Source organism: Melozone crissalis, unplaced genomic scaffold (genome assembly GCF_028551555.1).
Source record: "Melozone crissalis strain CALT ecotype California unplaced genomic scaffold, PUWL_Pcris_2 ptg000042l_1, whole genome shotgun sequence".
In the NCBI taxonomy this organism is placed as follows: Eukaryota; Metazoa; Chordata; class Aves; order Passeriformes; family Passerellidae; genus Melozone; species Melozone crissalis.
In genome coordinates, this window is record NW_026535820.1 from 9229758 (window position 1) to 9290705 (window position 60948).

The window sequence follows — 60948 nt, forward strand, 5'->3', positions numbered from 1 at the left end:
CAAGGATCCTGCTCTGTTGAATCGGCAGCATTCCTAAACATGTCTGGGGCACAGTGAATGAAGTAAAGTGAACATGATTTAACACATTGCAGTGGGTCTAGTAAATTCAGACTTTATTCTGAAACATGTAAAAGATGGTATTTTTTCCTTCTTGGACAACTCTATTTCAGAATCATGTTGAATTATTTTTTTAACAAAGCTAAAAACCTGGGGTTTTAACAAGTTTTAATTAGTGACCACTGCAGCTACAAATGTGTCCTGGTTTTGGCTGGGATAGAGTTCCTTTTCTTCCTAGTAGCTGGTACAGTTTTTTGTTTTGGGTTTAGTATGCAAATGATGTTGACAACACACTGATTGCTTAGTTGTTGCTAAGCAGGCCTTACCCCAAGTCAAGGACTTTCCAGTTTCCCAGTGATCAGGTGCACAGGAAGCCAGGAGCAGGCTGGCCAGGTCAGGACAGCTGCCTGAACTGGCCAAAGGAATGTTCCATATCAGAGTGTCATGCTCAGTGTATAAACTGGGGGGAATTGGCTGGAGGGGGCCAGTCCCAGCTTAGGGGTGGGCTGGGCATTGGTCAGCAGCTGGTGAGCAGCGGTAGTGAGCATCACTTGTCTGTCTTGGGTTTTATTCCTCTTTCTCTTCTTGTTAATTCCCTTTTAATGGATGTTATTGTTATTATCATTATTTACTTTATTTAAATTATTCAACTGTTCTTATCTCAACAGGTTTTAACTTCTTCTGATTCTCCTCTGCATCCCACCTGTAGGCTGGGGAGTGGATTCAACAGCAGCTTTAGTTGGCATTTGGGGTTAAAACATGGCACAGTGTAACCTTAGATACCAGCAAATCTAAGATAGAATAAAGTCTCTGTGTTGTAAATCAGCTATTTAATTCATTACTAGTCATAGAGGTATTGAAAAATCCTTGTTTGATTTGGTACAAAGTGTGGCTGATGACTGAAAAGCTAGAAATTGAAAATCCAGGAAAAAAAAAGAAAGTCAAGAAGCATGTTGGTACTTTTTCTAGAAGGAAAAAAAGACTGAAAAACATGCAGGAGAGATAAAAGTTTAAGCCAGACTAATTAAGATAGTGTGATGCTTTTGATTCACTTTCTTATTACTAAAATATAAGTTTAATTTTTTCCCCATTTTTTAGCTTCCTTTCAGCTAATAGCATTACCTTTGCAAAATTACTTGAATCATGATTTATTATTGTTTAATTTTGAAGATTACTGTATTTTACATGCTCCTGAAGAGCTCTTAAATTATTTTCTTGTGTCATGCAATGAGCATTTAAAATTGCAACCAAGAAAATGTGTATCTCTGATTACCACTAGTTTTAATGGAATAGTAAAGTGCTTTAATTTATCATCTTTCAGTCCCTTCCAACAGACAATCCTCTATCTCCTGAAATGCCTGTTGGTTTTACAGGAGACTCATAACAAAATATTAATATTAATTATCATGTTGGAGGGTTGTAGGGTAATATCTATCACTGGATTGTTTTTTAGACTGATACAGACAAACATCTATGATGACACAGACACCGCACTGCCATAAGGAAGGGGATGGATCTGATCCCCTCTTGAGGTGACCCGGTCCTTTCCAGTTCAGTGGCTTACTGAACAGATGGTTCAAATGTCTTAGTGCACAGGACCAAGCATGTTACTGAGGCATTAATCTGTTGTACTTTCTACCATAAGAAAAACTGCCTCAGTAAGAAACTTGACTACAGTGTCTGACTCCTTGTGAACATACAGGTGACATTTGTCACATTTCAGGGTGAGTTTTCTGGTTTTATTGAAGAATGAAACACACCCATAATCTGAAATGATGCTACAATATTTTCTCATTTGTCTTTAAATGCATCCCCCTATGAGAACTGTGGTTTCTCTCTGAAACAAAAACAAAAAAAAGCCAAACCCAAACCAAACCCCAAAATCCCCCTAAAAAACCTCCAAAACAAAAAACTTCTGAAGCAGGTCTTAGTGTTTCTTATCTGCTGTGGCTTATTCAAGATTATAATTCAGGTAACCTTTTCTTAATTATGTAGAAGAAAACATTCCTAAAATTTTCATTTTAGGCAGAATATTTGAAGTTACCATTTCATAAATGTCCAAACCAAGTACTTTTCTTATAAATTTCTGAAGCATAAAGCATCCTAAATAGATCCATTCAGCAAAGACCATGCTCCGGTAAGGTTTCATGATCCTCCAGACCTACAGAATGCCACCCTGCTTGGTGTGTACCTCCTGTGTGGGCAAGGTTAAAGGGTGTATAAAGGGAAGCATGTCACCCACACTTGATATTACAGCTCATCTACTTTATTTTCATCAGTGCAAATTCTACCCACTTAGATAATTGCTACATATACACCCACTCAACTGCTTGCAATAGAAAGGATGCTATTATTACAGTATTTAACTGAAGTAATAACTAGAGCAAAGCCATCCAATCTCTTGACAATCCAGACCTAAATTATATTACAATGTTATTTTGAGATTTGATGGTGAATGCTGTTTATAATGCTTAAATTGGTGCTCATCCAGTCAGGAGAAATAGGACCATCAGACTGCTCTGAAGGGAAGATCTGAGTCCAGCCATGGGATAAGTCTTACAACTCTACATAATGGAAAATGTTTAATGAGATAAGACCATAGTCTACTGTATCTATATGTACATGAGTTTAGGAAATAACCATGTATCCAGGTGCCTGCAATAGTTAATAACCATATTATTTGCATATGTGTCTCTCAGTTACAGCAACACAGGGCAAGTACATTGAATACACTTCAGTCCTCCTAAAAGATTTACACTTATGGCCATCACTAGCATTTTGACTGTTCACACCACACTGGTCTTGGTTTATTCTGCTCAAAATGGCACTGATTTATCAGAGAAACTATGTGAGCATGGCTTTGCTGAAGTACTGTGGGTGTTGCAATCCCGGAAACAGTGTGCAACTACTGCAAACATTTCTGAACCTCTGTTTCTATTTGGGATAAATTGTTTCTTCCTCCCTCTTCTCTGGACTTGATGTCAGCAGGTTGTGTGTGAAACAATTGTTATGGTCTAGAGGTAAATTTTAAGTATTTCTATCCTTTGACTCATATGTTGCTCTTGGTTACATTACCAACTGCTTATTTAGCCTTTGAGCCATTGACTTAGAGGCTAAACAGTACATGGAGACACTGGACTGAATGGAGGGAAATCACCAGATAAATTTCTGACCTGAATCTAGGCTGACCTATTCTGAAGCATAAAAAATGTAGTGTGCTTATGTTCATTAGTGTCACCTTTTAAGACCTTAATATCTAAATGGCAGGGGTATTGTAACTAGATGATCTTTAAGGTCCCTTCCAACACAAAATATTTTATGACTTTATGATCTGCAAGACTCTTTCCTCTCTATGCTATATTTTCCCTCAATATATAGTGTTAATCAGACTAAAATAATAATTAAACAGGAAAACTCATCCTATTTTCCCTGCCTCTAGGCACACAAACAACACAAGACACAGTGCAGGCAATGAAATTTCTTGGCAACTGCTGAATTCCAGCAGACTGGAGTGAAAGAGAAGTGCCAGGGAATAGTGAAAGGAAGTTGTGCAAAGGAAGGGTGGGAATTGGGAAACATCAGTGGGGTTTTACAGATACCAGGGTGGGAAAGAAGCTGGGGAACTGCCTTTATTTTGAACAAACTATGTATGTGTAAAAGAGCTGGGAATGACAATGGAATTTCCAGATAATGAGGCTGTGGAATTTCAATAGTTTTAGGTCAATGAAAGGATGCTGGGAAAAGAGCACCTAACAGTAGAAGGGAGCTTTCTTTGGTGACACTGTGACAAACTGGGCAAAGAAACTAGGAACCAAGGTGATGGAGACAAGGCAGGGCTTGTTCAAGTCAGATGGATTAATGTTGAGAATAGAAAGAGAGATGCAGAAGGAGAGAGGATCTCAGCCTAAGAACTGGTGCTGGGAAAGAAATAGGCAGTAAGAATAATGCAGACTGAAATTAGGTAAGAAAGAAAGGGAAGGCAGGAAAATGACATGAAGGTTAATAGAGTGCACATATATTGGAAAAGAATGCAGAGACACTTTCAAAATATTAAGGTATATAGAAAAGAGAGATAAAAATACCTGCCAGAGACTGTTTTCTTATAAATTGGATGAGACCTAAAAATTCCAGATGATTTGTCACATCTCTGCTATCACCAAATGATGTGCTGAAAACCACGGGTGACAAGAAGGCAGGATGCAAACCTGTGGGATAGTGAAGGATACCCTTCTGCAAGCTGCAACCTCCAGCTGCAGTGGTTAGGAGGTCTCCAGCCCTCAGGCTGACACCACTGTCCCTGACAGTAGTTAGACGCTGAATCTAGAACCAGCTGGCCCACACTGACAGCTGTAGATGAGAAGAAGGAATTTGAGGATATGAAAAAGAAATGGGGAGACTTGTGCAGCAAAGTAGCCTTGGCTTTCATGATGTTGCATTTGTAAGAGGGATGGCTTACACAGATACTGAATGAAGGAGCTCTTCCTGGAGCTAGGAGTAAATACTCTGTGTTCTTCCCCAGATTATCATCTTCTGCTTCAAGGTAAATGAACTGAGTTAGTTTTTAGACCACTAAATTTTAATGTCAAGTGACTTTGTGTTTTTCTCCAGGACAGCAGTGATATTTGCAAGCACAGGATAAGGTTGAGCCTTGGCAGAATTTGGTTTAATTCTGCTGATTTTACATCGGAAAAACCAGAACAAGTTTTCGCAGTTAATATCTGAATACTTCTGCCATGAGCAATGTAATTTCTTACACCAACTACAGTCAGGAAATTCAATCTATATAACAGCTTTCCAAGAATGTTATTGGGGGATGTTTCCTTCAGGATCTAAAGGAAAAACTCATTTGCTTCCTCATCAGTGAAACACCTCTCCAAGAAGATAAAAACTAATGACTCTTTGTCTTGGCAGCCAGCTCTAAAACTTTCAAGCCTGCCTGCAAATGATCCCACATCTGTGGTACTATCCTGATTCCCACATTTTACCATCAGTGATTGAAATGTTTAGAATGTCAATGTTAAAAAAAAAAAGCGCAAAGCATTCAAATTCAGTTTATTGATACCTCCAAGACAGTCATCTCTTCCCATCACTCTTCAACATTACTGCTTGAAATAGGATCCAACCCTAAGAACCCACAAAGACCAGCATTGCTCCAGAATGGGGTCAGTAGCAATTGCTAATCCTGTCTGGGTTCTGGCATATATGCTCAAGCAAGTATTAAGAGACAGGAGGCAAGACTGAGGCTAATTTTTAGAACCAAGTAATCAGTTTATTTTAGTAAGAAACTTTATAGCCTCCAAGCACAAGTTGTCATTTTATGTTAAGCATAGAATCATAATAATCTAGGGCAGAAAAGACCTTTATGATCTAGTCCAAGTATTAACCAAAGACTGTCAAGTTCACCACTGAACCATGTCCCTATGGACACTTAAAAAGTCATTTACTTGTTTTGTAAAAAAATACCTCCGGGATTGCTCCAGGGATGGTGACTCCACCACTGCCCTGGGCAGCCTGTTCTGATGTCTGAAAAACCTTTTCAGTGAAGAAATTTTTCCTGATATCCAACGTAAACCTCCCCTTGTGCAACTTTACACCCTCTCATCTTGCTTGTTGCTTGTTGTCCCTTAGAGAAGAGGGATCACAGGAGTCGAGGTGTGGCCTCACCAGTGCTGGGTACAGGGGACAATCCCTGCCCTGCTCCTGCTGGCCACACTATTGCTGGTGCAGGCCAGGATGTCATTGGCCTTCTTGGCCACCTGGGCACACACACTGGCTCATGTTCAGCTGCTGACCAGCACTCCCAGGTCCTTTGCACTGGGCAGATTTCCAGCCACTCTGCCCCCAGCCTGTAGAGCCCCAATGGGGTTGCTGTGACCCAAAGGCAGGACCCAGCACTCGGCTTTGTCAAACCTCATAAAATTGACCTAGGCTCATCCATCCAGCCAGTCCAGATCTCTCTACAGAGCCTTCCAACTATGCAGCAGATCAACACTACTGCCCAGCTTAGCGCTGTCTGTGAACTGACTGAAGGTGCACTCAATCCCCTCATCCAGGTCATCCATGAAGATATTAAAAAGGACAGGCCCCAGTACTGATCCCTAGGGAACACCACTTGTGATCAGCTACCCACAGGATTAATCATTCCATGTTCTACTGGAATCATCCTTGATGAAGGGGAGCCAGCTTCCCAGCACATCTCACCTACAGTGTCATGCAAGCAACACCAGACTGGGACTGCCAAATTCTGTAACCCCTATTATTCTTCAACTTTTATTTTCAACTTTTATTTATTTATTTTCAACTTTTAAATAGCAGTAGAAATGCTATTACTTCTCTTGTAAACAGATTCAGTTTTTCTTGCTGGAAAATTTACTGGAATATAAAATGTGCCCAAGTTATACTGTCATTAACTCTCACTTATTCTGTGCTTTGACTGACCTTTAACTCGGTTAATTTTTTACCTTCTTACTCCCAAAATTATTTAACAGCAAAAGCTATATCCCATTTTAAATTTCATTTTGGTAGGTTAAAAAAGCCACATGCATCTGCCTCATTCTTTGGACCATTTTCTGTCCTTGTTTCAATCTAAATTGACCTGTGGAGGAAATAGAATTATACAAAATATTTCAGAGATTTCAGCCATGTCTTCAATGTTAGCTGTAACACTTCAGTAATCCTACCCGGAACGTTGTAAGATGAGCCCTAAGGTTATATTTACTCTTCCCATAGCTTCATGCCATTGGCAGGACTGCCTGGCAACATTAACAATTAGAAAAGGAAATGAGTTTACCATTTCTCCACAACTTGAGCTCCTATTTTCTTAACACTTTTTGGTCTGGAACACAGTGGGTAGTGCAGAATACAGGAGACTCCTAATTATTCCTAATTTCTCAAATATAAGTGTTCAATATGGTATTCTTGGTCACATGGTATTCTAAACTCCACAAAGCTACTAGAAACTCCTTACTACTGGGCCTGGAATTAAATCTGATAGACACTGTTCTTGCATAGGTTGAGAAAATGAACTGGTTCTGTTCTTACCATGTCTGAACATTGATTTTTCATTCCCCTTTTATTACTTCTCCTCCTTCATCTTTATGATCAATCTGCCAATTCTCCATCTCATTACCTTAATTCAAAATTAGAGCAGAGTACTTTTTCAGCTCTATTAATTTTTTATATTTATCTCACCTTGGTTGCTACTTTTATTTTTAGCTGAAGTTTAACATATGCATCTGATTCACATGGCACAGTTTATTATACCAATCAGTTCCTTTTGCTCCATTTCTTGCAGAATCTTTAAAGTCATGATAATACACATTGTACGCTAGGTATCTGTAGGAATTTTGGAAACTTTCTAAAATTTTTGACCATTATTTCACAAAAACATTCCAGGCTGATTTTGCATCTCTTTATTATATTTTCCCACTCCCTGAGATCCAAATACTTAAATTTTGATTTCATGTAATGACATGGATTCCTCAGAGTAGTTTTATCTATCATTAGAAATCTCCCTTCATATGCAAATCTGCTGATAGAAGCCCATAATAGATTCCTAAAAATACTCTGAAAAAGCCTCATACCACTTTTTCATTGAGATGACTCTCAAGAAAAAAAAAAAAAGACAAGGAAAAGCAAAGATAGCAAAGCAATTATTTCTTTTTCTTCACACAATACTGTTCAGTACTTTTTATTCCAATGTATTTTTCAATATCCATATTATCATGTTGCTGTTTCATTCTAGTTCTGTTCTTCAATAGTAGTTTAGTTCTTGCATTTCCATCCAGACTCTTTGGGTGATAGTACACCATCATGCAAACACAAAGGAAACAAAACACATGCGAACAAAACAAAATAATTTCAGCTACATTTGGCATTGCCCAGTAAGTATTATGTACAACATTTTTTTCTCTCTGCACTGGTCATCTGAATGTGCTTTTGCCTCTCAAGTATACCTTCTATCTGCATTCTTTCAGTCTCTACCAGCAAAACCACTTTTCCAATGCTTTGCTGCTTCATGCTAGGCAAGGAATATCAAGTTTTTTATTCCCTCCCAAGAAAACCTGTTACTGAACAAATCTGTCTTGTGCCATAAAAGCCAGAAGCCAACAAAAAGCTTCAGTGGTGGATGCTTTTTTTACAGGTTTGTGTCCCCTTCCCCTAGCCCACAACTACAGCACTGTAGGTGTGTGGGATCAATGTACTGCAGTCATGCATTTTACTTCATGGGAGCCAATTTCTTGTTCTGCATCAAATCAAATCAATGAAATTCAATCACTTGCCTTAAACAGGTTGGATTAACCATTTCCTGAACTTCAAAACTGATACTACGTGTTGTATCAGTCTAAGACCTCCATGAATAAGGATGAGGGTGAACGACTGTACAACATAAGGGTATTTAGTACATTTCAGTAATAAATTCTGCCTGAATTTAGCCATATTAGCACGTTCTGTGTTCTGCTTTAATTATAGCCCAAGTCTGTGTGGCACCCAAGTCTCTTAACCTTTTTAAAGAGGTTATTTCCTTTGTAAAACCAGTGCATTTTCTCAACGTAGCAGTCAATGTCACTGCCGGAAAGTTTCCTTGATCAACGGGACACGAATTGTCTGGAAGCACGTCCTGGGGAGCCTTGTATCTTCCAAGCAGGGAAGGGCGCAGAGGGCTCTGCGCGTCCCGCCCTCCCCGGCGATGGGAAGCGGCTCCTCCATCCCAGCGCGCCCAGGCGGGGCTCCCGACGCCCGTTCCGGGATTTTTTTTATCGGTGAAGAATTCCACGGAGATACCTGGGCGCGGAGGCTGCACCTGCAGTGTGCGCCAGGCGCAGCTCCGCCTCCCGGTCCCGGCCGCGGGGGCGGCGGCGCGCTTATCCCGGGACGGGGCTGCTCGGCGGCTCGGGACGGCGCCGCCGCCGCGGGCAGGTGAGCGGGGCGGGGGCTCGGCACGGCACGGCACGGCACGGCACGGCACGGCACGGGATGGGACGGCACGGCACGGGATGGGATAGGATGGGATGGGACGGCACGGGATGGGATGGGACGGCACGGGATGGGACGGAGGGCGGCGGAGGGAGGCCCAGCCGCGGTCCAGCACTCCCGGGCTTCAGCAGCGATCTGTTCTTAGGGGCCCTTAGTGCCAGACATTGAGGAAACCCTCGAGTCTTCGCGGTGTTGATGTTTGGAAATGTTCAATGACACTTCCAGGTGAAGAAAAGGGACAAGTGTAGGTGTTAGGCACTTGCGGTATTTTACTGGTGCCTGAGCAGGACAAGTACCAGATCTGAACGCAGATGCTGCTCCTTGTACACCCTCTTCATACACCCGACCATGTGTGCTCACAGGTCGGGAAAGCCAGCCATGTCCCGGGCTGGATCCCAAGCCGTGCACGGCAGGGTGAGGGAGCTGATCCTGCCCCTCTGCTCTGCTCCAGGCGTGAGCCATCACCTGGAGTGCTGATCCAGCTCCGGGGTTCTCAGCCTAGTACAGACATGGGCCTGTTGGAACAGGTACAGGGAAGGATCAGAAAGATGATCAGAGCAGTCTCTTGCGAAGACAGGCTGAGAGAATTGGGATTGTTCATCCTGATGAAGAAAAAGCCTCAGGGAGATCTCATTTCAGCTTTTTAGTGTGTGAAAAGGACCTACAAGAGGGAGGGAAAGGGACTTTTTACACAAGCATGTAACCAGCAGGACAAGAAGGAAATGGCTTTGAACTGAAAGAGGACAGTTTAGATTAAATATCAGTAAGAAATCTACTATAAGAGTGATGAGACACTGGACCAGGTTGCTTAGAGCAGTTGTGGATGCCCCACTGTTGAAGGACAGGTTGGATTGGGCTTTGAGCAACCTGGTCTAGTAGAAGATGTCACTGCCTATGGCGGGGGGGGGTTGGAACCAGATGCCCTTTAAGGTCCCTTCCAACCCAAACCATTCTAAAATTTTATTATTCTTCTAGATCTTACCTGCCACATTTCTGGCAATCAAGCTGAGCAAAGATGGTCAGCCAGGGATAGTGCCTAATACCCACTTGCTCAATCAAACCCAAGTGAGAATTCAGTTATTCATGTTTGCTGAGGCTGTAAATGGGAAACAGTGTTCTGGGTTTAGTATCCTCAGTGTGTGAAAAAGGTAGAATGGCTGCAAAAACCTGGGGGACTGAGCTCTGTAATGGCCAATAGTTTCTGTCTGGACGGGATAGACTGTTCATTTTTGGGATGGATGTGCTGAAGTGGGGGAAGCTCTACCAACACAGGAGGGTGTGGATTTATGGAAATAAATAAAGTGGGTGGTGGCAGGGTGAGACCAGGAAGAGAGTTATTTTCCATGGAACTGCCACAAAACATCCAGGAAATATTAAACTGGGATTTCATTTGCATTGAAAGGCAAGAGGCAGAATTGTAGCTGTTGGATGACTCCCGTTATGAAACAGAACAATTGAGTTTGAGCAAAGAGTAGGAGCCTGCGACAAGTAAGCGTTAAAAAAATTCTCTCTCCAAGAGTCTGCAGTTACCTTACACTTGCTTCTGTGTAAAGCGTCTTCTCATGATGCTCTGCTAAACTTATTGCCAAGAGCAAACTAGCAAGCAGCAGGACCAAGATTATGACTCTTCAGTCATGACTGAAAGCCAGCTACAAGGGTTTAATTTTAATGTAGTAAGTCTCTTGTGACACCTTTGTTCTTCCTGGGATTATAGTGTTGGTAAGATTATCCTTATCAGCAAATGATAAGCAAGACCTTAGGATCTGAACAACTTGTATTACAGGAGACTTTTGTTGAAAGGGGAGCTCCTCTCTAAGTAGGGAGAGAGTAGTTCTGTCTTTCTGTGACATCACCTGTAATTTTACACTGTAGATAGAGTGATTACTCTGGAATTCGATATGCTTTAGAGGTGGAGCCCAAACAAATACCTCACATGTCAACACATATGTTGTTCTCTATAAGAACAATGAAATCACTCAGAACAGTAGCTTCAAGTCCATCACTAGATAAGATAAGAAAGATGTAGACAATTTCAAAAGTGTTTGTTTGGGCTTTTTTGCTAAACAATATGACACTATACCCACTTGTTAACCTTTTAGAGGATATTCAGTATTGAAGTACGTTGGAGCTGCTCCTGGCTCAGGTTTGTTAAAAGCAGAAGAGAAATTTCTCCCTTAGATTTGACATTTGGAGCAAACCAAAGCCATTATAAGTAAATGTGTTTACTTTGTGGTAGCACTCCTGCATTGTCTCCTAGTGCATAATAGAGGAGGTTGTTAGTAACAGGGTTACTTTGCAATAGGCAATATAGTTGTAATAATTTCATATACGGTATTTGGTAGAAAGAATGCTTCAAAATTGTATTTGGGGTTTCAGCAGGGAACTAGAGAGACATAGCTAGTGGAACATGGGAAAACAGAAGTCCTGTCCTGTTGTAGCCCTGTGATATACTGACAGCAGAGGGATGCATTTGCAATGTTGGACTTGCATCATATAGTCCAAATATCAGGGTCCAGGTTTCAGTGATTGGAATTCATTCTTTTCTTTTTAAATATTTGAGGTAGTCTGCAACTGAACTGTGAAAGCAGTAACTGAACTATGGTTGAGTACCCAATTTCCAGAAGAAGCCATGCTGCTTCTAGCTGTTCATCAATCAGTCAATCATTTATTCTTTTTCTATCCTTGGATTCAGCTGGAATGATGTTGAATTAATTTGCATCCCACCCATCCAGCTAATTGGCAGAAGGTCAACTCTGTATCTACACAACTACTTTCAGATTTCTTTGGTCAAACTTGTATTGTTAAATCTGTTTTGTAGGTTTTAAAAAAATATAATTTTGCACATTGGCACATTTTACTGTCTTTCTAAAGCATTTTTCTAGTGGCTATATTGAACTTAAAATCAAAAATTAGTAACATGTTCATTTATATTGTAATCTGGGAGCTAACAAAGTTAAGGGTTGTGGTTTTCCAGCCAGCAAGTAATTTTCTGCTACATAAAAATTGAGTTGGAGGAAGAGGAATCAGTGGAATGTTGCATTGCTAAAACTGATCAATGTAAACATCCTATTAATATTAGAAGAAAATTCTGAAAATGCTGAATAATGTAGAACATAGATTCAGTTCCTATTTGGTAGAGATTCCACTACTGATGGATACTTTATTGTCATGCTAGTTGATGACATCATTCATTGCATATATGTTCAATTTCAAAGAGATTTATTTTTTAATAAAAATGTCAAGTGGCATTGGTAATATACAGGCATAATACCTGTCTACCAACCTAAGTTTGGGCTGTTCCCAAGAGTGATTTTGATTGTGCCAGCATTTTCACTGGAATCTCTAGCAGGGAGCCAGGAGATCCTGAGGGAGATCAGGCTGGGGATAAGAACTGAGAGTGAATCAGTGGTGGAAGGATGACTTTCAAGTAGCAGCTCATGTGTGGCTTAAAGTGACTCTTTAAGAAGCTCCTGTTAAAATTATATAAGCATGAAACCTGTACAAGCTATTAAACCTCTAATTTCTTCAAAGAATGGAAGTAAATTTGTTTACAAGGTCTGTTCCCACCAAATTAGAATGAGTGGCACCAGTTACCAGCTTCTCAGTTATCTTGTCAGAAGTTTATCTGGCTCTTGAGTCTGCAATTAATTACTTATGCTTGGGGGCTTTGGAATCATCTTAAATCTTGTTGATAGATTATACAATCTCTTGTTCATCAGTGATCTGTATATCTAAATTAATCCCTCTATCATATAGAGGTTATTATTGATGTCCTTGATATGGATATGAATATTTTATCTGTGATTTTAAGACACTTTTGCTGCTGGCTGTAGTAGTCTGTGTTCCAGATGTGACCCCCCAATAACAATACAAAATCCACTCACTTCCTTCACCCCATGTTGCAGGCTGAACAAATCATTCCCAGTACTGCTCAGTATTTCTGATTCAGTAACCTGAGGCAAGCCCCCTTAACATGGCCTTCTCCTGGGCTCTGTCAGCACAGAGCTTGGCACACATTGAGGATTTGTAGTCCTTGCTCTTATCAGAGCTTTATAAACAATAACTTGCTATAGAGTTGCACCACACCATCAGTTTTATCCTTCTTAAACAGTCTAAACAGATATTTTAATATCTGAATCATGCAGACTATTCCTTTTTTTCTTTAATGTTATTGATAAAATCTCTTTTCAGTGAAAATATCCATATCTTCCTATATTTTAGTGAGGCACCAGTCATCAGGATATAAACAATTCTATATTAATTCTTGTTACTTTTTGTCATACTGATTTCATTTGGTTTTTTTTACCACATTGAGCATCTTTTAACACAGTGCTTGCTTCCTCTTTCTTAACTTCCAGCTTGTGCTCTACCTATGAAACTGCCTTTATCTCAAACCAAGAGTTTTTGCACTTTTAATCTGATTCTCTCACCTATCTCACTGCAGTGGGGAGGGAGTGAGTGGCTGTGTGGTGCTCAGCTGCCTGCTGGGGTTAAACCAAGTGGTCATTTTTGGTGGCCAATGTGGAGTTCAAAGGGTTTGAGATAAGGACAGATTTCATTGGGGTGTGGGAGACCAAATTTATACCTACTGCAGCCACTCATGCTGCAGGTCTTGCCATGATGCATGTTAGGCTCTAGTGCTTGTCCATGGCTGCTTTCCACTTTTGCTGTTTGCTGTACTCCTGGTCAGCCGTAATTCTGCAGGGAGCTGTGCTTCACTCCAGTCCATCCCTATATTCTACCCAAAGCTTCAAAGAAGGAAAACAGAAGTGTACAGCAGGTTTGCTCATATAAGTACAGCTGTGAAGACGTAAAGTCAGAGAAGTCTGAGCTTGCTGTATTTTCTCATCCTGGCACTGACTTTGGCACTTAGGATTTGTTTCTTGTAGGAACTTGTTCTGGTAGTGGGGCGGAAAAATCCACTCGTTAAACAAGCTGCAACCTGATTGAGGCAAGGAAAATCTGTATTAAGTTATGGATTACTGAGCTGGATTGCAATGTTTAAATCTCTGGCTATTGCTCAAGGCTCTTTAAAGCAGCCAGTGATGCTGGAGTGCTCTCACATTCCAGTGTAACCACTACCTGCTGCCAGGCAGGCAGGGTCAGCTGTAGGAATGGACTAACTAGGGAGTTGCATGTGGAAAACATACCATGGAGCTCGCCTGGCCTTTGCTAGGGCTGGAAGATCTGAAAGAAAAGTGTTGTATGGATAAGGGGTGAGAAGCTGCTTGTCCCAGTGTTCACAGCAGAACCAAGTGTTGTCCCAGACGCTTCCAGGCCTTGTGGAGAAGCCATGACTGCCTTGGTTTTGCTGCTGTCCCTTCAGCTGCTCACTCCCCTGCTAAAAATACTCTTCACTTACTTTCTTTTGAGAGAAATTATCTGATCAGCCATGTTGCAGGGATCCTGAGGCTTTGTTGAACTCCGGTCCTTCTTGTTTCAGCCCCTATTCCATAAATACATGGACAATCTCCTAGCCAACAGCTATCCTAGCATGACAGAGAGACACAAAATGTTTAAACCTGGGTTGTGCCAAAATAAGGATCAGGTGTATTTACAGAAACCTTTTTTTCCAAATTGAGAAACTACAGCTCTTTTTTTGTTTGTTTGTTTTGTTTTTTTTTTTTTTCTTCTCCATGCAGGACATGCTAGGTAGAAAAGAATCCTGTGCTTCAGGACAGTTACCAATGACCAGCCTCAGCTGTCTTTTCTATGCATTGGAAGAATGGACTATTGTGGAGCTCCTGAAGAAATACATTTTTCATCTGATCATTGCCTCACTGACAATTAGTGCAATATTAGTTTTTTTTATAGTTCCTTTAACAATTGTCTTTTTCATTTACCTTACTAATATTTTGCTTTTAATATATCAGAGGAACAATGAGTTAAAAGCAGATCCCTTGAGTGATGTTTGGAATGGTGTAAGAAAAACTATAGCAGGCTTTTGGGATATATATGCAAGAATATGGCATGGTAAGTACAACAGGACTTGTTTGAAGTATTGAATTACAATAAGTGGTAAATACACAGAAGTTTTAATTTTTTTCTTCCATATGGATGCAAATAAGTTACATTTATTATACTTTGTATGGCTTCTTTGAACAGCCTGCAGTATAAAACTTTCTCCACGTGCTCCTAGGATACTGCTTGCTCCAATTCTATCCAAATGGCTCATGGCAAGAGATGTAGCAGGGATGGAAATGAAGGCAGACAAGGTGGAACAGAGCTCTTAGTTGGCAAAAGCTGTGTCTTTCCCAAGCCTTTGTATACATTACCCTTTTAGTCTGGCTCCACCTGAAACCTAAACCAAATGTTGGAAGAGTCATGATAAGGATTCATAGAAGTTCATGTCTGTGAGGAAATTCCCTCCCACTGTGAAGTGAATATATTTAATTCCTGTGGAGAGAACCTCTCTTTGGGATTCTTAAAGATTATGGTTTCAATTTAAACATCTCACTTTCTCTAAAAGAGAAAAACTTAATTATGGAAAATACCAAACTCTTCATTCTCATTGACACAGGATGGAGATTCATACTTCCAGATTTCATGAAAGTATGCAGACTGTCAGCCACTATTTCTGAAAATGAAACATTTTCACACTAGTTACTAATTTATTTTTTTTATTATTGTACTATTTACAAAAAGCTCCTAATAGGAAATAATTACTTTAGTTCCCTCACTGGGAAAAATGTCAGGTTCAAGTCTCTCTCATGATTAAATTGACCAACAAATCAGTCTAGTGATATGCTGTGGTGTCTGAGGGACTTTCTTTGTGTATTGACCAAAAGATCCATCCAGAATTTAATTATTTTGAAAGCTACTACAGAGGCTTTCACAAGTCTCTGAAGGTCACTTAACAAAGTAAAAAGTTTTCTGTAAACTGCCAGATGATTTACAGATATCATTGTCAGTGTACTGCTTTCCATCCCAAACAGGTTATGAGCTTCATGGTGTGAAAAACCTCCCAGAAGGACCAGGAATTCTTGTCTATTACCATGGAGCTATTCCTATAGACTACCTTTACTTTTTGTCTAGGCTGTTTCTGTGGAAGAAAAGACTTTGCCTGTCAGTAGCTGATCATTTTGTGTTTCGTTTACCAGGTAGGAACCTGTTCTCTTGTATTTAAGCTTCTTGGATTCAAAACCTGTCCTAGTTTTGGTGAACTTTACATTTACTGTATTTGAAAGTGAGCTTTTAAACTAAAAGAATGCTTTTAGATTTTTAAACTAAAAGTTGGTAGATGTAATAGGACAAACAGAGTAGCATTATCCTGTCTTTTCAGTGAAACATTGGTAAACCTTCCAAAGCAAGCAAATAGAGATTATAATCCTTTTGGGATTAAATGTCATCCCTCAGTAGAAAGTGCTGGATAGGACTCTACTATTGACTTAGTGCTGACTGGTCAGGAGAAGACACAGAGAAGGAAAAATGATTCAATTTTAGAAAGACAAGGTGTAAAAAAGAGTGTCCAGAAGGAATAGCAGGGGAATTATTTTAAGGCACCTTTATGCCACTAATATTGAAAGCTGTTTTAAAATAGAGAATAGAGGAAGCTATTTAGAAGGACACTCTTTGGAAAACAGAGTTTTCCTGAAAACAAGTAGTATAAACTCAAGTAAATTTGATGCCAAAACCATATTCAGGCACTCCTAGAAAGTGTCCTTTCTTAAGTAGGACTTGAGAAGATTACAATAATTTTCTTAAGTCCTATTTAGTAAATACTGTGTTGTACTGAGCACAATGGAAGTAAGAAGTCATCAAAAGATGATTGATTGGCTTTTAAGAGTACCCTCAAAAAAGGAGAAAGTTTAGCCAAACCTTGCAAGGGAGACTTCTTTTTTTAAGAAATAAATAAGAGGGTACTGTTCAAATTGAAGTGTCCCTAGCACATATTTTTATTACAAATATAAAATACACATTTGTTACGACTAAGCAACACTCTCAGCTGCGCAGTTCCTGGACTACTGGCGTGTTCATAAAATATTGATTTCATTATGGTCATGCTAGAGCAACAAAAGGGGGCAAATGCTGTGTCAGCCTTCAAAAAGGCTATAAAGAGACATCTGGTAAGAAGGACTACAAATAATTGAAGTTAGACCTCCCCACTGCATTAGCAGAAGATGTGGCTAAAAGTGAAATTCCTCCCCAACCTTATTTTGCTCTACTCCGCTTACTTTTTGCAAAGAAATGTTACACTTCACAGATGGATTCTTTAAAGATTTCTCATGAGCATATGCTAGACCACAGTTCAGTTTATTTACAGGATTAATTACACTAACAGGAGATTTCTTCTTGTGAATTAATAAGTCTCTCCATCTCAGAATAGCTGTTAAGTAATAAAGTAACAACAAAAAAAAAAGGAAAAGGAGGATTCAGAGGTGTGGTATGGCTTCCTTTGAAAAGCTAGGACATCAGACAGAAGCCTTGCATGGCTGAGGGATAACAAAATTCTGTGAGACCTAGAAAAGGGGAATAAGAAGTGATAGTATTTTCATGTGATACATTATAATTCTCATAAGTTTTAAAGCCAAGCAAATGAAGAACCTCTTTGCTTAGTAACAGTATGATCTTCCTGACTTTAGAATGAAACATATGAGTTCACCAGAGGATTAAACAAAGTCAATATCTGTCTTTGACGAAAGATCTGTTAAGCATGATACCTTGAATAAGATTAAATACAATTAAATTACAGAATTCAGCACTGCGTTTTCTATTGCCTTCCAAAGCTTTTGTTGCAGACTTCTGTCAGTCCAGTTCCATCAGAGCTGTTGCTTCCACTTATTAATATAAAAAAATTATTTTCAAACTATGCTCTTTGAACAGGGAATTTGAAGTTTGCGGAAATGCTTGTTTGCTTTCTATCAGAGTTCCAAACAGATATATTTAAAATATGAAGATAATATTAGAAATCATACAGTACTTCTATGGTTATCAGTCTGTCCTTTACAGAAATCCCAGTTATGGAAACAGAGGAAGGAGATTCACTGTGGTGAATTCATTCATGATTCATTCATGTGGTGCTGAAATTGCCCTGCTAGTTTCTGTCATTCATGCATCTTAAGATGCATGAATTTGATCCACATAGTTTGCAATTTAACCATAAAATACTCAATTATACAGCTCAAAACCTCAATGTTTAAAATGTTAAATATCACATTTTAAAAGACCAAAACTAGCTGCTTGTCAAGTATTTACTTTTGTATCAATCTTTATTGTACTGATTCTTTTTTCTGTATTAAAATATGTAAAAAGAAGGAGAGAGCAATAGATGCTCATTTTCTGATTTCTAGCTATGACCCACAAGTTTTGTTTACATAATTTGTTTGATAATTATGAAATACAGCATGTGGAAATATTTTTTAATTGAAGCGTTCCTGACAATATGGCTCATCTTCATAATATTTGGGCAAAAATATTGTCAGGTATTTGTCATTTTGCCAGCATTTATTCTGTAGGTGTCTTACTTCTTTCATAAAAATTTGTCTTAGCCTAAATATATAAATATAAATATATAGCTACTAGATTTTAATTTAGTTGTAATCTGGCTCCTCCATGCAAACAGCATTTGGGGTATTTATTGTTATATTAAATGTACGTTTGCTCCTTATTTATTTCAGGACTTAGGTTATTGTTGGCTGTGACGGGTGTCATACCAGGTACGAGGGAGGAGTGTCTTGTTGCCCTGAAGAAAGGATACTTGGTGTCCATCTCACCGGGTGGAGTTCGAGAGGCGCTGTTCAGTGATGAAAGTTATCAGCTGATGTGGGGAAATCGAAAAGGCTTTGCTCAGGTGGCTCTAGAAGCGAAAGTGGTGAGTGCTATACATTACCAACCCCAGTTTATGCTTTTTGTGTGCATATCTGCTTCATTATAAAATACAGCTTAGGAGCATTTGTTGGAAAATCTTCCAGGAAAAACGGTTGGGAAATAAAGATTTCATTTCCTTTTCCCATTGCTTTTCTCAAGCATATTCATTCACAAGGAGCAAGAGTTTTGTGGAACTGTCAAACTTTTCCTTGACTGTTTCAAAGCATCCATATCTGTGGTTCCATGTCTGCAGTTCCATCATGCAGGCATCCAGTGTTTCATCTTGATTGTATTTCAAGAATCTTCACTATGGTCCTTCTCCATTCTGCCCTAAGGTTTCATTCTTTTTTTCTTACCCTAACAGACTTACATCTTTACCTTACTTCAACATATCCAGTCATTTCCTTATGGTTCTTTAATGTATTGTTTTATCTTTCTTCTCATTTATTCTGTGAGGGCCTAGGATTTTGTCCTTACCTTTACTTTTCTTCATGTTTGTGAAAGATTGCATCAACTAACTCAAAGTGTGTCTACATTAGTGTCTGAGTTTGAATTGTGTGCACTTTTGAAGCAGTTTGTGCATTTCCCTCACCGTGCTTTCATTCACATCAAAGAACATGTTAGAATACTGGAGCTGCATTCTTTCTGGCTGAAACTAAACCAAAATTGGAACCTAATACTCTCCATTGGTCTTCAGTCAATGGTGCCAAACAAGAATTAGTTCTGGATAAAAACAGAGCACTGAAATGTGTTCAGTGTGGGTGTCAGATTCTCAGCATCCTCTAGATATGTTCTTCTCTTGATTTGCACTCCACCAATGTACTCATGGCCAAGGTTTCAGTTAGTTTCCATACGGATGATGAGCTACAAATACAACCTTCTACCACTAGCTGTGACTTCTTGTATCTAAATCTACATGGGAGACTGTCTTTCTTTTGCAGTCTCTGGAAAATTATTGTATTTGGGGTGGCATGCAGCTGAAAGAGCAGCAACCCCATCTTTTTCCTAACTGCCACTCCTCATCATCATCACCACCTCGAGACACAAGTTTTCTGCCTTAATTTAGACTTAGCATACCTAGTGATTTTTGTGTCTGACAATACTGGTGCGAATCCAGGCTTTATCTCTTCTGCCATGCACTTTCTGCTGCTTTCTCATGAACTGCACAACCATCACCTTTTCCTCACATTCTTATGAATATCTCATCACTTGCAGTGCCCTTTGATCTTCCACATAAAGTTTTCTGTCTATATAGGAGAAGCTGTACAGGGAGTTGAGTTCTTCCCATGAAACTTTAATTTCTTAACATCCCTTTTTATGCACTTATATCGCTTTTGCACCTCATCTGATTTGTTGCTTCTCAAAATTCTTTTGGTCTCTTGTGCTATGGCTCCTAGTACAAAGGCTCTTAAGGTGCAAAATGCATGCTTCAGGAAAATATTTCTTCATAACTCTAAATTATTGTGGGGAGATAATTAAACACTAGAATAAAATTAGGGACATTTACCCAATGGATAAAGTAATTTTAGGCCTGGAATCCTGTTTCCACATCTTGTCTAATGTGGCCTTTAAAAATCAGGTTTTAGGTGCTTCTGTTCTGTTTCCTGCCCTTTTTCTCAGAGGAGCAAATGTTAGTCGTAATAATTCATATACTGTGTGGGCCTGTACACCACCACTGCTGGGAAAGTATCAGAATGTGAATGGGATAAACTCAGTCATGGGTTTCACATGGGTGTCTTGAGTTCCCTAATTGTCTTCCTATATATTAAATGAATTATATGCTGAAACAGTTAGAAAGAGCTGTCACTTTCAAAACTTGAGAGATTTCTATTGATTTTGCTTTCATCTCTGTCTTTCAAGCTACTTCAAACATCTGGAAAAACTTTTGCCCGATGTTCTCTTTTCACATGGAACCTTACAGTAAGACAATGTAACAGTTGTGGATTTTTAAATAGAAATTGAATTCAAAACTCTGAGTGCCCTTACATAGATTGCCAACTTCATCAAAACACATCACAAGAATCCTTGCCAGTAATTCTCCTAATTCTACTAGTCTTCCATAATATAGAAGCATGTGGAAATAACTGAATAGTAGTACATACAATTTTTACCTCCTTTTCTTGACAGATTTTGGGTTTGGTTCTTGATGGGGGTTTTAAAAATTTTATTTATTGAATTGGGTATTCTTTGAGGGTAAGATTCTTGCAGTGTGAAAGAGTCTTGTGGTCCTTTGCATAATGTTTGGTAAAACAGGCACTATGCAGGACTGTTACCAGGAGGGCAGAGAGAGTATATTATCCTTTCACAGCTACTATCCTGGACTTACCTTTACAGTGCTGGAAATTCTTATATCTCTTTTTATTACCCTCATTCAGTTTTGTGGGGTTTTATGATCAGGAAGTCTGATTAGATCCCTGCATGATGGACATTGCTGTAATTAGCTTGCAAGCTTCACTGAACTTTGGGCATCATTGGTATTTATCCGGAAATCTGCAATCAGACAAACCTTAGATAACTAAACACTAAAAAAAAAAAAAGGAACTGCTGTGCATTTAACAGGAGAGGGGGCAATATTAACCTAATATATAATTTCTTATATAAAATTAGGTCCACAGTAGTCACTGGATCCCATCTTTTGACACATTTCAAGTTTGATTATTTGTTCTTGCTGCACCCTTTTTAATACTGGCTAGACTAGTCTCCCAGATTGACCAAAGACTGGGGTGTAGCGGATGCCAGGCACTCATCAAAGCCTCCCAATCACTGCCCTCCACAAGTGGACATGAGAGAGAAAATAAAGCAAAAGATTCAAAGTCTGATATAAAGACTGGGAGAATTCACTCACTGAATACTATTATGGGCAAACTAGACTCAACTTAGGGCTGTTAAGTGCATTTATTAGCAACAAAATCAGATCAAGACAATGAGAAGTAAAGTAAAAGTCTTAAAAACAACTCTTGCCCCACCTCTCCCTTCTTCCTTGGCTCTACCTCCTTCCCTGCAGTGGCACAGGCAGATGGGGAATGGGTGTCATGGCCAGTTTGTTGTTTCTGCCACTGCTCAGAGAAGAGTCTTTCTCCTTTTCTAGCATGGGGTCCATACCACAGGAGACAAACTTCAAATTGAGTCCATGCCCTGGGCAACAGGTTCTCCTTGAATATATGAGTCACTCTTCCACAGGGTGCAGTCCTCCAGGCACAGCCTGCTCCAGCGAGGGTCCCCCCTAGGGTCACAAGTCCTTCCGGAAACCTGCTCCAGCATGGGCTTGTCCTTCCAGGAAACCTGCTCCAGCATGGGCTTCTCTCTCCGTGGGTCTGCAGACCCCTGCCTGGAGCCTGCTCCTGCACTGCTTCCCTGCAGCTACACAGCCCTCTTTGAGGCATCCATGCTCTGGTGTGGGCCTCCTCCATGGGTGGATCTCTGCATTGCTGGGGTCTTCTCTGGGCTGCAGATGCCTCACCCTGGGCTGCAGGGGAATCTCTGCTCTGGAGCATCTCCTTCCTCTCCTTCCACACTGACCTTGGTGCCTGCAGGGCTGCTTCTCTCACATTTTCTCACCCTCTTCTTCTCTGTCCACAATTATGTATGCACAATAATTTTTTTCCTTCTTAAATATGTTATCACAGAGGCGTTTTGATCATTCCTGATGGGCTTGGCCTTGGCATGCAGCTCATCCATCCTGGAGCCAGCTGGCATTGGCTCTGCCAGATACAGGGAAATCTTCTGGCAGCTTCTCGCAGAAACCACCCCTGTAGCTCCCCCTCTACCAAAATCTGGCCACAAAAAACAAATACACTGGGGATAGATTCATCCAGATATCAGAGCTTGTTTTATTATGTAGCAATTAATATAAGTTTGCTAATAGTTACTCAGATATCATGAATAAAAGCAAGATAGAATTATAAGGGTATTTTAAAAATTTCTCTACATACAGTGTAACCCTCAACCAAAGAACTACACATACTTTATCAAAATGACTACATTGTGGTTAATAACCTGTCACAGATTACTTGAATGGAGAATTCAAGACAAAACCAACTTTAAATATGAACAGACATTCCCATCCATCATATAATATTACAGAAGTTCAATAATTCTTCCACTGAAAAAGCTGAAGAAAAGCAAACATGGAAGATACTTTCAGCCTCAGTCCTTACCTGCAAAGTTTCTGCATTTGGTTTCCACTTCATTTTGTGTAACTACTCTGCTTAACAGGAGTCAGAGTGTTACTATTTAATGTTATGACTCAGTGTACCTCTAGGACATATATTTGTCTCAGTCAAATTCATCCATGATTTTCCGAAGTACTGTCAGCCTGTGGCTTGGTTTTTGCAGGCTAATGGGGAGGAATCATCATTTCTGAAGATCCCTGAATTTTACCTGTGCCAAAAAATTCCTTCAAGCTAAGTTAGGTGAAAAATAAACAGGAGCTATGATTTATAAAATTCTCTTGTATGGGCAAGGGTTTTGGACTACCTGATCTCCAAAGGTCTCTTCCAACCTCAACTATCCTGTAATTCTGTGATTTTCAAGCTGGCTGGGGCTGACCCAGCTCAGTTCCAGCACAGCAAGTATAAATGTGTTGGTTACTCCAGATCTGGTTGTGCTGCTTTAGAAATGTAAGATTTTATGTGCATACCTGTGTTTTCCAGATTAGGTACTGAAAGTTGCTGCCTACCCTGGACCTCAGTTGCTGATCATTATATGAGAGTAACTTCTGTAGTTACCAGATTTCTTTATTGCCTACCATATGTTTCTTGTAATATTCCTAAAATTTAGTGTTTTGTCTGTGTGACAGATAGGTTTCAAACATTTTACATCTTAGCTGTACAGTATTCAATTAATAGCTGAAAAAAGTTTAGTATTTTTAGAGTCCAGTACTTATATATTTTTAAACAGCATTATTGATTACTTTTTAAGGGTTTATTTCTAACAGTTTCCCTTAATTTTGCATTCTGAAAGGCTTACTATTACAGCTTTATGCATGTTTAATACTTTTGTTCTCCCTCAGGTATTTTTTCCTTTTAATGCTTTCTATCACTATGAGTTATTTGGTAGGCTCTAGTTAGGTATTTTTCCTGCTTTTTTTTTCCTCATCCTGCAGCTTCTGTTCTGTAGTAGTGATTCTTAACAGTAGGAAAGTCTTCTTTCATTACCTTCTGGACAAGTTGTTCCTACAACCTGTTCAAATTAGAGTTTCAGGAAAAGGAAAAGGGACAATAGAGGAGAAAAAAAAAATATTTGTATACATGGATACAACTACTGTCAGTCTGTCTACAAACTACGAAATCTTACCTCAGGCTGTAAGGCATGACTGTTTCAAGTGCAGGTATCTCAAGCATGTCTCTTTTCAGTCACAAAGATGAAGTGACCTTGTTCTGTAACCCTCAGAAGGTGTGTAGTCCAGGTCAGTGAGGACACACAATTGCTTTTTTTTTGTCTCAGGGATCTGCAGAAGTCTTTTCCAGTGAAGTTTTGTCCAAACATTACTGCTTCAGTTAGACCCTATTTGAGAAGCAGATGAGACGAGCCAGCCGTGAATGTCTGCTTGCTTTCTGCAAGACTTCACAAACTGAATACTTTCCTATTCACCACTCACAATGAAAGCTTTAGACAAACCATGGAAATTGGTTTTATGTTCCAGTCAGTGATATTGCAGTAAATACATAATATAGAAGTTATACAAAACCTAGTACAGTGTCAGTAATTTTATTTACAGATAGTGACTTTAAAACAGATGTTTATGGCAGCTGAAAAATAGCATTTTATTTCTATTCTGGAGTTTTTAAAATCAAGATTCCTTGTTTACTACTTAACTAACTGGTAATTACCCTCTGTATTTGAGTGAGTTTCTTAGCTGCATTAGCAAGCACTAAAGCAGAAATTCATACCTGGTATAACATTTCAACCTTTTTATTTTTTTTTCTACTTCCTTAGCCCATCATTCCAATGTATACTCAAAATGTCCGTGAAGGCTATAGGATGTTTAAAGAAAGAAGTAAGAACTTAAAAATATATTTTATGTATTTTGAATGTTTTATCTTTTTTCTCTCAGATTTTTCTTGCTTTTATCTTAGATTTTGCTTTTCAGACTTCTGCTTACTTTGGATTCTCTAACACTTGCTGTGGGTCAGAGGTAGCTCAAATTTGGAAATAGCTTGTTCATAACTGGCTTGTGTGTGTGATTTGTCTTATTTCTCTGGTCTATTTGACTTTTTCTCTGGTCTATTAAGTCTATCAAGCTTTGTTTTGGTGGACAATTGCTTCAACTTTCTTCAACCTGTAACAACGTCCTGACTATCAAATAAAGCATGGATTTTTAAGAAGTATTCTACATTAATCAGATTTCATGTTTGAATTGTGTTTACTGTGACTATAATCTCGCTTTTTCCTCCCATAAACCATTTCAGGATTTTTTAGACAGTTATATGAGAGCACTCGATTGCCTTTTACTCCTCCATACGGAGGACTTCCAGTTAAATTTCGCACATACATTGGGCAGCCAATCCCTTACGACCCAAATATAACTGCAGAAGAATTAGTTGAAAAGGTAAGTTCTCTCTCCTTGCAATATTGAACTACATACTTTGCCCTCTACTATAAGTGCACTTGAAACCAGTTTTTTGCATGCTTGAATAAAGACAAATACACTTTTACTGGCTTGTTCACCCATGGGCAGTTGAGGTTTGGGATCATTTAATATACAAATACCTACCAATAAATATTGATATAGTAACAGTTCATTGGGATGTCCTGATCCTTTCCAAATGTATGAGCTCTGTCTTCTTGTTGTGTTAACTTTGTTTCTCCCATGCCTTTGATAACTTTGATAATAATGATAACTGATAATGATAATAATGATAACTGATAATGATAACAGTGATGATAACTGAAATAATGTAAATTATGTTTTAAATGCAGTTTTCAGTAACTATGAAAATAAATTTAATAAATAACCAATAACTTTGAGAATCTTCACCAAATAGCATTGGGGTCTAGAAGCAAAGTTCTTCAAGAGCTTCAGTCTCATTGTCAAAATGAAAATGTTAAAAAGTTGCGTCCAAAATATAAAAATATTTTGAGTACCCATAGTTTGGTGAAATTAGTGATGCCTAGTGATTAGAGCATAAAAGTGTTTATAGATCTAGAGTTTAAGTATTTTTCAAAATATAAAGCTAAACTGAAAATGAGGCTTTAAAATTTTTCATGGAAGATAAAAGGAGGATTTTATGAGAAAAAAAAATCTGCTACAACCTAGAAATACACAAAAAAAATCATCTCTCAGAAATCACTTAGTATAAAACACCTTGCTGCACATAAAAAGATGCAACAAGGCTAGTTTTTCTTCTTTTGTTTTCTTTTTTCCTTTTTAAGGGTCTACTGTAGGTTGTGCTGAGCTTCACAAAAGTGAAACCAGAAAGACAGGTTTGGTCTGTCAGAAGGGAACAGGCCCAGCAAGCTGTAGAGTTTGCTCTTAGCACCTTTAGGAGGCTGGAAGCAATATGACTGCTCTTATGGTTGTTGATATTCTTGTATTTTAGGGGAACAGTATTTTGTGTACCTGCAAAAGTGAAATTGAAATTTCCCATGATACTGATTTGCCTTACTAAGGCAAGCCTTTGGCTGCCCCCTTTGACCACCACCCACTTTGGTGGGAGTACAGTTAGGTCTTCTGTGGCTGATATTACTTAAAAAAAAGGTAATTTAAATGAGGCTTGACGTGAGCAGTGGCCTGGCTGACCTCTCTCTGATCCTGCCCTGCAAAGGAGTTAGGACATGAATCTGTCAGGAAAGGTTTTGCTACTCCTTTTTTATATTCACAGTGATATTCTACTATAACTCTGGAGTAGATCAATGGAGTATGTAGCTACCCTTACTTCAAGTTTAAACACACAAGGGAAAACAAAAGAAGATAATTTCTTATTTCTTTTAGAGACACAGAATATTGTGTTCATTCTCTTCCTAAACTTTCATTTGAATCTCATGTAATGAGTATTATGACTTTTCTTATTATGTACATGCTGTATATGATAAAATTATGGGAGAATTCATGGTGGGAAGGACAGACAGAGGTTCCTACTCCAAATTCCTTGTCCAAGATAGGTCAGCTATAAGATCAGATGGGGTGAGCCAGGCTTTATCCATCACTTTTTTGATGAAAATTTTCAGGGGTAGTGGATTGCAGAAACTTAATGTTTGAATGTGTTAAAGGCTACTTTGACTAAATAATGAGCACATTTGATATATCTCAGTAATTTCAGCCTACCCAAAATGCATTCATTGTTTTTGTTCCTTTCTTTTCCAAGAAATGTGTCATTAGGACAGCTAGTTAATATAAAACACAATTATCTTCTTACAGTAGAGCTATGTGTGAATTTTCCCTCTTGAACCTCTGAGAACTTAGAGATTAGACTTTTCTTCTGTGTATAAAATAGGTCTTTAAAGGCAAATTTCTCTTCTCTTTTCAGACCAAGGCTGCTGTCCAGGCTCTCATAAGCAAGCACCAAACAATCCCAGGCAGCATATGGAAGGCTTTACTGGAGAGATTTGATAAACGTCGTAAAAGTGATTAGAATGCTCATGTTAATTGCATTGGTTTTACAGCATACAGTAAAAAACCATGTCCTACAGCACTGGTAACTAATAGTTGGTGTTAACCAGTTTAAATTACAAATTTCTACAGATTTGGTGGAAGAAAACAATTAACTTTTAGGAAGTTCCCCCATGTCTTTGAGAATTCCCTGAACTAAGAAAGACTGATGAAGATGACTTATTTTATTATAGCAAGGCAACAGCTAAATTCCCCCAAAGGAAATCATGGAGCCAAGGTTTTCCTGGTTCCTAAACAAGTTTGTATCTGAGGGCTTTAGTGGTGTTGTCTAGATCTGTGTGTTTGAGTTTTGAGCACAGTCTGGTCTCAGAGCAGAGCCTCAAGCTTGGTATTGTCCCACCAGAGACCACCCCACAGGGAGCACCTTCCCTGGTAGACCCCAAGCAAGACATGTCAGAACAAACTGTCTTGCTTTAGATAATCAGCTACTGCTTACACCATCCTCCTAGAGACTACAAAAAGAGACAATCCCATTAAAGCAGACGTTAGACTCCTTCAAACACATCATCTTAGTAGTAGTCCCCTGGAAAGCAGGACTGTGTGCATCCAAGACTTCTTCCCCACAGAAAAAGGTTTTTGAAAGAGAGGGAATAAAAAGCTTTAGTTCAGCGTAGCAAATATTGCAAATACATGTAGAAGGTAGTTTCAAGTCTGAGCTGGTTCGTGCATGCTCTATTGCACCACACAATAGTTGCCTACCCCTGGATGGTGTGTGCAGTACGGTTGTGCTGTATTTACTCAAATCTCCCAGTGACCAGGCTCAGGGGGAGTTTCTCTGGCAGTGCATCTTTGAGGTTTATCATCACTGGTGGTTTGCCTGATAATGCAGTAGTGCAACACTGCTGGTACACATTGAACCAAAATGCCTGTTTGGAAAGGCAGTCTTGTCTTCCTAATGCAACTTGCAGAAAACTGAGAGTTAGTGCAAAGCAGAATGTGTTTTTACAGGCTGTGGGAGGTTGTTACCGGTAGTAGTGGGACAACTTTGTGTAATCTATCCAATATGCCACTAAATGCAACCAACTCTTAACTTCAAAGACCAAGATAGGTAATTTTTGTGCCTCATTTTCCTTCATGTACTTTTAATATGTAAATAATCTTTCCTCCCAACATCCTAAAAGGTTACATAGCATCTAAGGAAATATATGTAATGTTTGCCCATTTTTCAGTAGAAAATGAAATCTGTTCTTTGGATTAAAATAAATTCTTCCCTGACCCTGCCTCTTCACAAGTATTTCTTGCACATCTGGTGAAGGGAGAAGGATGGACAGGTGAGTTATTTCTCTGGACCAAAAAGACAGGAATCCTGTCAAATCCTGTCAACCTTCAAATCTGTCTTAAGATACAGGAGTCTTTACTTGAACACCTTAACTGTAACTGCTGTGTACAGGCAGAAAGATTTTTCTTTTAGCAGAGACTCAGCATGCATGGGAGATGATGAACTAAAGCAGATCAAGATGCAGACTGATATGCCTGGACATAGGCAGGAATTCAAACCATGAAGTCTTACGTGCTGCACTGCAGCAATACAAGCTAAAATTCAAAGCCTGAGCTTTCAAGGGAGAAAAGGAACTAAAGGAAAAGGTTGTACAATACTAAAATGGATACAGATGAAGAAGCAAGAGGAATTATAAGTAACCAGAATCTAAAGGCTTTCTTTGTATTGCAGAAACTGTAGAAGGACTAGACAGAATCATTGTCTGACTATCCTGTTTTTCAAGTACATTAATACCATCATAGAATGTGTCCAAAGAAGGGCAATGAAGCTAGGAAAGGCTCTGGAGCACAAGTCTTATGAGGAAAATCTGAAGGAGGTGGGGTTGTTTAGCGTGGAGAAAAGGAGCCTGTGTGGGGACCAACACCTACAACTACCTGAAAGCATGGTTGTGGCCAAGTGGGAGTCAGTCTCTAATCCCAGGGAATAAGGGACAGAACTAGAGGAAAAGGAAGTTGTGCTGGGAGAGGTTTAGATTGGATATCAGTAAAAAGTTTTCACTGAGAGGGCTGTCAAGCATTGCAACAGGCTGCCCAGGGCAGTGGTGAAGTCAACATCCCAGGAGGTATTTAGAAAACATCTAGATGTGGCATTTGTGGATATGGTTTAATGGTGGGCTTGACAGAGTTACGTTCTTGATTGGACTCAATGGTCTTGAACTTCCTTTCCAACGTAACAATCCTGATTCTGTGACCAATTAACCACTTCAGTAATCAGAATTTGCACAACCTTTCAAATGCCATGCTCTCTGATACATGATACTAGGAGCTGTGCTCCAACTCACAATGAAGCACTAACCTTGGGTAGGAGATATGTAATCAGAGTGCTGATTATTTTTAAAAGCAGATATTTCTGTCTCTATCGCCTCTATTTCAGCAGCTGTTAATATCTTCTAACAAGGTTTAAGTTTATCCCAGGCTATTACATCTTTTAGCAGCACCACTGTGTTATTTGCAGCTTCTCTGTCTAAAAAATAATTTCTATTTGTTGTCTTCTGTCATAGTCATCTAAGGGTATTTTCTGGGGTCTCAAGATGATGGTAGACAAAATTATTACTGAGAAACAGGAGGGATTTTGAATTATATATTTTTCTAATAAAAAATTGTAAGCAATTTTTCCAGAAACCATGTAGTACTGCTCTAATAATAAGCAGTTATATTATTTTAGTGGCTCACTCTAAATTTTTACTCTTTTTAGAGCAGTATTATAGAAACTAGAACTGAAAACTGGTGTTATAGAAATTAGAGTTCTTGTCATACAAATAGAAATGTACTTGCAGATCAAATCACTCCCTTGGTACACTTATTTTTTAGCTCTCCATCATACAACAAAAAAAGAAATGAAAACCAGAATATGAACTGTGCCTGCCTCAAAACGAAAACAGCATTTTATTAGGTAAACATTTTATTAGGTATACTTTGCGCAGTAAATAATGCAGAGAAATTCTGGTTTTGTAGTTTTTTATGTTTAAGATTTTGCATTGGGGACGAATATGATATTGAAAACAGAGTAAATTAATAAAATCATAGAATACCTGGAATTGGAAGGGAGCCAGAAGGAGTCTCGAGCTCCAGGTCCTGGCCCTGCATAGGACAGCCCCAAGAGTCACCTCACCCCATGTGCCTGTCAGAATTCCTCTCGAGCTCTGGTGGGCTTGGGGCTGTGACCGATTCATTAATGGGATGGCATTGGAAGCAGTTACACAGTAAAGAGTGTGTACAACTGCACAAATATTCATTGGATGACAATGCACACAGTTACACGGTAAACTGAGTGCAACTGCTCAACTGAGCAGCTGCAGGTGTCCAGCAGACCTGTAGAAGAGAGCTGGTCAGAAAAGCACAGCAGGAGGGGATCTGGAGAGCTGGCCAAGTACATCCCACCGAAGGCTGAGGGCGCAGCCATGGCAGTGTTCCATGCCACCCTAGCAGGTAGGGTACCTGATGCATCAATTCCCGTGTGTTTGGAGCTGCACCCAGTGCAGCTGGAACACTACTTATTTCTTTGACTGATTTTTATCTGTAAATCCATTATTTTTTTTAATTTTTACCCTAAATCCAGGGATTACATCCATAGCTGTTGGGCAGCCAGGAATGCCTTAACAGCCCCGTGAATGCCGTGTCTGAACCAGAACGTGCCTGGAACGCTGAGGTACTGCAATGGCTACAGTGAGTGCCAGGCATGGATGCCGCTGCTGCTGCTGCTGCTGTGGGAACACCAGTGGGGTTGGAAGAGGAGGAATTTGCACCCATCCAGCAGGTACTGGGGAAGGGGCGGATGGGAGGCATGCGGTGCTCAAGGCAGGAGGGTGAGCAGTGGGTGCCTGCTGCTGGGGGCTGTTTAATCTGGAGAAATGGAGACTCAGAAGTGACCTTATCACTCTCCACAACTCCCTGAAAGGAGGTTGCGGCCGGCTGGGGTGCGGCCTCTTTCCCCAGATAACCAGCGACTAGCATGAGAGGACACAGGCCCAAGCTGCACCAGAGGAGGTTTAGGTGGGACATGAGGAGGGAATTCTTCACAGATTGGGCATTGGAATGGGCTGCCCAGGGGGCGGTGGAGTCCCTGGCGGTGTTTAAGGAAAGGCTGGACATGGCGCTCAGTGCTGCGGGCCAGCTGTCAAGGCGGAGTACGGCCATGGGTTGGTCCCGATGACCTCGGCGGCCTCTCCCAGCCCAATCCCCCCAAGAATTCCGTGGTTCCGGGCTTCCGCCCGCGCCGCCAGGCGGCGCCCTCCGCCCGCGCCGCCCCGCCCCTCCCGCTCGCGGGGCCCGCGCGCCCCCTAGCGGCGCCCGCCCGGTGCCGCCGCGGCGGAAGCGGCGGGCGGTGCGTGCCGGACGCGGGTCCGGGCGGCTGCCGCGCCCCCGGCGGCGCGGAGTTCCCGCTGCCCTGCGCGCCCCCGCCGCCGCCGCCCCCGCTCCGCAGGGCGCCCGCTCGCCCCCGCCCCCCGCCGGGAGCCGCCCCGGCCCGGCCGCCCCGCGGGCACCCGGCCTCCGCGGGGGCGGCGGGCGGAGAGTAAAAGCCGGCCCCGGCAGGGACGCGGGGCCGGAGCCGGTCCCGCCGCCGCCAGGGCAAGGTGAGCGGGCGCTGCCGGGCGGGTGGAGGGGCCCGGCCCGGGCCTGACCCGCGGATGCCCGGGCGAGAGGCGGCTCGCCGTGGTGGCCTCTGTCACCGCCGAGCTCGGGGCCTTGCTTTAGTCACAGGGCTGCGGGCGGAGCGCGGTGGGAGCCGGGGGCGCTTGGCGGGGGCAGCCGGGCCGGGGCTGAATCCGTCTGGTCGGGAGAGCGAGCCCCGACCTCCCCCGGCCTCCCGCCCGCCGGCACCAGAGCCCGCCCTGTCCTTGGGCCAAAACAAGGGCTAAACCATTCTCTAGGCTCTCTCCTGTCGCAGGTGACTTGAGCAGGATTATCAGGGTCTTCTGCTACTTTTCGTTTGTTTTGAGGTTTTTTTGGTGTGCTTGTGGTGGCAGTGCTAATTCTGGTAGAAACGCCCTCCTTTGCCGTGTGTTTGTTTCTGCTGGCAGGGACGTGTCGTAGCTGCTGCTTCTCAGTGCCTTTCTAGTTTGGAAACACTGGGATGTCCTCCAGAGGTTTCACTTGCACATTGCATATGCATGCAGAAATGGTGCTGTGTGTCGTTTACAGCAGAGCAGGCTGCTGGCCATAGTCGCTCCTTCTGTCCTGATCTGTAGGGTCTCACTTATCCCAGCATCTGCCCCCTGCAGCCGAGGGCCTCCGTTGTAGTTTAGTTAAGGACTTTTCTGGGTCATGTGCAGAAGTCAGTGACGGGAATTGTGTGTTAGCCTTGTTTCCACATCATAACGCTTGAAGTGTAAGCATAAGTTGGTGTGCACTGTAATTAGTCAAACGAGAAATTGTGTCTTTGTGAACTAGTGAAAAAGGTAAGCTGCTACATTAGCAAGTTAGAACTTAAAAACGTGTATTTTGAACTGCTCAACAGCAAGTTGGAACAGAGAAGTGTTATCTGTTAGTGGTACATAAGAACTATGTTGAACCTGTGTTCAATGTGGAACTTCTGGGCTTTTTTGGATCATAATCTGCCTTCCCTTCTTCACTGCCATAGCACCCACATTGTGATGACCTTACTGCTGCTCTTAATGGATGTGGGAAGTAGAATTTTCACAGCAAAGGGACAGGAGGCAACATATACAAGGTGTGGTAAGGGCAACTCTAGCAAAGAAAAACATTTGCACCATGAAGGCATTCAAGCACTGGATTAGGGGCCTGAAGAAGCTGTGGGATCTCTATCCATGGAGATCCAGTCCAGAATACTACTGGACTGGATGTGTCATTGGACAACCTGATCTATCTGGCTAGTTAGGAAGAGGTTGTACAGTATAAATTTCAGTATAACTTATCCTGTGATGCTCCTCAAGATGAGGAAGCAGCCTTGTTCAGGGTAGATTTGATGACTGTTCCTGAGGGAAGGCAGTGCATTAGCTCTTACCTCTGTGGCTGATAGCACAGAAGATGTGAGATCTTATTTTCTATTGCAAGTTAGCACACAGATATGCAAGTAAACTTTAAAAACTGTGGTGATTGCATTTGAGGTATTGCATTGAGCATTACAGGCAAAAGGACATGTAATATTTTGCAAGACTGACATGTGTGAACAGGACTTTAAATTTACTTGATGGAGGATTTGGGGTTTGGGTAAAGCCATAAACAATTAAAAGTATAGTAAGTGAGAGAGTATAGCTATAAGTCTTCTTTTAAGCTACATAATCACCTCTCAGTTTTGAAAAAATACTTCTGTGCCATAATCCATACTCCATATTGTTCTCTAGGTGGTAGGTGGAGCCATTGGAGAAGTCCAGACATAACAATCTGATTAATATTGTGGTGTTGAATACTACTCCGAAATCTTGCTTGGTCGCACAAGTTGTGTTTCTTTCACTTGCTGTGGGTGTTTGCTGCCTGACAGGTTCTGTAGTTCAGCTCTGGCAACTGGAATGAAAAAGAGCTTTCTCTTGCTCTCCCACACACTTTCTCTCCCATCCTTTCCCCCTAATTCACACCCCAAAGGCAGGGGTGCATGAATTCAGTGAAGGACGTGTCACTGCTGCTGTGTGCTTATACTGGCTGGAGATAAATCAGCTGCCCATCACACTGTCCTCAGGAACATGCTGAGGAGCAAAATGTCGTAAGCCTGAATTAGTTTGGAACAGCCATGGATTGTGGGAGCAAAGATTAGCTTTCTTCTCATTAATAGGAGCTAGGTACCTTGAGTAATGTGGGTAGAGGCTGATTTCCAAAACCAAAGGGAAAGGGACATCCTTGCTCTGTCAGAATGTGAGAGAAAATTGAGGTAGGAAAATAAGTGAAATGAGTTCTACTCTAGCATGTGTTTCAATGTTCCTTAGCAAATGTGGAGTAAAATTGATCTGCTTTGTAACTTTGTTGTCACTGGTGTTCTGAAAGCAATATTATCTTCTGTATTTCAGTCTCTTGTTTCTTGCAAAACCAGAGCAAGAGTAAAAGAGTGCTAGACATACGTGTCTGTCTAGGCATAGGAGCTTTGCAGTCATACCTGCTGTAAGTCACGCTCTAATAAACAAAACACAGCAGCTTCAAGCTTAGATTAAGTTCATTCTTAGAAATGCTGTTCTTCCATTTCTCTCTACAAGCCTCTTTTGCAGTTGCAACATTTTTTCTTCTTGGTCCTGACTAGCAGAAGTTGGAATATTGATCAACCAGTTTTTTCTAGCCTAGAATAATTTTTGTACCCAGAGGTTTGCTGTTCAAGTATTCTAGTTAACATAGCCAAGCATTCAGGCTGTCCTGTGTTTATAAGGTGAAGTGAATAGCAAGTTGTCCCCTAAATTGTACAAAGCTAAGAAAACAAAAAAACGTGGCTCCAGAGTTACAGTAAGCCTGAAATTGCAGGCTTGACTTCTGTGGACTGGTAACTTTTTAGGAGCTGGTACTGGACTGGAGAGATTCTTATGAATAACCACAGTAAAACCAGAGCAGTTAAAATTCTAAAGAGGACTTTTTGTGAACTTTTTTCCCTTGTCCTTTCTGCTGCCTCTCAGTGTTGTGCTCTGGGTCTTGACCTGTCACTATCAGTAAATTTCCTTGTACAAGTTAAGGTCTCTCCAGGGCTGAGACTTTCTTATTTGAGAGAGTCTTCTTCCTGAGATGTCCTAGGCTTATAATGAGTGGAAGTGTTCAGTAGGTTTTCTTTAAAGCACTGGATTTGAGATTGTGCTGTTTCCTGTTGTTGTTAGTGCTTGAGAGAAGGTTTTATTTTATTGTAACAATAAATTAGACTAATCAATACAGCTATCTGAAATTCAAAAATTCAGTAATAATTGGTATTGGTAAGAGTATAAATGTTCTGGGTCTGTGCAAGTTGAACAGTTTTCAGTGAGATAAAATCCTAGCCTGAAATTAGGCAGTTGGCATCATCTTTCTCCATTAGGATTGTCAGCATTTCCAGTACCCAAAAGAAAAGGACTGTAATTGTCAAGTGAAAGTTTTGCTGTGTAAACTCTTATGTTTCTAATAGGTGCTGCTGGGATGTGGGGTAAATGGTATATGAATAAAATGCATAAGAGAGGTTTATTATATGATTAAACAGTGTAGACAGATCTATCTTTTTGAAAGATTTATTCATATAATTTTTTAAAATTTTATTTTAAACAGGAGATGACAGGTGGAAATGAATCCTGTACTGCAGGACTGACATCTATGTCCTACTTAACTTGCCTGACTTACATTCTGGAAGAATGGACTGGTGTGGAGGATATTGGAGATTATCTGAGTTATGCATTTTACATTTTATGGGTGCTGTTTCCACTTGTAGTAGTCTTTGTACTTCCAGGAGTTATTGTCATTCTCTTCTATGTTTCCATTCTCTGGCTTCATATTTATAAAAGGAAGAATGAAATAAAGGAAGCTTATTCCCATGATGTTTGGATAGGTGCAAGAGAAATGTTGGCAACCATATGGGATGGACATGGAAGAATATGGCATGGTAAGTGAGATCTGACCTTTCATTAAAACTTCTGAAGCTCTTATTCTTTGTTTAGTTTTCAAGATTATCAAAATAGCCTGATTGTTGCTGCTGGTGCATGCCAATTCAGGGTTTTTTTCTGTTTTATGAATGACTGTCAGTGGTGCTTGAGACAGAAATAAAAAAGACATTGAGACTTTTTTGAATGTAGGTTTTTTGTCTTATGCATTTATTCCTTTGCTGCTATAAAGTGACATCTCTGTTCTGGTTGAATATATGCACAATTTTTTTAAGTGCCTTTTTTTTCCATTTTATGCTTTTTATAACAATTCCTGGATTTCCTCATTTGAAGAAGACCTGAAATGTGTGTTGTGTTAAAAACTAGATCAATTAATTAATCGATTAATTAACCCTGTATCATTTCAGGGTTAATATGTGAAGACTGGAAGTTTAATGCCAGTTCCCTGATAGCTAGTATGTCAGCCAGCACATGTTAGCACAGTTTAATTGCACTTAACCAGTCCTACATGAAATGCCAAATGATGGCTAAAAGGAGCACTTAGTTCCTTCTTGAAATTAGCTTCAGAGCCTGACACTGTTACAGAACCCTGCTTTTTTCTTTATCTTTGTATTTTGGACTACTGCTTTCACTACTAGAATGTCAAAACTAAGGGCCTTGTTCTTTGTCCTTCTGCTATTATTTCTTTATGAAGACAGACTTAATAAATGATTTGGCTTTTCTCTGTAAGGAAATCACAAGTCTCTTTCAGAGTCATTCAGTCTAGATGCAGCTAAAGGAGAAAGAGATACTTAAGAACAATTTACATAAAGAATAAATCCTTCTTGAAAATCATCTCTATTTGTTCTCTAGTCAAAGAGAAGTGGGTTTTCAAGGCATTGATAACCAGATGGTGCAGCAGCTGTATCAGACAGGCTTTGTAAGACTAAGATGTAACTTTCAAATCTAAGAAAGTACACTACATCAAAATCAACAGCTACATCAAAGAGCTTAAAATGCTCACTTCACAATAAAAAGCTATTTACTTTTTTTTCACAAGAAAATTATTTTTTAAAACCTTGGCTCTTTTAATCCTTAGTAACTTTTTCTTTTCATAAGGTCTGACGTTTTATTTGTGCAAGAAGATTCTTATCCAGTCCCTCATTGAGAGCTGTGACTTTTTTCTGCCCTGCCAGCTGCTTCCCTCTTATCTATACACTTGTCTTGCTAAAGAATGAAATGTTTTCCAGTTATTTTTTCCCTCATTGATTCATCAGGATATCATAAGAAGAACTTTCCATCCTGAAATCTAACAGCATTAATAAAAAAAAAGAGGAGAAAAAAACAACAACCCTACAACCAAAAAGCCCCAAATGTGCTGATTGATACCTGTAACTTTACATGTATTATGCCAATTCCATGTGTGTTAGTCGGCTGGCATGGAGTACAGTAAGGATCCCTTGGGATGGGACAGATGATACACTTGCAATGTGTTGCAGCTCCACAGTAAAATAGAGAAGAGCCAAGAGTGCCTTCAGAATTAAATTAATGGAATAGGAATTGCAGGCCTGATTAACTTTGGAAGATGTGACAGAATTTGGTTGAGGGTGGTTTTTTTGGGGTGTTCTCTTTTTACTTGTTTTATTTTATTGTAAAAAAGATACTGTAACAGTACTACTGGGTGTTAACTGAGTATGTTCTAAACTGATGCATTTTGTGTTAATTAAATATATTCTGCCCTGTGACTTGAATAGAAATGTGAGGTCAGGAAGAAGCTTATGTATGTTTACGTATTTTTCAGCTAGACCTATATAGTCCCAAATAGCTTTTAGCATATAGTGATGGAAAGCTGGAACAGGTATAACTTGGAGAGAAGAAGCAAAGATAAGCTTCATATCCTGGAGTAAAAGGAGACATGAAAATGTGTGATATCATGTCAAATCTTCTAAAACAGTCACTGGCGGCAATAAACTTTGAAAGGTTAATAACACCTTGAAATAGTTGTTTCACCACTCCAGTCTGTATTTTGATTTCTTTTGAATGATTGATTCAGAGGACTTTGCAGCCTTGAAACAATGAACAGAAAAAATTAGGATAAATTATACAGTTTGAAATAGTGTGACTGGGTGTTTTGTTTTAGTGCTGGGTTTTTGTGTTTTTTCTCTTTCTCTAAGTGCGGTGCCTTAAATGAAACTTGTATTTTCTCTGAAGCAACTTGTATTTCCTGTAGATACTGCAAATTATTTCTTGACTTATTGTTGGTCACTTTGCTGTTATCACTTCTCAATCCATGCTGGTTTTAGTTTGCCAGCTTGCTGCAAAGTTAGTTTCTTTGTGATAAAATTGTATAAAAGTTTAACACCTGCTACATTTTTAACTCCTAACAGGTTATGAGCTTCATGGTGTCGAAAATATTCCTCAAGGACCAGGACTTGTTGTGTTTTATCATGGAGCTACTCCTGTGGACTATATCTATTTCACAGCTAGACTTCATATAATGAACAGGAGGCGCTGCTGCGTAGTAGCTGATCATTTTGTCTTTAGAGTACCAGGTAACACACTTCATTATAAACAAGCAGGTTTGGAATTATTTGAATTTTTTAATTGTGTAATTAATAAAAATTGTGTAGGAGCACAGCTTTCAGAACAGACATTCAGACAAATTTAGTGAAAGTTTTGGAACAGAGCATCTTCTTTACAAAGAAGAATGAGACTGGCCCATGCAAGGATGGGACATAGTCCTGTCTGGGCAACACTTTCCAATGACTCTAGGGTGTTTAGAAACAAAGAAAAGGAGATTGCAGAAAAGCAGTGTTCTCTGTATTAATCATTAGCAAAGATTTCAATAAAATGTTTCTTTTTCATTAATATAGGCAGAATGAGTGTTGTGAATTGATTAAGAATTAAACCTTTTGGAACAAATGCCCTATAAGTTAAGAATACTAGTCTGAAGAGACAGTGTATTTTCTTATTCCACCCAACTCTTTTCCAGTTGAGGATGGCAGGCAGTGGAACCTGTGCCCAGGAAGACTGTTCTGAGTAGAATATGTTTTGGAGGAAAGCTAGAGAGGTGTTCAACATGTTTGTGTGAAACATGAGGAGAAGCAGATAGAAAATGAAAAATATGTTGAGGGCAAGATTTTGGCTGGATAGCCTGTTGAAATGCACTGACAATTGGTGAAATTAATTATGTGAGGGGTATTTTTGTTGTCTGTGTGGAATGCAGTAGTACCCACTTTCTTTCCCAAGTTTGATTTTTGATTAAAGGCCTGTCAATTCGCAAATGTTACAAGGAGAATCCTGTAGTGTACTGGTGATTTTAGTAGAACCAACTCATATAAGAAAATTGTCTTTTTGTTGGTTATGTTGGTTAGATTTATTTCAGCCTTAGTTCCTGAAAAGAGCTTTTTCATACTGATTACAGTATTGCTTTGCCTCTACAACTGCTTTTGCCAACAGATTCATTTGTCAATGGCCATCAAATCTTTTGCATACAGATGACTAATATAACCTACTTCATGATGCAGATTTGGCTCTGTATTGTATCTTTATAGGCACAGATGTTTATCAAATGGGGCATTATATTTTGCTACTTTTCTGCTTTAAAATCAGGCTCTGAGTGGGAGTATACTTATGAGTCCCCCAAATATCATTCAGTAGCATTGCAGAAACACCTTGCTGAATGGCTGATCTTGAAGAACTGGTTTTAGTGGTACAACATCTAGCCAACAGCTACAGGCATTCCTCAGGGATTCATACTGAGACCACTGCTGTGTAGTGTTTTTATAGTACCCCTGGATGAGGGCCTGGAGCATGCACAGGAAATTCACTGATGATACCAAACCAGGGGTTCTGCTGATATACTGGGCATTAAAGCTTCTTCTCAGAATGACTTCATAGAATTCAAGTGGCAGAAATATTATGAAGTTCAACAAAAGCAAATGTAGAGCTGTGCAGCTGGGATGAGCAATTCTGTGCAACAGTACTCTGGATAAAAGGAGACTTTGCAGGAAAGGACTTAAGATTCTAGTGGACAACAAGCTGAATGTGAGTTGGCAGTGTGCCCTTACAGCAAAAAAGATGAACTGCATGGTGAACTTTTTGTAGCATGAATGTAGCCACCAGTTTGGGTGAAGAAATTTTTTTCCCTTGGCATGGCACCTGTGCAAGCACATCCCGTGACGTGATGTTCAGTTTGGGACTCCCTGGTAGAGAGTACACTGACACACTGGAGCATGTTCAGTGGATTTTAGGGGTCTGGAACACACAAAGTGTACCAAAAGAGGTTGAGAGAACTGGATTTGTTTGGTGTTTACCAGATACGGGTGTGGAAAGATGCTGTTGCTGTCTTCAGTGACTTAGTGGGAGGGTGGGGAGAAGAGGGAGTCAGACTCTTCTTACAGGTGCACAGCGATAGATTGAGAAGTAACAGAGACATGTTGCAACACAAGAAATTTTGATTAGACATGTGGAAAGGTATTTTACCACGAGAGTGATCAGACACCTGAAGAGATTGCTTAGGCAATTTGGGGAATCTCCATCCTTGCAGACTTTCAAAACTCTGCTGGGTGAGGCTCTGAATAGCCTGATCTAGTAGAACCCGCTTTGAGTGGGAGGCTGGACTAGATGACCTCCACAACTTCCTTCTAATCTACATAATTCTCTGGTTCTGTGAAGGAATTAAGGCTGTTCAAGGAGACAAGTCCAAAGACCCCAGAAAATGTTGTGGATTGTTTTAAAATAAGCACAGTAATCTATGACTGACAGCTTAGGCAGATGCTGCTTCCTTTGTGAATCAAACCAGAAAGACTGCATAATTTTATCCTAATACTGAGGCTGTCTGATCTTGATTAAGTGTTCAGATTAAATTGGATGCCTTTTCAGAAGATGTTTTAACCAAAAGTTATTATGCTCGATGCAGGGGAAATGGGACAGGGTGATGGTGCATTTGGGGAGTCTGTTTAGACACACACGTGTGTTTAGACACAGACGTGTCAAAATCGTGTCAGTATTAAGTATGCTTTTCTTACATTTTGGAGGAGAAGGATATAAAATACAGTCATGTAAATTCTTTTTTCCCTCTTTTATAACTAGAGGTTTGCCACAGGGAAAAAACAAACGAAATATTCCTGCTTTCTGTTGCCTTTAGACTCTTAGCTGTGTAGTGCTTGGAAAACTATTGACTTCTCTAAGTTTAGGAGAAAGCCTTTTCCCAATGCATTCCGAGAGGACTGAGATTTCACTTGTGTTGTTCTCCATCATCCTCTGCTGTAGTATGGGCCATTTTTGCTTCCTGAAGTCATCTAGGAGCCCTCTTTAAAAGGTTGCCTGCTAGTTTATGTAACTAAGACAGTCCCTTTCCTGTAATGTTGCAGAGGAAAGGAGCTTTGGCTTCTTGTCTGTTACATGCAGAAGGTGTCGCAAAGTATCTTGTGGACTAGATGCTCTGCACCTATATATGTGTGAATTATCTACAACTATGGAAGGTTGGATTCAGTGGTCTAAATGGTTCCTCACTGTTGGGATCCTAAAGGAAAATGGGAAAACAATGACATCCTTGCTATCTTGCTATCCGGTAGCTGACAGCCCTGATATTACAGTCACTGGGGCCAAGATAGAAAAGTGTACATAGTGCACAAGTTGAGAGCAGTATTACATGCCTTACTGGGTGCTCTACAAAGGGTTTTCAAACATTTCTGCCAATACAGTCTTGTGGTAAATAGGAGAAGAGTATGTTGGGCAAAGGGCAGAGTTCGGGTGGAATAAAATTAAGTTTGAACTTCTTGGTGTCTGGAAGAAAATGTTCTGCATGGCTGAAAAATTGTGTTTAGATAATTTAGAGAGTTGTTTTGTTATTTAAAATGGAAAAACAGATTCTTGGTTCCTTTCATGCAGTGCTACCTGGTACTACCCCAGTGTTTCTTTTAACTTTGTGGTGACCTTTGCCTTGGATACAGGTACACTGGCTGTCCTTTCTGGGCCATTGTGTCAGATTGCATCTCTCAGCTCCTTTAAGGGAGCCAGGTTCTTCTTTGGTACTGAAGCAGAGGTATCAATAGTAATGTGTGATCTGCTGGCAAGGCTGTGAAGCACTGCTCAGAATATAAAGTTGATACTAATCAAAGGGGGATATACAGCTGAGAAATTTTCTCTGAGGACTTAAAACCTCCCTGGATGACTATTCTTTAGTACATTTTTTTGTCTGTATTCTGACAATATTCTGTTCTTTTTTTTACTGATAAATGAACTGGACAAACTCATGGTGTTTGCTTTGTCACACACACTCTTCCGCCTTACCCCTTCCTCAGTGTATCCAATGCAGAAACAGTGTTGTCACAGTCCTTGCTTCCTTGGAGTGTCTTTTCCTGTTCATCTCAACCATTTGAATTACTGTTTTGTCTGTCTCCTGAGCTCACTGACAGAAAGGACTTGGAGACTGGCAGCTTTTTGCCACCAGGTACATTCCAGAGAGCTTTAATTAGTTTGGGAATGTCAAGCATTGTAAAAATCAGCTATTAAAAATCCCCCCAAAAAAGCACCTGAAAGAAATGACTTTCAATTCCAGGTGTTCTTCCATGCAAATGCTTTTGGATGAAGACTGAGTGTCATCAGCAGTGTGTGAGGCAGGCACAGCAAAATATGAGACAGGTGTAATGCCGCTTGTGTTCTGTGGCCATGTGTATGGACAGATCCTAATTGGGTATGGAGATGAGTTGGGAGAATTATACTCACTCTAGTTAAAAAGACTAGAGATCAGAGTTTAGTTAAGAATAAACTAATGATGTATTGCTTCATGCTTTTCTTCCCAAGCCCTTAGTTTATGCAGGCTCTAAGAGAAGATGGACCTCTGTCTTCTTAACTTTCTTTGGGCTCTCCTTTAGCATGTGTGTGTATATAGCAAATGTGTGTTTATAGTCACAGCTGTTAATTTGTTATTAAGAGAACTGACTAGATCAGTTCTTTGTCCTTGTCTATGGCTGAGAAGGTTGTTTGCTTCAGTGGGAAATTTCAAGGAAGAGAAATTATGTTTCCCTACTGCCCAGTCATCCAAAGTTACCGTTTTGGTATGCACTACTCATAAATACTGTATTAAGTTTAAAATCTATTGAACCAACCAAACAGGACTTATTTCCTGCAAACAGAGGTCTGTGGTACCTATGTCCTTTAAAAACAGGCTAGTTGTCTAAATTGATCAGATGTGTTCCTGTTGATGATTGTAGCAAATTTTTGATGTTCTACTGTTTCTTGAAGGGTACAATCCGAATGGCATGTCGAATTCAAGGTGATATGAGGAGTTTATGTAACATTAGGTAAAAGACTTCAGTTACAATATTAAGAGAAGGTGAGTGTACCCAGTTGAGGCTTACCAGGTGCTTCTCTGTATGAAATGCCATCTAGGTACTCACAGACTGAACCAGAGTCAATTGCTGCAGTGATCCATAATGCAGAGAATGATGCATTTTCTTTCTCATTCTCGTCCTTATGCACTACTGTTCTTTGCTGAAGTTCACAAAACAGAACCACAACTTTCCTAGTTTGCTTCTTGTTGCTCTCTGTTTGGACTGTGCTGTGTTTGAACAGTGGAGCTTGGGCAAGGAGCCAGTGCCCTTCAGTCAAACAACTCCTTTGACGGGACATGTGAAAGATATCACAGAGTGCTTGACAGTTCTTTTTCAGTGTAGTCCTGACTGTGGCATAGCACCTGACTTTACTATGGCAAAAAGCCACTGAAACCTCTAAATCTTCAACTTTGCAGACCAAAATATGTAAGTTAGACTTAATGCTTCAGTCCCTCTTGGGGACTGTGGGCCACAGCTTATCAGACAATTAAATTTTAGCCATAGTGTTCTGTGCTGGGGATCTGTACTCCCTGGTAGTATGAATTAATGCTTTTGGAATTAATGTTATCTTACCCCTGCAGGTTTCAGAATACTACTTGATGTATTTGGAGTTATACATGGACCAAAAGAAGCTTGTGTCAGGACTCTGGAGCAGGGCCATCTGTTGGCCATTGCCCCAGGAGGACTTCGGGAAGCTCTCTTCAGCGATGAGACGTACAATATTTTGTGGAGCGATCGGAAGGGCTTTGCTCAGGTGGCCATTGATGCAAAAGTGGTAAGAATGACACGTAATGGAAGAGAAGCAAAGAAAGCTAAGCTGTTAGTACTTTCTTCCAGAGAAAGCTGTTTTGGTTATCATGTATTTGATGTTAGATTTCTGACTGTCATGAGTATGGTCTACTTGCTCTAACAGCTAGATTTCCTGACTCTTTTTGTTGCTTTTGATAGATAAGAAGGCTTATGAGTCAGCTAAGCATAGTGTGGTTAGGAAATCCAGAGTTCAAAAGAACAAGAGATGAAATACAAGATGGTTTCTCCTTATAAGCATGTGATGTTTTATACATAGCTGGTTAGTATTGTGATGGCCTAGCCCTCCCTGACCAGCATGGTTGGGAAACAACCCTCTATATCAGAGTCACAGAATGTGCTGAGTTGGGAGGGACCATCAGGATTATAGAGTCCAACTCCATGTTTCTGTTTGTTCTGTCACTGAAGCGTGGTGTGACCCAGCAGGGTGTAGGTTCACTGACACTTTGTGTACTGTATTGGCATTTTATGGTAGTGGAGATATCCAGGGCTAGTCACTGGTGTGAACTCTTCAGTTCTAATGTACAGCATTGGGCCTGGTCAGCAGGCAGGTAGTTATTCATGGGGGACCAAATGCTGAGGCACGACAGTGTGTGAGATATATTTGAATTGTAACTATTTTAGTAATCATTTCAGAATCCCTCCTGTTCTAGATTTGTACTTGGAAGATGTGTGCATATGTCCATAGGTCTGCATATACCTAATTTAAAAGCAAGTCTCACACCAGGAGTTTTATATTTAGCTACTGTCAAAGACAGACTAGTTCAATCTGTGGATTTTACACAGAAATAGAATACTTTAAGACCTAAGTGTGCATCACTTTTCTCACAAGGAAAATAACATTGTTTAAGCAGGTATTTTCAACAGGTTTAGATTTTACTAATGTATTACAATAGCATGTGAAAGGCTATGCTTGAGATTCAGCTGTGATTGTGCTAGTTGCATTTATTTAATTGGATGTGTGTTGGTTCCCTTTATGCACTCACAAGGTGTGTAGCTTCATCCCCCTAAAAAAAAAACCCTGAGAGATGCAGTAAAATAGAAAGTGTCAGGGACAGGCTGAAAGTGGGAAAAGCATCTTTATTTAGATTAAAGATGAACTTTTAAGTCACTTTGAATCATAAGCAGAACTCCTCATGAAAAGAAGAATTTATCTGAAATATCAGAAAAATTTGTCTAAAACTGGGACCTTCAATGTGTTGAAGTTGTCTTATTTCAGCAGATTTTTTGCCAGAATTTCTGTCATATAAACAAAAATTTCTACTTCTATGTCGAAAGTAAGATGTTCCAAATAAGATTGTTCAAGAATAAAGACATTTGTATGCATTCAGTTTAGGTAACTACACTTCCTTTTATTCTCTGTAATTATTTACAGACCTTTTTTCCCTCTCAAAAAACCCCAAACTTGATGCATGTCTGGAAAGTTACATGTGCTAGCTCATCCTCATTGCTTGTCTTTAAAAAGTTAAAAGAATTTGAGTTCATGAAAATCTCATAAAGAGTTCTGTATTTCTGATGATGCTGTGTGTAGTGGGGACATACTATAAAATGCTATTGAAAAACTTTATATAATAGCTAACCCTCTCACAGTTCTTATAAATCTTGACAGCTGTTTGCAATTTTAAAAACAGCAATAAAAACTTGAAATATTCAACACCATTCCAAGTACTCATCATCAGAAATAAGTCATGGACATGTATTGAATATGACGCATCAAGTGTGAAGCAATACCATCAGCATAGCAGAGAGGAATCAGACAAGTTTAGTGTCCCAATCCTGTGAATCCTTCCCTTTGAGCATAACTACAAATTAAGTAAGAGGTTTAAGCACTTAAGTCACAACTGTGCAAACACTGCTAGATGGGGGGAGGGACACCTGAAAGCTCCATTGGTAATGAAATTCTGGACTGTTCTTACAGACTTGCTGAAAAAGTGACTCACTGGAATCTTGTATTCTTCAGTTTGAAACCTCATGGCAGAAGGTCACAGAAGAACTTCAGAATACCTGGTTTACCCTCTATATATCCTTGTCTGAGAAACACTTCTGAAATTAATTTGCCTTTTAATTGAGGTAGAAATTTTTTAGATAGTGCTATCTTAAATTCTTAATTATTTTTTTTCCCTCCTAGCCCATCATTCCTATGTTTACACAAAATGTTCGAGAAGGCTTTAGGACATTAGGAGGAATAAGTAAGATATTTTCTATTTTTCTGTAGTTTATTTTTCCATGTATGTTTAGCCTATCTGTAGAAATAATCCTCATATAAGCTTGAGATTTAACACGACCTTGTTTCTTGATGTTTGCTCTCTGGTAGAGTTCAGAGATTTTATTAGGATTTAATATTTGTATGCATTAGATGTGATATTGGCTCATCTAGGTTACTTTCCACATAAGTGTTCTTTCGCACAAGCAGTAGAAGAAAGAAAAAAGGAGCTAGAAAAAGGCAGGAAGATTTAAGGCACTTTTTTCTCTGCTTATATCTGTATGGCCAACTCTAGGTTTCCTGCTGTCTGTTAAGAAGCGAAGCAAACAGGTTGGCAACTGACACATTATTCCTGTTTTCCTAAAGCTTTGTGCTTACACCTCTTCCTGTACTCAAAGTTTGAATGTTTTGAACTACATTTGATCTGTAGTTGCTTTTCTGTTCTGCACTAGACCTGTGGTTCCTCACAAAACCTTGCATTTGGCAGCTCTTCTTCCTTATCTCTGTGGAACTTGCAGCCAGAAAATGAATAGGTGGGTCTTTTGTCTGAGGGGTCCATCTCTGGGATGATTAGATGCCCACATCTCTGCTCATTTGCTAGTGTTAAACTCCCTCTTTTTTATATCTCTTAGTTACTGTCTAGCAGAGGGGCCTGAACAAGTCTCCACACCACATGTTCTGCCTCAAGTATGGCATTGTCACCTTCATCAGAATGCTGCAGGGCAGCACAGTTCTGTTTCTCTCCCCCTCCGTTTAAGAGGAGAAATATATTGCGTGGAGAAAGCCAAGGCATCAGATGCAGAAGCTGGAATAATTCACACATTTGTCATGTTGTACAAAAATCAACAGCAATTAATTGTTGCTGTGTTCAGGAGAATCCCAGACAGAGCAAATTGAAGCCAAAATCATTTGTGCTCCTTGCATTCTACAACAGAGTTGTTAGAGGAGTCCAGTTTCTTGGTCACTGGAGGTGTTACTCCAGTTTCAGTAGTTTTGTCTTTGTTTTTATAGGTTGTGTACAGAAAATTCCACATCTTGATCAGCAAGGAGTTTCTTATGCCAGCATGCCAGTTAATGGAGTTCCTTGTCTGAAATTGAGAATTATAATATTAGTGCTTATTTTTCAAAGAATCTCTTCTGGGTACATTTGGGATGTACCCAGACATGTGGAGAACAATGTGTCCTCTTAGAGCTGTTTGAAATACCTGTTTTTTCTCTCTTTTTGTTGTTTAACTGCAACCAGTGTGTGATCTGAAAGAGCAATTCAGTATGTTAGCATGACTGACTTTTAGGCAGATAAGGCTATTTCTGATCCTGTAGACCTCAATGGGACTGAACATGCAGTTTTCCAATACTAGTTTCTAATTCTAACCTGTCAAATGAGCTGAACCTGTAAGTATATTGTGTAAGATTCTCTCCCTCTCCAGAGAGGCAGCTATTGAATTTCTCTCCTCTTCTTTCTTCTCGTTTCAGCTACTCTTTGGAGGAAAGATTTCACACCAAGTTAGAGTAGAAATAAGTATGAGATAAGCATTAATGCAGCTTTTAGGAAATGAAAGTCAAGGTAGGATAGCACTTGAGATGCCACATTATTTGAGAGTTTGGATTGGGAGCTAGATTACTTTGCAAGCCAGTTTCAATGTTAAGACATAGTGGGGACAAAAAACTTTACAGAATAATCCCAGTCTCTCTCTCTCTCTCTCTCTCTCTTTCTCTTTCTCTTTTCCTTCCTTTACCCTTCCCCACTCCACTTCTCCCTTCCCCACCTTTCCTTCTCCTATTTTCAACCACATTTTTTCACATTAGAAATACTTAGGTCGCTATATGAGCGTATTAGATTGCCAATAGTTCCTCTGTACGGGGGGTTTCCTGTCAAGCTTCGTACATTTATTGGAGAACCCATTCCATATGAACCAAATATGACTGCTGAGGAGCTAGCTACAAAGGTAAGAGAGATATCTATATATGTAAATTTAAAATACTGAATGTTCTGATAAAAAACACTGCAATAGTCTTGTCAAGAGATTTCTGTCTAGAAGCCAGTTATAGAAACTGGTGGAATCATGGTAAGTTTTGTACTTGCCTAACTCTGAATGTCATTCTTAAATACTATATTTTTTATTACTGCAACTTGCAGATGTTCTAGGTCTTATAAAGTTAATTGCACCCTATATTTGCTTTGAGAAACAACTTGCTTTAAAGACTGAAGAAGTTTGGTCAGACAAGACAGTTCTCAGTTGATAGAGAGAAGCACTTCACCCAAGAGGAAGCGGGTGTTCTGCTTCCTGGTGTTTTCATAAAGATACTCAGGAAGCCTTTCAAACATAGCAAATCTATGTTCACAAACTGTTGGAATTACATACAATAAAAGAAAAAAATATATAATTTCACTGCTTTGTCTAGTGTGTTTCTATTTTGTCCAGCTTCAAGCCCAGCAATTTAACTTCTAAATGTTCCTCTTAATTCAGATTTACATGCCTTATAGAAAGGATCTTCAGGTCTTCATGTTTGTTCAGTTTATTAATAGATTTCACAGTGCAAAGACATAAACCAGTTAAGTGGTAGAGCAGTGAGATGGAGTGGGCTGAAACAGGTATTTTTGAAAACTCCACAGATGGTCACTTAAAATATTCTAAAAATTTCATTTGAGAGAGAGACTTTTCTTGACCATGCAGGTGTCAGTTCAGTTGTCTCTTTGTCTGTTTATCCTATGATTAGATCTCTGCAAAAATACTCTTAAAATGTTTGTCTGCAGTATGTTAGGCCCTGGTTATGGAACACTGATTGTTTCTTTTGTGGGGTCACTCTGACAGGACTTCAGAACTAGCTTTCAGCAGAGAATGTGTTTAAGTTACTTTCAGACATGCATTGACATCTTACATTTATGCCAACCATCACTATTTTCTGACTTAAGTTCAGATTCTGCTAAATAAAGCCCCAAGAATGTGAATTCCCTAGAATCCTATTTAGTTAGAGTGATTTTGAAGTTGTACCTCATGTTTCAGGCTATGGCACAGTATGCATTTTCCCATTATGTAGAGCAAAACATAAACTTCAAATTTTTAACCTAATACAAATTTTAGATCTGTACAATCACTTAGGACCAGATGTATGAAGTCCTTGTCCCAGGACATATCAGTTGATCACTTACTTCATATAAACAGTGGGAGCTTGTACCAACAAACAATATTCTACTAATATCTGCCCTTGCTGACCGCTGGTTTACAGAGGCAAATCTCTGTTGTTTGGTTTCTGGCAGAATTCCCTAGCCTGTGCTTGTCTAGGAACTGTGTCCTCACCCACCTTTTGCATGTTGCCCTGCTTTTACATGTTCCCTATATAGCTTTTATATAATAAGAGTAACTGCCATGACTCCTTGGCCTGTTTGTTTTTTGAGTGAAAGTGAAGGCTGCTGTCACATGCAGCTAAGGGGCCTGAGCATGTGTCACAGGACCAGACCCTTCAGGGGCCTTGGGGCCAGAGGGCATTACTTTGTACGAGTCAAATGTGCTGAGACACAATGGTGTTTCCAGTGCTGCTTCTGAGCAGGTGTAGAATCAAAGGTGGTGCCCATTGGAAGAGTGTTATTGATGCAAATCTGGGCATAGGCAGGAGTTTGAGTTGCAGTACATCATGCAGATGTTTAACATGCTTTATAGACCTAAGTCTCTTCATGAATTTACTCTATTGTCATTTGACTTTTGTGTATCACTAATACAGCTTGTGAACACAGCTATCACGCATAACAGATACTAGTTTGTTGGTCTGTTTCTTGACAGTGTTGCCACAATCACATCCTCTGGGCTTAAATATGGAAGAACAGTGTTTTGAATTTGCAATATATCTGTCATATTTGAAAGGATTAAAAAGAGCCTAGAAACTGTGCTATTATATGAGCAGTATGAAAATGAGGTTTTCTGACCAAAACCTTTTTTCTTTCCCTACAGACAAAAGCAGCAGTCCAAGCTCTCATAGACAAACACCAGAAAATACCAGGAAATATATTTAGGGCTTTAATGGAACGATTTCAAACACAAAAGAAAGAAGATTAAGGTCTTCTGAGCTTAAGCTTCTATAACTACTATTTAGTTATAATATTCTTAAAGTCACATTTGTAAATTATTCATAATTCTAACAATAGGTTTTAAATACTGTCCTAATGATACTGCTGTATAATTTAAGATAGAAGTCCCTTGGCCTTGCCCTTTCCCCTGTCCAGTATCAAGCTCAGGAACCCAAACTTCAAATCATTCATAATGGAACAAACTTTAATTTTTGATAAATGCATTCCTACCTTGGAAGTGTCTGGGTTGTTGATCCGGGTTTGTTTTTGGGTTTTTTTTCAAATAATACTGCAAGCCTTTATGTATATGGTCTGTCATCCTTTTGGTCTGTCACTGTCTCCCATCCCCACCATGATGGATCTCTAACCTGAATGTCAAACCCTCTGCAGACCTGGAGTCTTACTGTCTTGACCCTCATCAATGTGAGGAGGTTTTGTGGGCTAGATTAATGCCATACAACACATATGAAAACTGTCCTGAAATTGTTACTCTCACACTGCTGGGAAATAGTCCACCACTTCTGGCCTGCAGAACCTCTAGTAATGCCTGCAAAACCTGTGTTGCAAAGTGTTTCATTTTGCTGGGTGAGCTCAGAAAAGGTTCAGAGGAGTGAAAATTGATTAGAGAACTATAGTGATCAAGGAGGTTTGTTATGGAAACCAGAAACCACTCCGATGCTGTGAATGAGAACCCTACAACACAACTGCAATTCCAAGCCAAGGCATATTGGATATGCGCCCTTGAGAAGAGACTTGTCCCATTTATTTCTCAGTGAATCTACATATTCTCTGTTAAAACAATGAGCCAAGCATTCAAACATCAAGAAGTAGAAATGAGAATACTGTTTAGTAATTTAAGCTCAAAAATCTTTGTTTTGATGGAAAGAGAAAATTGTTACAACACTGTAAAAGCAGTAGATTTTTTGAAAAACAGAATTGACATTCCCAAATACCCTTAAGATTTAGTATGTGAATAAACTATTAAATATATTCTTCAAACAGTTATTTATATAAGTTAAATAATGAATGAGAGGGAAGTTCTGTATATTTTCCTTAAGTGAAAACAATTGAATCAACAGGAGAGAGATGCAAGATTGGGCTTTTGTGCACTTAATAAGTTATATTTTTTTCTTAGATAAAGCCTATGGTTTTATTGTCCGTATAGGAAATACATGAAATATTTCTTCTAGTTTCCAGGAATTTTGATCTACAGTTCATAAATTAATATCTGGGAATTTTTAGTTCTGGGATGAGTACAGATTCCTTCAGAAAAAAAGAGGGTTTTGCTGTATGATGTGGTTGCCTTTCAATGTTGGTGGGGTGTGACCTTTTCTTAAAGCAAAATATACCCACTCCCAAAAAGATACCCAGCAAATAACCAACATTTGAAGGAGCAGTTGTATTTGATATAGTAGTCATTCCTATCACCATTTAAGCACATACTTTGCTTTATGCTCTTTTAAATGTGTAAATTAGTGACATTGCATAACTGCATGTGGGTGATGCCCTGTGTTAGAAAAATATCACTTAATGGGGAATTGTCTATCAAATGTGTTTCACAGGAAGCAAAAGGCTTACATTATGATGTTATCTTATACCAAAAACATTTTACGTGGTGTTAAAATTTTTAAAGCTTTGGGAAGAATCACGTTATGTAAAAGCAAATGCCCATTCTGAAGTTTAAGTGACCTGGGTTTTACTTGAAGGCAAGATTGCATTCCCTTTAATTTATTGTACTGTGTTTCAAAAATACTGTTAAGACAGCATGTCATGAAAAAGGATAGTGCTAAATTGTGCATTGAAGTATAACTTAAGTATGATCTTTTGTTTACTGTCCATCTTGAGGAAAATGTACATCAGTCTGTGTTATGAACATCTCAAAGCTGAACGTATTTTGTGTTGAGGTTGCATGTATGTAAAAGAGAACTCAATCTAAAAGGTTCTGTTAGACATGGACAGACATTGTTATCAGAGATTTTTTAAAATTTATTTTATTAAGTATGTGGGCTATTTGCTGCAGTTTTGTCCCCTTATGTATTGAAAGATCAGTATAAAAAAATGAAGGGCAGTATTGATATTCTATAAGTGTTCATATTTGTATAGGCCTTTCATATTTATTTCTATATATTAAAAATATATAGAAGACACCTTTTGAATAAAATTGACAACTGGAACAGACTTCTGAAGTTTTGTGTTGTGTTTGAACTAAATGGAATGGATATATGGCCGGTCCTGCTGAACCTTGAGTGGTTTTGAGCAGCTACATACCCCTGAGATTCCCTTCTTGCCTTGCAGTGACTGAATAGGGATGGAACGAACAAAACCCCATAAGGAGTGAAAGGAAAAATAATTCAGACGACAGTGAAATAAAGGAAAAAAGTCACATAAACAATGAGATCTGAGTTTTAATAATTGCAGTCTGTGCTGCAGAGGGCCTTTACAAGTGCTGCAGTACCACTTTAGTTAAAAGTTACGCAACAGAAAATAGGCTATAAATACTGACTAGTAAAGTTTATTTGTAGATATTTGGGGTGTGAATGACTGCCTACTTAGTTTTACTGAAAAACAGGCAGATGTGGATGGATACTCTCACAAGTAAGGTTATAGACCTGGCGTCCTTTTAGCTGATTTGGTTTACTGTGCATCAAGCAGAAGTATTCAAAGGGAGTTTTAGCAGGGTTAGACTAAACCACTGATTGTCTGGTTGGCCTTTAGATACACTGAAGACATTGCATGTTTTGCCATGTGGGCAGCATAAGCAGGATATGCATTTTTAGGTTGTTTGGAAATAGACCAAGTGCTGTACTGACAGGTCTTCATCATTATCTCTGAACAAGACCCAAATCTCCTACTGGCCAATTTACTGTCCTGTTGTGTAATAGCAGAGCTCAGTCTGAACATCTATTATTAGGATGCTTTCACATGAAATTAATCTCTGCAAATGCAAGGTAGAGCAGTTAATCAGCACTGTCAACAAAACTGTGTGGCTCATCCAGTGTAGGGTTTGCTGTACAAGTATAGCATTATGTTGCTTCATCCTATTATTCTGTGGAGAAGATATGGCTATGATGACAGTGTGTTAGCTCTACAGTGCTTAATCCCTATTAAGCCCATCATGGATGCTAGGATGCTTTTCTTGGTGTTATTTTGGCATCAAAAAATTGCCGTACCAAAAGTAAATGTAGGAGTGCGCGGAATTGCTACACGAGCATAGTCGTACTGAAAATGCATGTTAAGTAAGATAACTCTCCAAAACGTGTCGGCTAAAACTTCAAGAGATAATCTGATGACACTTCCCTGTTTTCTTCACTTTTTTTTTTTTGAGCTCAGGACTAGTCAAAAGAAATTATGGTCTCAAAATTATGAAGGTGAGCAGAAGGCTGAAGTATCTCGTAAGAAGGCAGGCTGAGAGTGTTGGGGTTGTTCAGCCTGAGAAGGCTCCAAAGGGGCATTGGAGCACCTTCCAGTACCTGAAGAGTGGTACAAGAAAGCTGGAGAGGGACTTTGGACGAGGCCATGTAATGACAGGACAAGGGAGGGATGCCTTTAAACCAGCGAGAGTAGGTTTAGATTAGATATTAAGGAGAAATTCTTTACTGTGGGAGTGGTGAGGCACTGGAACAGGTTGCCCAGAAAAAGTTGTGGAGGCCTCATCCCTGGAAGGCTAGGCTCAATAGAGCTTTGAGCAACCTGGTCTAGTGGAAGGTGTTGCTGCCCATGACAGGGAGATTGGAACTGGACTATCTTTAAGGTCCTCTTCCAACCCAAACAGGTCTATGATTCCATGATACTTTTCTCATCATAGGTTATTTGCAGTATTTTCTTGTCTGCTTTTATTATCCATAATTTTGCATTGCACAGATGGTTGCAGATTTTCCACTTTGCAACCTTGAATATTGTCACAGCATACATTGCATGCATACCATCTGTTGCTTCCTTAAACATTTTAAAATTGTTAGAATTATCATCTCTTTATGTCAGGAAATCGGTCAGAAAGACGTAACAAACTTTTGAACTGCGGGGAGCCTTTTCTTAAAACCTGAAGTGTTTACTAACACTTCTCGCTTTTGCCTGTGTGTGAAACATTGCAAGGTGAGATGCCATTTGGAGTTAGGCTGCATATATAAAGAAGACCCAATATTTTTTTCCCCACCATGGAGCTGAGTCGGCTGTTGTAGAGCAGTTTCTGTTCCACTGGGCCTTGTCCCTCTGTACCAGTTACTGTAATGAGTGAATGCAGCACAACTCATCAAATCACCTTTGCTCCTTGTTTTCCTGCTAAAACCATGCCATGCTCTGGAAACATGAGATGCCAAAGTTCTAACAAAACACATATTATTCAGAGAAGATTTTGAAAACTAAAAAAAAATAGAAGGCAAGTAATTTAATGTTTTTACCTAATTCCTTTTAATGAAAGGAATGTCCCAAATCAGGGAGGTTTACAATTTTGAGTCATCTTTATACAGAATTTGTGGCAGATGAATTTGGATGCAGATGGGGCTAATCTTCATATATTCTGGATGGATTTGCTTTTCTGTTTCTTTCAGTAGTGTTTTCTTAGGTCTACACTTTGCTCAGAGCAACTTATTTTTCTTTCAGTTACTCCCAAAGTGGGAACAGAAATGGAGATGCCAAGGAACATTTGTTTGTTCTCTTTTACAGAATCACAGAATCAATTAGGTTGGAACAGACCTTTCAGATTGTCAAGTCCAACCTATGACCCAACACCACCGTGTTAACCAGACCATGGCACTGAGTGCCACATGTCCAATCTTTTCTTAAACACCTCCAGGGACGTTGACTCCACCACCTCCCTGGGCAGCCCATTCCAATGCCCAAACATCATTTCTGTGAAGAAATTCTCTCTAGTGTCCAACTTAAACCTCCCTGATCTATTTGAAATCCACCAAAGGTACCTAGAAACATTTCTGAGCTCTTACTTCTGTAATGAAGTTGTCAGCTCTCCAGACAGTTTTTTAATGATCAGATTTCTCCCTACTGTCTGAAAAACACTTTCCTGTCAGATCCACCAAAACCTTTAAAGCACCCTCACCATTTAGAAATGAATTTATTTTCTTTTGCTCATTATGCAGTGGATTAATTTTAACTAGTGGGCACAGCATTTGCAGATTTGCTTGGTTAATGTTTTTTACCATAAATTTCCACTTTCCAGACAGAAATTTTGGTATTTGATCAGGCTTTGTAAGAACAAAATTGAGGGAAAAGGCTGACTGCAACTTGGAGCAGTCTCTGAAGGGATTAATGAAAATATAAACCAAGTCTCACAGCTGAAGCAAGCACACACACCCAAAACTACTTTTGGAATCCTGATTCTGGGCAATCCTGAGTCACACTTATGAAAATAAAATTTCCTGGATTCTTTTTCTCCTTGCAAAACCTACACTAGCACAGAAGCATAGCAGCTTTGATGGCATTCCCAGGACCAAGATTGCCATCTGAGTTGAGCAGTGGTGAGGGCACTTATCCTGGAGGACCAAGCTCAGGAGAAGATCTCAGAAGCCCTCAGGGCCTGTATAGAGCAAAGTGTAACTCAGTATAATGTAGAGGAAGATGTCTAGTCGTCAGAGCTATATTACACTATCATCAGATATTGTCACCTCCAGGCTTGTGGTTTCCTCTCAAAAGCAAGCTGGTAGTCATGCTTGCTACCCATTTCCTCTCTCTGCCACTTGTTTCTACCAAAATCTTTCTTGTAGCCTGTGATGATACCCAGGGTCTTCAGGACAAGGCTTAAATCCCACTAAAGCTTTGCCTCCAGACTAGGGTGTAGCAAGCTCAAGCACCTGTGTGTCCCTGGGCCTGCAGCAGTGTGGTGTGGTATGTGGTGTGTGTGGTGGTGTGGTGTGTTGCGTGGTGTGGTGTGTGCTGTGGTGTGGTGTGTGGTGTGTGGTGTGGTGTGTGGTGTGTGTGGTGTGGTGTGTTGTGTGGTGTGGTGTGTGGTGGTGTGGTGTGTGGTGTGGGGTGGTGTGGTGTGTGGTGTGGTGTGGGGTGGTGTGTTGTGTGGTGTGGTGTGTGGTGTGGGGTGGTGTGGTGTGTGGTGTGGTGTGTGGTGTGGTGTGTGGTGTGTGGTGTGGTGTGGTGTGGTGTGTGGTGTGGTGTGTGGTGTGGTGTGGTGTGTGGTGTGGTGTGTGGTGTGGTGTGTGGTGTGGTGTGTGGTGTGTGGTGTGGTGTGGTGTGGTGTGTGGTGTGTGGTGTGGTGTGGTGTGGTGTGTGGTGTGGTGTGTGGTGTGGTGTGTGGTGTGTGGTGTGGTGTGGTGTGTGGTGTGGTGTGTTGTGTGGTGTGGTGTGTGGTGCGGTGTGGTGTGGTATGTGTGGTGTGTGGTGTGTGGTGTGGTGTGTGGTGTGGTGTGGTGTGTGGTGTGGTGTGGTGTGGTGTGATGTGGTGTGGTGTGGTGTGTGGTGTGGTGTGTGGTGTGGTGTGGTGTGATGTGGTGTGGTGTGGTGTGTGGTGTGGTGTGTGGTGTGGTGTGGTGTGTGGTGTGGTGTGTGGTGTGGTGTGTGGTGTGGTGTGTGGTGCTGTGCTGGGCTGCCTGCGCAGAGCAGCCAGAGGAAGAGGCAGCAGCCTGGCTGACCCAGCCACCCTGTTCCCAGTGCCTCACGTGCCCTGGAACATCTTGTTCAGCTCGGGTGTGGCCAGACAGGCACAGGAAGTTACAGCTGAGGAGCTAATGTCATTAAGTGCGGGTCTTTGTGCACATCCCACCACATCCTTAGGATCCTCATACAGAGCAAAATTGATAAGGGAAAGCTGCTTTTCTAACAAGAGAGGAAGCTTTGTATAAAGAATTTCTGGTAGTTTTCTGTCATCTTACAGTGTGCACAAGTACCATTTCTAGGAGGCAATCAGCTTTCTGCCTAGCAGCTGTAATAAATGAAGCAATAGACACACTGTGTGATTTATTCCACCCTTCTGGTACAGCAAAGGGTCTGAATTTGTGCTGAAACCACTTTTAAATTGCTTTGGTTACTCGGTGCCCAGTGCTTCATTTGCAAAGCTCTCCTTTTGAGCCAGTGGAGGTACAGTTTGACAAGCACTTAAATTTGGAGGATGGCTTTTGTTGCTGTCTGGAGCAAGTTGAGTCAGAAGAGCCTGGCATGTGGGCAGCTAAACACCCACCATGGCCCAAAAACACACTTCAAGAAAGAATGAGGATAGAGAGCTGACCTAAAAAGGCAGCCAGAAGATCTCAACTCTTGGAATGCATCAATCCATCTTTAGTTTCTTAACTCATCTTACATTAATGGACCAGATACTGTCTGGCTTTACACAGCAGCATAGGTAAATGTACATGTGTGTTTTTGTGATGCCCTGCTTCTTCGGTATAAACAGGAGCATGGAACCTACTTCAGCTGCTGATGCAAGTCAAATAGACCATTATTATTCAATCCACCTGGGCTTTGCAAATGTCAAGATGATATCAGTCATGGTTGCTTTGTCATTATTACACTTAATCATTTTTGTTAGCTAGTGAACCAAGCAGTTTCTGTAGATGTGCTGATTTCTAACAGATTGCCCCTTCAAACCATGCAGCAAAAATAGATAGCAAGAAAATAATTATTTCTGTAGCCCAAGCTCCTAATTTTAATGCAGATCTCTGCAATTGTTGGAACTAGGTCTATAGGAAATTTTTATCAATTAATTTGCTTTTCTGCGGATCTGGGCCCCATTTCCAATATCTAAAGTAAGAGACAGCACCTATGTTAACAGCATGCTCACATTGGAGCAAATAAAGCCAGAAACACTCAGGTTCCTGAAAAAGGAACCTGTTTAGGTTTCCACCTCAACAAATATTTTTATATTATGTATATCAGAATATTCCTGCACTCTAGAGGAAAAACCACACAGGACTAACAGATTTCACAATGAGGAAACCTGGTATTTTCAAATATAAAAGTGTAGTTCACCTGTAGAAAGGGGACATCCCAAAAAAGACTGACATTTTCATACTGGGGCTTTTCTTCTGAAGTAGCTTGATTTCTTTGGCAGGCTGTCCTGTTTCAACAGTCCCTCCTCCTTTCCAGGCAGCGTGCCAGGTGAGAGACAGCAGCAGAGACACAGTCAAAGGAAAACACGTGAGTCTGTAGTATCAGCTCTTTTGGGACAGAATGAGGGCCTGCTTCCATCAAATTTAATCACATTTAATACTCAGCCGCTGGGAGCAGCTACTGTTTTGCAACTGGAGAGAGGAAAAGATGTTTGGCTGAGTGCAGGCAGGATGTGTTGGAGAAGGTGGTGGTGATTCAGTCCAATATAAATGTGCCACTGCTGGGTGGGGCGAAGTCAATTTTAAGAGGTGCCGCAAGTGTTGGCAGCTGCATGAAGTAAATTAGTAAGTCAAATGAAGAAAACATCACTGGCTCCAGGTAATTCATATGCCCATGACCCAAATTTCCCTTCCTGGCATCCCATACTGCTCTGTGTGTGTGCTGGGTTTACCTTAAATTTTAGCAGAAAAGCTGACGGTTTATTTCTCCGAGGAATCCATTTGTGGAAGAGCAGCGCATCTGGAATGGAAATATTTGATCCTCTACAGGATGCTGGGCTGTCTTTTCCCCCTCCTTCACTACCTAAATTTTTGTTTATTGGGCAGCGCTGCCCCATTGCAACCATCCTAGTATAAAATCACCAACTTTAGCTGCCACTAGCACAGACATTACATAGCAAGGCAGATTGTCTTAACTTAGAAAAGCTGTCAAAATGCAAAATGTATGAGAAATAGCTGAGGTCACTTGGTTTGTTCAGCCTAGAAAAGCAGACACTGAGGGGAGAACTCATTGCAGTCTACAGATTCCTCAGGAGGGGGAGCAAAGGGCCAGGGATCAGTCCCTTCTTTCTGGTGACCAGTGACAGGGAATGGTCTGAAGTTGTGTCATGGGAAGTTTAGGCTGGATATTAGGACATAATAGGGTCTTCACCCAGAGGGTGGTTGGGCACTGGAACAGGCTGTCCAGGAAAGTGGCCACAGCACCAAGCCTGGCAGAGTGCAAGAAGCATTTAGATGATGCTCTCAGGCACACAGTGTGACTTGTGGGGATGGTGCTGTGCAGGGCAGGGAGCTGGACTTGATGATCTTGTGGATTCCTTCCAACTCAGGATATCTGTGATATCTCAACATGGCTTAGATAATGCAGTTATTCCCCTTTGTAAAAGGAAAGCAATTTTTTTTACATGCCCAATTCCTTAAGATGTTTCCCCTGGCCAGCCTGAAAGCCTGCCCATCCATGGAGGTAAGTCTGCTCAGTTCACACTTACAAATGCCATAACGCATATAATGGGAAATCCCAAATATTGCATCTCCTTTGCCCTGGCATCTGAGGGCAAGGGAAGGAAAGATCTTAGAACAGGGAAGCTTGCAGTGTGGAAAGGTTTGCTAACACTTTGGCCTCTGTTTTTTTGTTCTTTCCCCCAAGCACATTGGCGGTAAGTTAGTTTGCAGTTAGTGTTTCCAATGTCAGGAACAATAAGGGCACAGGGAATTTAAAAGCATTGCTGCCTTGGCACAAGCGGAAGCCCACGCTGCTGAAGCAGAGATTATTCCTTTGAACACTCGCTGAGCACTCTGAGCACTCACACCAGCTGCTGCATCCGAGTTCTGACAGCTCTCAGGAAGAGCTCAGAGTGGCGCCGTGCACCGTCTGAGCCAGCAGCGATGTGAGCTGGCACACAGGGAGCCAGTGGTTCTTGCAGCCTGATGTGGGCTGAAAAAGCCAGCATGAAAAGGTTCTCTTTGCAGCCTCTGCTTAAAAACCAGACATGTGGGACCTGGAAAGTGCCAGAACAAGGAGCACTGCCCTGCCGTGAGTAAAAGCTCAGCTCTGGCAGGGCAGCAGGACATGGTGCCCAGCTCTGTTACTGACCCTCCCTATCATGCCTGACCAGCTCTGTGTCCTTGCTGGCTCTGCTTCTTCCTGCTGCACACTTTGATCTGTGCACTCATGCCTTGACACTTTGTATATTTGTCCCAGGCAGTTGAGATAAATAGCAGAGAGATCCTGAGCCTAGAAGCATCTCTGCTTTCTTCCCCCCAGCCAGCTGGCTTCACAAGAGGCAGAGCATCTCCCTTGGGCCTGTCTTCCTGTCTGAATTCAAATGGCACTGCTTTAGTACTTCCTTTGAATCGAGGTAGTAGATAATGCAGAGCAAATGACTGCTTCTGATAACTCAGGTTTCAGAAAAATGTCAGATAAAGTCTTCAAGGCAAACTGTAATGAACACAAGGCTTTTATGTTCTTCCAAGATTTTTTTTGCTTTTCTTGAAGGCTGCCCTGTTTTTCCTGAGTCTTCCTTTAGGAAATATAAGAGCTATAATCTCAAAAGAGGTTGCACATGTGCACACAAGAAAAACTACTCCAAAGGATAAAAGTGCAACCAAAACTTCACTTCCTATTTTAATTCTGCTTCAGGCAGAAATAAAAAGAGAGTATATTATCTCTGTGCACAGTCAGAAGCATCCTGTAGCATAGGCTGCTGGTAAAAATGAATTATCTATGCAAGAAAAGTTAATTAAAGAAAAGGTTTTAGGAGATCTGTATTCAAAACAATGTTGAAAAAGTTAAATTTAAAATTGAGGTTTCTCCTGTCCTACTTGCAT

At 40.3% G+C, this 60948-nt stretch overlaps 2 protein-coding genes across 2 annotated transcripts; both read left to right on the forward strand.

Annotated features, from left to right (window-relative positions):
* The first annotated feature begins 8922 nt into the window (after positions 1–8922).
* Positions 8923–27413, forward strand: LOC128942635 (transmembrane protein 68-like). Its single transcript, XM_054285204.1, has 7 exons — positions 8923–8976; positions 14676–15006; positions 15969–16133; positions 18651–18844; positions 24778–24838; positions 25251–25390; positions 27309–27413. The coding sequence occupies exons 2-7, from the start codon at positions 14679–14681 to the stop codon at positions 27411–27413; spliced, it is 993 nt and encodes a 330-aa protein (XP_054141179.1). The 5' UTR covers positions 8923–8976; positions 14676–14678.
* A 4523-nt stretch (positions 27414–31936) lies between these two features.
* Positions 31937–52503, forward strand: LOC128942648 (transmembrane protein 68-like). Its single transcript, XM_054285221.1, has 7 exons — positions 31937–32022; positions 35615–35945; positions 38310–38474; positions 43844–44037; positions 46198–46258; positions 48079–48218; positions 50220–52503. The coding sequence occupies exons 2-7, from the start codon at positions 35618–35620 to the stop codon at positions 50322–50324; spliced, it is 993 nt and encodes a 330-aa protein (XP_054141196.1). The 5' UTR covers positions 31937–32022; positions 35615–35617; the 3' UTR covers positions 50325–52503.
* Positions 52504–60948: the final 8445 nt, after the last annotated feature.

Coding starts and splice junctions, on each gene's coding strand:
- LOC128942635 (XM_054285204.1), top strand. CDS start 14,679: ATGCTAGGTAGAAAAGAATCCTGTGCTTCAGGACAGTTACCAATGACC. Junction 15,007..15,968: donor ATATGCAAGAATATGGCATG/GTAAGTACAACA, acceptor CATCCCAAACAG/GTTATGAGCTTCATGGTGTG. Junction 18,845..24,777: donor TGGCTCTAGAAGCGAAAGTG/GTGAGTGCTATA, acceptor CTACTTCCTTAG/CCCATCATTCCAATGTATAC.
- LOC128942648 (XM_054285221.1), top strand. CDS start 35,618: ATGACAGGTGGAAATGAATCCTGTACTGCAGGACTGACATCTATGTCC. Junction 38,475..43,843: donor TTTTGTCTTTAGAGTACCAG/GTAACACACTTC, acceptor TTACCCCTGCAG/GTTTCAGAATACTACTTGAT. Junction 48,219..50,219: donor CTGAGGAGCTAGCTACAAAG/GTAAGAGAGATA, acceptor CTTTCCCTACAG/ACAAAAGCAGCAGTCCAAGC.